Source organism: Brassica napus, chromosome A7, assembly GCF_020379485.1.
Source record: "Brassica napus cultivar Da-Ae chromosome A7, Da-Ae, whole genome shotgun sequence".
Taxonomy (NCBI): domain Eukaryota; kingdom Viridiplantae; phylum Streptophyta; class Magnoliopsida; order Brassicales; family Brassicaceae; genus Brassica; species Brassica napus.
This window is the reverse complement of record NC_063440.1, coordinates 1,301,707-1,362,654: the sequence shown is the minus strand read 5'-3', so window position 1 is coordinate 1,362,654 and position 60,948 is coordinate 1,301,707. Positions and strand designations below refer to the sequence as shown.

Below are 60,948 nucleotides of genomic sequence, written 5' to 3'. Positions count from 1 at the left end.
CAACTTAATAATGCAAGATGCTTGTTGGAATATTTGGAATATATAGTTTCTTTCTTGTGGGTTAGGAACACCTGACTCGCTTTTACAAATCATTGAGAAATCTAAAACCTCCCCCAAAGAGTTTTTGTTCCGTGTCTATTCCATTTGGTATGGTTCAACACATCAAACCACGTTGACTTCGATTCAAACCAAAGCTCCAGGTGAAACTCTCTCAGTGTAGTCGCAATTGCAAATTTCGTTTGGTTAATAGGATTAATCCCCGGTTCTCAGAGCTGTTAACTTGGGTGCAACATGTTTAGCCAAGACCAAACTAAAACCATACACATGCAGCCAAGAGATACATTTTTTGGATGGGGAGAGGGAAGCTACATTAATCCAATTAAAGATTTATTAATGTTTTTATACTAAAACGTCTAAAGTAAGAATATTTTTTCCTATCATCTAAAATAAATTAATAGGAGATGATTTAGTATGATGTAAATAGAACTCATTTCTTCACATAAAACATTTAATCATGAAATCGTTACTATAATAACTTTCATAATTTGTAATAAAATAATAAATTAGTATTAAAAATAAGTTCTTGTTTTGATTTATATTAATTGCACTAAGAAAACAGAAAAATACAAAGACTGCTCACCAAAGTCTGATGCAAAATGAGAGTTCAGTTTGTATCCTAAAACCTTACAAAACCTTTTCTTTGTGGCTAAGTTTGTGTAAAGCCTCTCTCACTCCACAACAGAGTTACTTTTCTCCATTAGTGACTCAAAGAACTCACCACATAACTTCTGAAGAGGCGGGAAGTTTAGTGTTGAACCGCTGAATATAGTTTCCCACGGTCTCTCTGACGATACAAACGGTGTCGCCAACGACTCAGCATCATCCTTTCTCTTCTTGTCATAGTCTGGTAACTGTCCGTACAGCGATGTGTATCCAAAATCTCCTAAAAAGATTGAGGATATATTCCATTAATAAAGGGAATTAATACAAAGTTTCCTTCTTGATATGTTTTGAACTTACCTGTCTCTTCGTCACCAACAAGACCCTCGTAGTCGATAGCGCTGCGCTCATGTGTGTCATCACTGTTGGGGTCGAACACAACATACTCATGGCTTCCATTTACATATGCAAGACGAAGCTGAGACTTGTCTCCTTCAAGAAATGAGATTGATCCTCCCTGAGCCTGCAAATGCAGACATGGTTTCACTCGTTAGTTTTCATCCAATCTCTCCTTTACCATTTAAAACTCTTTGTGTCATACCTTCATTACGGTCCATATAGATACAGGCTTAGGATCTGATCCGTTAAACAAGAGAATGGCACCATCTCTACCGCGGAAGATATTCTTCTTAGATTTACTCTTTCTGAAAGATTTTGGGACCAGAGCCAAGACAGCAAAACTGGACGAATCCACTGCAGAAGTGACAGCTGCAGAACGAGAAGAAACGTTTACTAAGCAAACGCACAACAAGAACTTTCAAGAAGAGGTTTTAAAGAAAAGATTTACCTTCTATGCGTAACTCATAAGACCATGATAAAGACAGCTTTGATGTATTCCAAACAGATAGTTCAGGTTTTGGAAAATTTGATGCAGCAACAAGGAACTCAGACTTCCCAACGAAACTGAGCTTTGTGATTGGCTGTAACACATTGAGAGGTTTAAACATCAGTCTTTATAAGAAAGACTCTTTAACTTTTCTTGGATGGGAAACTGTACAAGTTTTTTTTACCGTAAGAGTGGCTCCTAAGACAGACAAGAGAATGTTCTTGTCCGGATTCCAAAGCGTAATAACATTCTCAGCCGCAACAGCCAGAACAGTGCCATCCCCAGAGAAAGCAGCAGCAGTCATTGGCTTCTTCCTGAAAAATCATTCAAAAGGGAATAAGAATATATCATTTTGATTCCTAATGCACAGACAAAGCTATTACTTGTAAGAGCCAACTGCATGACATATCCAGCTAGAGTCCTTATCCGTCTGGCTCTTGTCGCTGTTGCAAACCCAAATCTGATACGCCAAAAGTGATATCAATAACAGTTTTTATAAAAGATACACTGGGAGATGTAATATAGAATCAGTTTTTAGAACTACCTTGAAGTCACCACCAAAGGATGTACTAACTGCCATGGAACGGGTAGGGTGGAAGGCAATGGCTGAGACACCAGCATCCCTGTAAGATAAACAGAAGGAGAAATATTGGGTGATGATGATAAATAAATATTTGAACATTAGCAGAGGGATAAGTTGATTACTTGTGAGGTTCGTATACGATTGTGGATAAGGTGAAAGTTTTGTTGTCTGGTTCAGACTCCCAAAACTTGAGGGACACTAAGCCTCCTATGCCATCTTCCGGAAGTTTCACTTCGGTTGTACTCATCACTGACCCATCCAGGGAGAGAGCAACAGCTGTCACCACAACCTGTTACCATATTCCCAAATTAGTCAACTAAACAAACAATAATAATCTTTTACATATAAAGACCAAATAAAACATGAAATGTACTTACTGTGATTTCATCACCTGGTTGATGGTTTCTCTCACAAACTTGAACCTGCAAAAACAATAATAATTTTACGTTATCACATACCAGCTTATAGATGATAATTAATGGACAACACAACGTGGAAAAGAAGATAATAACCTCTGAAATTCCACGGTCATTAAGGAGATTGTATAGCTGAACACAATAGTTCTCTGTGCACAGCGCAGCTATGCCAGAAGATCTATCAAAAGCAACAGTACTAGACAAGCCTTCATACATCTTAGGCAATGATGGGGGAGGCTGAAAACCAAAAACACAAACTGAAGTCAATGCCAAATCAAAGGAAGATATAACAAAGGTTACTAGAAGACAAGGGTAAACAGTTGGGGGATTTCAAGAAGAATAGAACTATTGAGCAAACCAACAAGACAAGGTTTGAAGATGTTTAATTTATCAGATTCTAAGACGAACCTTGATTCCAGAAATGGTCCTTGAGATCTCCATGGAAGGCATTTTAAGCAAATGGATCTGGTTATCTGCACAAACAACCTGCAGCTCTTGCTATCAGTAAAACATTTGCTTCCAGCATGTTATGAGTTAGATCAGACTGAAACAGCAATCTTCGACTTACGGAAGAAAGAGTTGGTTCTGGAGACCAAATGAAGTACAACAAGGGAGACCCTATCCTTGGTAAAAACTTCTTCTTCCCCGTGTCCAGCTGCCAAACAACAAGCACCCCTTCCCTTCCCCCTAGAGAAGAGAGTAAGAACACACTTTCAGGAGGTTAATAATCAGAAAATAACTCAGACGCACCTGAATACAAGTATGCTCCATCGGAAGAGAAGTTAAGGACATTAACTTCAGCAGAGTGCCAATGCCACGTGGTGCAAGACTCAGCATCATCCCCATCTCTCACCCCAGGGTTGTCCAAATCAACCACTGATCTCACACTCTTCTTCTGACTACCCAATGCAAGCTTTCTATTACCGAAGCCTCTCCAAATCAACACTCTTCCAGTCACATCTCCAGCGGCTATGATCCTCTCCGTGGGATGAAAGGCAAAAGCATTGATAACCTTAGTGTGATGCAACGTCATCTTCTTGGCAACTGCGTTCCTTGACCCTCCTCCAGAAGGAACACCCCATACATGGATTTTGCACTTGTGGCGGATTCCGAAAAACTCCCCAGAGGGAGAGATAACTATAGACTTTGGCTCTTCCGTCTACACAAGAAGATAAAAGCAAAACGATTTCAACATAATAATCGCTCCAAAAATGAGATTAAAAAACTCCATTAAAGCTGACCTCTTTCAAAGTATCTCCACGAGAAAGACGCTCCTTAGCTAGGTCAAACCTTCGAATGTGTCCACGCAGCTCCTTGGACCCTTCTTTAACCAGACTCGCATCCTCAACAGAAACATAAGCAACTAACTTACTAGAATCTACTTGTTGAGGCTCACTCAATAGAGAAGGAATGACCTATAAAAAAAAACAGAAACAACAACATCACACAAAGACTATCAAAGCCAAAGTAATAAACTTTAACATCACAAAGAGATTATCAAAGCCAAAGTAATAAACTTTAACATCACAAAGAGATTATCAAAGCCAAAGTAATAAACTTTAACATCACACAGAGATTATCAAAGCCAAAGTAATAAACTTTGTGACTAACCATAGAGTAAATAGGAACTTTGGCATCAACGGTTTTCAGAAGCTCAGGTCCTGAGAAGTCCCAGTAACGAATCATACCGTCGAGAGACGCGGTCCAGCAGTAAGAGAGGATCTTCTGAGCAGCGGTCGAGGCAGGGACGACAATAAGAGTCGTGACTGGAGCTGTGTGACCTTCAAGGGAAGTAATCTAAACAAAAAAAAGATGAAACCTTTGAATAAACTGTTCGGAAAGGAAGAGACTTTGGTGGTGGGAAAGTTGGTAACCTGTAAGCCAGTGGCGGCGCTGAAAACGGAGACGGTGTTTCCTGTGCAGACGAGGAGCTTCTTTGCGTCGTTGGAGAAGGAAGGAGGTGATGTCAGGTGGCTTCTACCGCCGCGAATCATGGCTGCTAAAGTTGAAGGAGAGGCGGAGGGAGGTTCAGGGTAGAAGGAGAAGGAGGCAGACGCGCAAAACTTGGTTCTTTTAAAAGCCCTAAACCCTTATTCATGTTTCTTTCGATTTTTCTATTTTATTACATTCCATTATTTATTTTTTAATTTAATCGGGAAATGTTAAAGACATTTGAGAATTAATGTTTGGGACCAATTACCAAACCAAGTGGAAGCATTGGGCTATTATTGTCATTAAGTCAGTCAGGACCAGTGGGCTTTTTATGAGCACTAATAAATATTTACAAAACTAATTCTGAATAATCAAGAAATGCTAGAAAACTAGTTTTTTTTTTTTTTAAGAAACACCTTAAGTAAATGTTAGTAGAAGCATATAAATGTTTTTAAAAATTATTTTAGTGAGATGAAAATGCATCTTTATACTCTTATTTCATGAAATACAATACAAATATGCACAAAAATCAACTAACATAATAATTTGACCCTCCTGATCACTAGCTCTACTTTGATAGAAAATAATAATAATTGTTTGAATTGAGACATAATAACATACATATGATAAGATTTGAAATAAATAATGTGATTAAACTTACAGCAAACCGAATGATCAATGCAACTCCATTTTCCTTTGGAGATTTTAACCATTGTTAAATAAACACTACAAAGAGCTACATACCAAAACAGATATCTAAGGTTAAAATGGAATCAATGATTGATCATCTGAAGAAAACAGATCTTTCTTCTTTGGAGATTGGCCAAAGGGAGAGGAAGTTGATTTATATGGTTGCTTATACGCTTTGTACTTTCCCAGGCATCTCATTTGATTTCACGCTCTTCATTTCCTGAAGTTTAAGTGCAAAAGAAGATAAAAAGAAGAATGTTAACCACACAACACAATATGCTTTTTAGGAACACATGCAACCAATCAATGTCTAAAAAAGAGTAACTCCAAAACCAATCAGTGACACTTTTGAATACCAGTTTTAATATTCACCATTTATGTGTTCATTAGATTTAGAGTAAGTCCAAAACGAATTAAATGACGCTTTTGACTACCAATCGCCAGTTTTATATTCACCATTGGGTGAAGATATGTTTTGTTCCTTCCACAGTTGTGTTCATTAGCTTAGAAGCAAGACTAGAACTAAAGAGCAAAGAAAAAAAAAACATTTAACTAGCTTTGCTACAAAGCTTACTCAAAATGTTTAGTATTAAAAATAAAGTTATCCAACTAACTAGTTAACTACATAAAGTGATGAATCAAATCGAACAAAGAAGTCAATATAGAAACTAGTACACAGAAAGATTCATGAAAGGAAAACTTACAGATCCTTTGCCTTCGTAGTACTCGTCCAAAGCCCATTGGTACTTAGATTGGTTTAACCCAAACCATCTCACCAAATGATCATCCACGCTTGAATGTGCTGTAGTAAAATGGTTTTAGCACCATACAAACAAGAATGTCAAAGTTAGAATCTTTTACCAAACACACAGAAACAGCATGAAAATCCACAGTCCATGGTACATTAGCAATACTCTCCACCTTAATCTACCTCACAAATATATAATATTTAGATCGATTTCTTCATCAATCATCAAGAAAGTTAAAGGCAATCTCAAAACGCAAGATCCGTGACTTTTTCCTCAGATTTCTTACCATTTTGAACCTTTGTGGCGGCGTTTTTGAAGAACCCCAAAACCGAGCCGTCCTGTTCAGAGGAAGCCACCGATTTAAACTGCTGCGGCGGTGGAAGAACCGGTGGTGGAAGGTTGGGTTTCTGAGAGACGGCGGCGGGAGATTCAGGTGGTTTTGGAGTGGCCGGAGGAGTCATGAAGACAGTGTAAGGACCGATTTTGCCGATGACCGGAGGAGGTGTTGATGGGTCTTTGTTGATCGGCATCTTGAGGTGGGAAAGTTTCTCAGACAAGAATCTAAAAAGGGAGAAGAGGATGTGCTAGTTGTGCAAGTTGCAGACAGTGAAAGTGAAGACGGTTTCTCTAGAGAGATAGAGATTCCTCTCTCCGTGTTTCAAGTGTAAAATGTACTTTACTTTTCACACTCACCATAGAGTCAAACATACAGTTCATATTTTCATTCTTTTTCTTTTCTTTTCTTTTTTTTTTCTTTTCCACCTAACTTTTTATATTTTATTTCTGATATTTTCAATTTTAGTCTCTCAAAATTTTCCTTACAATTTTGAAAAATAACCTGAAACTATTTTTTTAATTGAATAATTACGCTCTTTTTGAACTAAACTATTCGAATTACATTTTATCATTTTATTAATATTTAAATCAAAATTTCAGTGAAAATAAGAATAGACATATGAAAACTGAATTGTGTGAACAAAGTTTTTAACTGTGCAAATGATTGATATCCTAAGAATTTTTTATTGTAATTGAAATATAAACTTGCAAACGAGATTGGTTTCAACTAAATTGTCATATTTTTATATAATTTTCTTTATAGTTTTGTCAAACCTCTTAAAGTTCATAATATTGTTTTGTAAAAATGCGAAGAGATGGAAGGAGAAGAGTATTCGTTGCTAATTTTGTCTTAACATCTCAAATCAAGTTTAACAAGTAAAACAGAAAATTTTGATATAATTTTCTGTAAATAAAATTCATGGTATTAAAGCTCTGCTTTTTGTAGGACGTTTCTAGCTTATCAAATCGGTCATAACTAGCACGGTAAATTTTTTGAGAAAGGCTTACCAAATTTCTATCTTTTACAATTTTTAGTTACTTTTCTGTCTTTATCATATGAAGTTGAAATTTCTATATATCAAGAAAAGGTTTACAAGATAGAAAATAGTGTACTTGTGTGCGGTGATTACTACAATTTTAGTTCAGTTAAAGAGATAACTTCAATGAAAAAAATCTGAAAAGTAAGTAATTTTTGAGAAAGTTAATAATTATTATGAAAAAAATTCTTGTAACACAAGATTAACAAAAAAAAAATATATGTATCAATTAATAGAGAGGGACAAGCGCAACAAATGTGTGGAATTATGTTATCAGAATAAGTTATGTGAAAGAAGAAACAAGAAGCACATGTTTTCGTATATCAATACTATTAAAACAGAAGACCCTTTTTTGAGGTGCCCTTCTGTTTCAACAATATTTACAGATATCTGCCATTAGAATATTTTTAAGCTATGTTTTTAATTAAATTATGTATTTTTTGAAATTTTTTTATTCCAACAAACGAGATATTGCCGTTGTCCCTTTCCACTATATCTACGTTTTTTTTATCTTTCTTCCTACAGAAATCAGTACATTATTATTTTTGATTTTTGATGAATACTCAAACTTTCAGGATTTAACCCAGTAGCAGAAACCCAGTTCTACTCTCTTTTTTTTTGAAAAAAACCCAGTTCTATTCTTGAAATCTCGATATGAGATTCATGGTGACTTACAACCGCTATCTTTCTCATAATCGGCCACTAAATCAAAATCATCAATTTTTTTTTTACTTTTTTGGTTTCTATAGGTTAAAATCTGGTACTATGGATTCTACACCAAAAAACAATGGCGGCTGTAAAACTCTTTTCTGCGTAACCTAATTTGACTGGGGAAGAAGATAAAGAAATTACGTTTATACCATTAACGGAAAAAACAAAAAACAACAAATTAAAAACGGGCTGGGAATAGATTGAACCAGTGGTATGGGACCAGGAGAGTGCGTTGTTTCCACTAAACCACCGAACGTTTTTGTATTTTGTCATATATGATGTTTTTCTTTTCTTATATGACTGTTTGATCTTAAGTATATGCTTAATTAAATAGCATAGGTTAAAAGAATTAACACAGTCCAATTAATCATGCTATGAATAATTAATTAAGTATGTTTAAAGCTGAAGGTAAACGTTTGGGTTCGAATCAGAGTATTCGGATATTGGTATTTTAATAGAGATTTATACCCGATTTGAATATTTATAAATTTTAGTTAAAATTCGGTTCAGATCATTACGGGTTAACTTCTCATTTGAATTATATAAAAATTAAAAATCCAAATTTAATATTTAATATTTAAAATCCAAAACTAAAAATAATATACAATACATAAATTTAAATAATGTAAAACTAAATACCTAACACTAACATGAAAATTGGGTATTTGGATATTTGGCTGGAAACAAGTAGGTATTTTGGTTATTTTTAGTGTTTTATTCCTGACATCTAACCTTTTATAAGTTGTTAGCCAAATTTACATGCTTTCTAATACATATTTCTGCGTGTATTCTGAATATATGATCAAGGATAGCTTGCTGTCTATGAGTTAAGTTTTTTGAGAGCATTCACACTTCTAGAAGCCAAATAATGAAGTATATAAATAGCCTTTCAAACACAACAAATATAACCATTCTAAACCTCCAAACTGTCTACCGTGATCTACACTTATGGGTTCCATAATCAAAACCAGCAATCTAAGTGATGTTAAGCCTTTCCAATCTGCATAGAGAGTTCATGTGAAAGTGCTTCATACGTGGAAGTCATGCAATCCCCAATTTGGTTCTTCTCTTCAGATGGTTCTAATAGACGAAAATGTAAGCCCTATGATTATGGAACTATCGTCTATTATATATTTATAATATGTACCTCAGCCTTTTTTTTTACATGTTTTAGGGTGTGAAAATCTATGCCAGTTGCAAATAATCATTGTTGCAACACCTCGAGACACTGTCGAGATGGTGAATGGAAAGTTATTACTAATTCAGTTCTAATATTAGGTGATTGAATAGTCCTTACTTAACTTATTTTTTAAGGTATCATGTAGCATGGCATCTATGTTATTCCTCTTTTATAGATCTTGATTCTTGAATTATTTACAGTACATCCAAACTGTAAAATAAAACACAACATAAGAATCCTGTTATGGCTAAACACGTTAGGTTTGTAAATAATTTCAAACAGTTATATAAATAATTTTATCAGAAGTCATAGATTTGTATACAAATATACTCTTTTTCTCGCCAAATGTATTTTCAAATCTTTTATTAATTGCAATTATATATATATAATCCGCAAATAAAACCACGTTGAAGAGCATCTATACATAACAATATGGAATATACTTGGATATTAAAGAAACTTATTTAAGAAATAAGTAATATCTTCTGAAATAGATATTTACATAACAATATGGAATACAACCAATCATTTAAATTCATCGTATCTTCAACATATCAATAAGAAACCAATCAAAACAGGAAACCGCGAATTTTGTTAACTAAAAATAAAAACGGGCTAATAAATTTGATACGGATAAATATGACTATATTTAAATTATAAATATATACCTTTTTAAACAATTATACATTTTGTTTTAATAAAAAAATTATATATTTTAAAAGTAAGACATTAATATTTAAAAACAATTATATATTTTAAAAATAAGACAAGTAATATTAACTTCATTAATCCTTGCAAGAGAAAAAAAACTTTAAAATTGGTATCTGAAACAATTTACTCTAGGACAAAGGCAAACCTTTGGAGATTTGCTCATTTCAATACCAAATCGATAGAGCTCACTAATGTCTGACTGTTAATTTTTCAGATCGGAATCTATTTCATCCTATTTCATTCCATTTAAGCCATCCTAGAGGACATGCAAAATAAATAAAAAAAAAACTTGGGGCTTTGAGTTCAACTGAGTATCAACAATGAAGGAATTACAGGAACGGATTTAACTTGGAGATGCCTCTTGAGTTGAATCGTGGAAGAGCCGATTGGTTTCTTTAATCTCCATATGAAGGTTATTTTTTATTTTTTTTTCTATTAACCGATGCATTTGTCTGAAAATGACAAAGGAAGAAAGCAATTAGTCTTTCGATCGATGAAGATCAAAACAGTGATATCGGTTTGGGCCAATTTCGTTTTTGGGCTGTTCTAAAGCGGTTGGATCCTTAATAACACCTCATCTTGGTTTATATTGATAAAAATATTGACAAATATTTTTCTGGCCTATTGTTTAGTCCATTCTTAATAAATTAATTCATATAGTATAATTTTTTTTTTAAAAAGTCTAAACATTTTAAATTAATGCTATATACATATTATAAACAAAATATGAGCAATTTTAAGGTTAAGATAAAAATATGTTGTCCTATAACGTTATAAAAAAAATCTATAATCTCACTTTTATTCCTAAGTTATACTTAAAAACATAAATATGATATATGTACTATATATTTTTTGCATATTTAAAATTTTGAAAGTGCATATAGATGATTATCTATCTTGGTGTTTTAGTTAAAAATAAAATAATTTATATATATATATATATATACTATTAAACTAATGAGAATTGATGTCACTTACTCAAAACATAAAGTAAAATCTCAAATATGTAACTATGAAATAGTATTACGCATCATAATATGTTTTTACTATATACAACCGAAGTATACATTGTTTGATATATAAATTTAACATCAAACAAATCCCGCGCTTTTAAAGCGCGGGTCAATATCTAGTTTATATATTATTATTTTACTGTCAAACAGAACTTGTTCTAAATTTAGTTATTTGATTTATAATAATCTATTTATTTTTATTTAATATGCATCCACATGTCTACTATAAGCCAATGAATTTAGTAAAACCTTACAGATCCAATAAAATATAAAAACCAATAACTCCCACTAAGCTTATATAGTTTACCTTTAATGTTGTTAACAATGAAAATAAATTTATAGCTTTATACAACATAAAACCTGCACGATAACCATCTAATATCAACAAACTCACCATGCACAGAGCAACTACAAACATTTGAGTTTCCATTTTGATAAAAACACCTAGAAGATCCTCTTTTCTTCATGTCTTGATGAGCTGATTGTAGTACTAGAGGTAGCTAACAACAATTCATGCGCTTCATTTAGCATCCACTCTTCTCCGGTTTGACCACCTAAAATGACCAACCTAGTTCCTCCGATCACACAAGTGGTGTGCCCCCACGCAAACCGTGGTGGACTTCCCTTAACACTCAGTATCCTCCATGCAGGATTATCTTCTGCAGGATCAAGAAGATAGAGCTGAGACGCCGAGGCAAGCCCTGCAACCGAACCACCAAATATCAAGACTCTACCACCAGGAAGGCTAACCGCCACATGATCTAGCCTCGGTGGTGGAGCTGCCATGCCTCCCGGAAGGCTAGATCCATAACCAATCACCGGTCTCCAGCATGGTTCATCGTTGCTAAGATCCATTGTGAATACATCGTTAGACCGGAATCTCAAAGTTCCCAATTTCGCAAGACCACCAAACATGAGGATCTTGCGGTCAGTGGCGGAGCCACATGCAACAAGATGGGGGCCACTGAACCCAACAAAAATTTGAAAATTAGTGTAAGTTATTGAATTTTAATCTGTATGCCCCCATTCAAAAAAATTTGTTGCCCCCATATCTTTGTTTAAACTGTAAACCCACTTAAAATTTTTAGAAAATAGTATTATATTTAAGTCCATTTAATATTTATGCCCCCAACAAAATATTTTCTTGCCTCCGCCACTGCTTGCGGTCACCATAGACGGTCAAGGTATGTCCAAGGCGAGATGGAGGAGACCAAGGAACTGGTATCTCCCTCCAAGTTGGTGTATCCATCGAAAGGTCAAGAAGGAATGTATCGTTAAGCAGAGCTCCTGAATCAGCACAACCACCAGATACAATCAACTTAGTTCCATCGAGTGTGCACGAGCTATGCCATGATCTTGGTATTGGAGGGGCCAAACCAGATACTTCTCTCCAGGTAGGAGGGTCTGCATCAAGGTCTAGTAAGAAGACATCGTTGAGTAATCCATGGCTCCCGTAACCTCCAAAGACTACTAAATGGGATCCGTCGACACAAGAAAGGGTGTGACCCCAACGACCAGGAGGAGGAGAGTTAACCAGAACGGATTTCCACTGGGGACTACTAGAGCCAAGGTCCAACACAAATGTATCATTCATCGGTTGCATGTTCACACCTTCACCACCAAAGATAACAATCTTATTCCCAACCGCACACGCGCTGAAGTTACACCGGGAAGGCTCAACAGTACCTCCAAACGTAAACTTCCTCCACGCATTTGCTTCATGTGTGGTAAACTCTCGGGCCAATCGCACCCATCCAATCCTCTTTTCACCGGGAATACTCTCGAGAACACGTGTAGCTTCGGTCCCCCACGTGTTTTGACAAACCATTCTCCACACATCATCGTTCTTTGTAACCTCATTAAGCCGCCGGCACACACAACCCACTGATGCAATATCAGACGGAGCCAACTGAGACAGTATCTTGAGAGCTATTACCTCGTCACTCAGCTCGAATATCCCACATAGTCCACGAGAAACATTACGCTCTCCGGTTGGTAAAGCAGAGGAAAATGAACGAGATCTTCTTGGAATTTCTTTTGCAGACAAGTCAGGAAATGAGCTGAGATCGATATCAGCATCGGTGAAGGAGAGAACACCTATGAAATGAGTGATCTCGTCATCTTCACGGATAGGGACTAGTCGAAGCTTGTTCATCAAAGGAGACCCGTCTTTCCTGAAGTTCAACAACTCTCCCTGAAACTCGATGCCTTTTTCTAGACACTGTCGCATCTTTGACACAACAGTGGAATCTACAGAGGGATGCCTTCTTTTAGCATATGGACCTCTACACTGCAAGAACCGGCTGCCAAAAGAAGAAGAAACATATCAGAAGGGAACAAACAACGTAACAGCTAAGAGTAGTAGTTGAGGGAATGATCCCTCACAAGCAATAGAACAAAGACCAAATTAACAACACAGTTAAACAATCACAAAGACAAAGCTCTCCACTTTATAGCTTTGTTCCTCTATAACCAACTTCCAATTCCATGATTTCGAATTTTCTAGCTACGAATACCAAACAACGTGTTCAAGATCCTCTATAGTATCCATACCAACAAGAACCATATTAACGAATCGAAAGTTACTATTTTTTCCATCAACACAAAGCTCTGTCTAGCAACATCTTATCAACAGCACAAAAGGGTAAGTAAGCTCACCAGTTTCTACCAATAACTTCCTCGGCGCGATACCCAGTGACAATCTCGAAGACGGTGTTGACGTAGATGATTGGTTGGTCTGGCTCTAGAGCGTCGCTGACCACAAACCCACACGGCGTCGTTCCAGGAAGACTAATCTCCGGAAACGGAACCGGCCCGCTATCTCCGCCGAACCATCCGTCATCAGCCACCTCATCTCCGTCGCTGAGATCGGAATCGCTGTCCCACTCCATTCGATTTTGCAGCCCAAACCTAGAAATCGCCAGAAGAAGAAGAATGAAGAAGATAATTTAATTTTGATCAAGAAGAGCCACGTGGGTAAAGCAATTGATTCGGTCGGTTTGTGATGACTCGGTGAACTCACTACCTCTCCTTTATTCACCTTAACCGCTTCCTTTACCTTCCCGGTTTACGTCAAATTCCCCCCCCCCCCCCCCCCCCCCCCCGAGTTAATTTGATCACTTCGGTCAGTGCATACCACTGGTTTAATGCTTTGGGTTTGATTTTTGTTTTGGTTTCATTGATTCAATTTTTTAAGAAAAGTTATGCTATGGCTGCAATTGGATGCACATATTTTGGAATAGAATTGTGTGGAATGAGTCATTCATGAAAATTCCACAAAAATGTTACCATTTGAAATGAATTAAAAATAAAATGCAAAGAATGAAATGGAATGGAATATGTGGAATTGCAATGGAATATAGTTGAAAATCATTCAGCAACAAAAAATCTCATGAATGAAAGGAATGAAAAATAAAATAAGAATTTTATATTAATTAGAGTTTATATTTATTTTAAAATAAATCTATTTTAATTCCACTACATTCCTGCAAATAACTACCATTCCTGTTAAGTAAATACTTATATTTCCATTCCATTTATTTTTATAACTGCTACTGTTCAATTTACTCGTATTCCATTTTTTTGAATTCATCATATTCCTCATATTCCTGTAATTTAAAACCAGTTGCAGCCTATGTGTATTATATTTGAACAAGAAATTTAAAATTCATTCGAAAAAACATAAAAGATATATTTTCCAATGTGTAGAGACTCACTTGAGAGTAGTCTTTTCTCGGCTCCTTCTTCGTTCAATCAGCGCATGTGCCGGTGACGGTCGAAACTTCGTTCATCGTCTCCTGCTTCTTTTGTTGTTCGTCTGTGTGTGATTTACCTTCGTTTTGGGAAGAGATTCGTCTTTGCCAATTTGCTTTTGGCGTTTAATTTTTGTATGAATTTCTAATTCAAATAATTTTGTATCTGTGGATTAACGGTATGGTTCAGATTCTAAGCTTGTTTACTTGAATATCTTTCTAAATCTGTTTGTTTTCTTGTTGTTGTGGGTCTCTTTGAATCTGGTTTGGGCTCTATTTGCAGATGTTGTCTATCCTCATTGAGTGTTCTTTAGCTTCATCTAGTCTAATTTTTTACTGTTCATAGCATGTTCTTATCTTTTGGATTACATGAACCTCGCATCTAGTTGTTTGTTCAGATCTCGTGGAGATCTATTGTTGATGTCGTTTTATATCTAGGCTTTCTATGAACGTCGTAGATTTCAGGAGTATTTGAAAGAGTCTTTACTTGTCGGTTTATGAAGTTTTGGTTGTTGGGTTCCTTGAAATGGTTCCTCAGAGTTCTAGGAGAAAGTAGTTTAGCGGCAGTCTGGCCGAGGACATTCCCTCTAAGCAATTGTCAAAAATGCTCTACCAGATAGTCTCATGTACTTATTAATCTCTTGCTAGTGGATTGGAAGGTTAGTTACTTGTTTTAATATTGTAGTATTACTTGTTCTTTTATATTGTTTCGTTGTGGGTTTTAGTATCCGGAGATATCTTTGTTTTTTTCCGGTTTAGCTGACCATAGAAAATGGATAGATCTTGTATCTGTTGGTGTTGTATGGAACTGATCTTTGCTTTCAATAAAAATTGTTGACGAAGAAAAAAAGAAGAGACTCACTTGAGATGTATGTGACTATGTATTAAAAAACCAAACCAAAACAAACCAGACGAAAAATCCAAATCCCTAAACCACTGGAATGCAAGGAGGGGGGCGGTAATCAAATTAAAACGGGGAAATGTAGATAATATCTGTAAACCGGGAAGGTAAAAGAAACTGAGAAACCGGTTAAGATAAATAAAGGAGAGGCACTGAGATCCCATATAGTCCCGACCCGAATCAATCCCCTCTTTCTTCTTTCATCTTCAAATATCATCTTCCTCTCTCGATTGCTTTGCTTGGCTCTTAATCAAAAATCAAATCTTTTTCATCTTCTTCTGCTGGGTTTTCAATTGCGATTTCTGGGTTTGTCTCAATTTCGAGCCTTTCCCCCCTTTTATTTGGTTGCAAAATCAAAATGGAGTGGGACAGCGATTCCGATCTTAGCGGCGGAGATGAGGTGGCTGATGACGGATGGTTCGGCGGAGATAGCGGGCCGGTTCCGTTTCCGGAGATTAGTCTTCCTGGAACGACGCCGTGTGGGTTCGTGGTCAGCGACGCTCTAGAGCCAGACCAACCAATCATTTACGTCAACGCCGTCTTCGAGATTGTTACTGGGTATCGAGCTGAGGAAGTTATTGGTAGAAACTGGTGAGCTTACTTTCCTTCAATTTTGCTGCTTTTGTCTTGTCTGAATTACTGTTTAGGGACGCCAATTATATAGTTTGTGCGTCTGTCATGCCTTGTAGCTGCTTTAGAGAAGACTTTGAACTTTGTCTTTGTACTGTTTACTAGACAGAGCTTTGTTTTTGTCTGAATTACTGTTTAGGAACGCCCACTACATACTTTGTGTGTCTGTCATGAATGATGTTACTAGAGAGAGAGAGAGCTTCCGTTAATATGGTTCTTATTGGGGATCTTTAATACCTTCTTTTGGAATCCGAAGTTGGTCATAGAGGAACAAAGCTATAAAGTGAGGAGGAGGATACATGTTACTTCTAATGTTTTCAGTATCATTTTGTGTGTATGAGAGATGAGGAGGCTTTGTCTGTGTGATATGTTTTCTTTCTTTTTTGCATCATTTAACTTAGGTTATATGCGTATAATTTGATCTTTGCTCTATTGCTCGCGAAGGATCATTCGATCAATTACTAGCTGGTAAGTTAGGTTGGATACGATGTTACTAAAGAGAGCTCTGTTTTGTCGGGGGGAAATTTATAAATTCTTCTTGAGGAGCTTGGATTCGATGTTACTAGAGAGTTTCTTTACCCTTTAATTTTGAAGTAGCGAATCTTGTGGTATGGATGTGATGTCACTAGATAGCTTGTTGAGGAGCTTGAATACTTTTTTTACTAGACGTTGTTGAGATGTTACTAGAGGGCTTGCCTTCTTCTTTACCCTGAAGTAGAGAATCTTGTGGTATGAATACGATGTTACTAGAGAGCTTGTTGAGGAGCTTGAATACGTTCTTTTGGTAGTCTTAACTAGAAAACATATCGGGAACAAGTCGAAATCATGCAATTGGTAGTTGGTTATAGAGGAACAAAGCTATCAAGTGAGGAGGATACATGTTACTTATAGTGTTTTCAGTATTGTCTGATTAACGCCTACGACATAGTATGTGTCTCATGTCTTCGTGTTGTTTTCGGAAGACTGGGAGAGCTTCGTCTTTGTGATATGTTTTCTTTCTTTTGCACTAGTGAACTGTTATTTATTTGATCTTTCTTCTATTGCTTGTGAGCGATCGTTCGCTCAAATACTCTTATCTGTTAAGTTGTTAGTTCCCTTCTGACATGTTTCTTCTTCGTATGACAGCCGGTTCTTGCAGTGTAGAGGGCCATATGCTAAAAGACGACATCCCTCAGTAGATTCCACAGTTGTCTCCAAGATGCGACAGTGTCTAGAAAAAGGCATCGAGTTTCAGGGAGAGTTACTCAACTTCAGGAAAGACGGCTCTCCTTTGATGAACAAGCTGCGTCTAGTCCCCATCCGTGAAGAAGACGAGATCACCCATTTCATAGGCGTTCTCTCCTTCACCGATGCAGAAATCGATCTCGGCCCCTTTCCAGACTTGTCTACAAAACCAATCCCAAGAAGATCTCGCTCATTTGCCTCTGCTTCACCAACCGGAGATCGCAACGTCTCTCGCGGACTAGGTGGTATATTCGATCTGAGCGATGAGGTAATAGCTCTCAAGATATTGTCAAAGCTGACTCCCCCTGACATTGCATCGGTCGGTTGCGTGTGTCGGCGGCTAAACGAGTTGACGAAGAACGATGATGTGTGGAGAATGGTTTGTCAAAACACGTGGGGGACCGAAGCTACACGTGTTCTGGAGAGTGTTCCCGGTGCAAAGAGGATCGGTTGGGGGCGACTGGCCCGAGAGTTTACAACGCATGAAGTAACTGCGTGGAGGAAGTTTTCGTTTGGTGGTACTGTAGAGCCTTCTCGGTGTAACTTCAGCGCCTGTGCGGTTGGGAATAGGATTGTTATCTTCGGCGGTGAAGGTGTTAACATGCAGCCAATGAATGATACGTTTGTGTTGGACCTTGGCTCCACTAGTCCTGAGTGGAAATCTGTTCTGGTTAGCTCTCCTCCTCCTGGTCGTTGGGGTCACACGCTCTCTTGTGTCAACGGATCTCGTCTAGTAGTCTTTGGAGGTTATGGGAGCCATGGATTACTCAATGATGTCTTCATGTTAGACCTTGATGCAGACCCTCCTACATGGAGAGAAGTATCCGGTTTAGCCCCTCCTATACCAAGATCATGGCATAGCTCGTGCACACTCGATGGAACCAAGCTGATAGTATCTGGTGGTTGTGCTGATTCAGGAGCTCTGCTTAACGATACGTTCTTGCTTGATTTGTCAATGGATACACCAACTTGGAGGGAGATACCTGTTCCATGGTCTCCTCCATCTCGCCTTGGACATACCTTAACCGTGTACGGTGACCGCAAGATCCTTATGTTCGGTGGTCTTGCAAAATCCGGAACTTTGAGATTCCGGTCTAACGATGTCTACACGATGGATCTTAGCGAGGATGAACCGTGCTGGAGACCGGTGATTGGGTATGGATCTAGCCTTCCAGGAGGCATGGCAGCTCCACCGCCAAGGCTAGACCATGTGGCGGTTAGCCTTCCTGGTGGTAGAGTCTTGATATTTGGTGGTTCGGTTGCGGGGCTTGACTCTGCTTCTCAGCTTTATATTCTTGATCCTACGGAGGAGAATCCGGCGTGGAGGATACTGAGTGTTAAGGGAAGTCCACCGCAGATTGCGTGGGGGCACACCACTTGTGTGGTGGGAGGGACTAGGTTGGTCATCTTAGGTGGTCAAACAGGAGAAGAGTGGATGCTAAATGAAGCTCATGAATTGTTGTTAGCTACCTCTGCTACTACAGCATCATCAAGACATGAAGAAAAGAGGGTCTTCTAGGTGTTTTTATTCAGAATGAAAACTCAAATGTTTCTTAGTTGCTCTGTACATGGTGAGCTTGTGAGTTTGAGACGTCCCATGTGTTTGTTAATATTTTGATTTAATGGTATTTGTATATGCAAAATTTACGAATTTGATTTGTATATTCCTTTTGTAGTCAAATTTTGTAGGTGACCTGATGAGCCAAAACCAAACTTGAAAACTGATATAATAAAAGGATTCCGTTTATTTTTTTTTTAATTCTAATTCCCTTTAATATATTAAAATTTGCTCAGCATGCAATCGGTAACAGAAAAAATGACATGGCTACTAAGAGCATCTCCAACCCATTACTATTTTCACCTCTATAATAGCATTTAGAGGTGAAATTACTCCAACCCACCTCTATTTCTTCTTCTATAATAGAGATCTCTATTTTTTACTCTATTTATAGAGGAAGAAATAGCATTCCTCTATTTTTTACTCTATATTTTAGAGATTGCTATTTTAGGGGAATACATTGGAGCATATCTCACCTCTATTATAGAGTTCTCCTATTTTAGAGGTGAAAATAGCAAAATACATTGGAGATGGTCTAAATCAAGCTCTATTTCCATATTAACGCAATTGTTATCAAATTCCTTGGACAAAACTTCTGTTGAGTTTCTGACCACAGCATGCTATAATAAATTTTATTATGTCGGAACAAAGTAACTAAATGCATATGTAGATTGATGTCTTCCTCAACGAGAGCAAGATGTATTCATTGCTATAATCTATACTGTATGAATGATCCCTTCATCACTTTCAAGACTTTTGATACAATCCATTTTCTTATGTTCAAATTTCCCACAAAACCAACAACACATGTAATGTTGTTTCTTGTTTCGTCTGACATGGTTGTTGATAAAACGATCAATCACTCTCTTAATGTTAAATGCACAACCATACTTTAAGACCTTTTGTCTGATTTTGATATCCGCGCATTGATTAACCACTGTTGACATGTCAACAACAAACTTCAAGCCTCATAACATTGTCTTGATGCGCTTAATGATAACCTAATGCAAAAGGAAATCATGGGACATAAAACATCATAACCAACTCTAACCATGATCATATATCACAACCTACAAAGAGAAATGATCACACCATGAGTGACAAAACCAAGCATCCCATCCCACAAACTAAAGCCGCAAAAAATAAAATAAAATAGAAATTGAACTAGTGTTGAAAGAATAACTGCAACACCATCAGCAAAAAAGACCTATGCCACCCTATGTCACCATGTACCTCTATTTTCACCGTCACCAGGTCCATAGCCTATAGTATTACACCATTTGCATCATATAAACCAAACTAGGATAAGGGTGACATATTTATTAAAAAACTTATGTTTTTATATTGTAAAATCTGAGGATTTATCAATACATGTGTTCTTGTGGTCAATATATATTCGGTATTTATTTTTTTCTTAATATATAATAATTAACTACCAATAAATATTTGGTACACATAAAAAAAGTATAGAAGCCCAAATCAAAAATTAAAATGTGATATCATTGATACTCCTATAATCCTCTATATTAAGAGTTGTGAAAAAAATTGATGTTATTTCTAAGGGAAAAGTCAACCGTATATATTTATATATATATATTAAGCATAGGTAGGTTTTCGGATTGTTTGAAAAGTTAAAATTAGCATTAATTATCTAGAAACTGTATTTTAGTTTGATATGTTGACCCAATATTTATGTAAATTTTCAATAACTACCACAAACATATTTGCCAAATTGTTTTAAATGGTCAAAATTATAGACTTGGTGACAAAGTATATTATTAATTTATTATCTTAAATTAAACTTACCATATAGAACTTTTTCAAAATTTTGTACCAAACTTAAAAATTCTGTGGAAGCATTAACTTGGCAGAAAAGTTTCTTATTTATTTAAACAGTCTCATATAAAACAATTAGTTTAAACTTACCAAAAGAGTCTGATTCTAAAATTGTGTATCATGAAAATTTGGTTCAAATTTTAGGATTTTTATTGTATTGTAACGATAATAATAGCGGTAGTTTACGATTGATCTTCTTTCGGCTCAATTGAAATTAGAAAGACCATTTAAGAGACCTCAATTATAGATAATCCGAAATAAATAGTTGTTTTCTAATTAAATATATTGTAAGGTTGCAATTTTTAATTTATATGTTAAATAGATGCAACTTTGATAGCAAGGGAATATTTAATTTAAATATAAGTGACACCTAAGCAAGATTTCTTTTTAATTATTACAAACTTAAAGTTACAACTTTTTAAATGTTTCTCTATTAATATATAGGGGATAGCAATTGGGTTATAGATTGTAGACGACTAAAAGATATTATCAAATATTCCCTTGCTATCAAAGTTTGGAATTTTAAATATAAAGTTTCCATATTTCCAACTTTTCGACTTGTGTATCAAGCATATTTTATTCTCATATATCTATAAGATTATTAAGGGAGTATTATTGAATTTTTGATCTAGAAAGGAAAATATCGTTTATACCTACAAAAAGTAAATATCTTCGATGTCATTTTACTGGTTACGTCTCGGTTAAATTCTATATGAACCAATTCTTCTTTCAATTTTGCTCGGTTAAATTATAAATACTAAGCCGGACATTTTCTTCGGTTTTTCAATTCTCGGATATACATAACTGTAATGCCATAACTACAATGACTAGTAAGGTTTTGTGTAGAAGTTTTTCAAGAGAATATAAGTATTATAACTGTTATTGTAGACTAACGGAAGAAGATGTCCGATTTTATTTGCTAGTCAACTTTTTCGGATGTATAAACTATCAGATTAGTTTTCGGATGTATAAACTATAATCATAGTTTCTTATTAAACTTTGTATGGTCGAGTATTGTATAAACTTTTCTTATACTGGATTATTGTTTCTCAACTTTTATGTTACCAACGTCGATATTGTTTGTCAACTTGTGATCATGTTATTATCATCGACTAATGTTATTATCATCAACTAATGTTTTTCATTCGCCAGGTTTTTGTAGACATAGCTCTGAGTTGTTACGATCATGTTCTTATGCTAAACTAAAGTTTATATGTTTTATATAATATTTCATATCACGTATACATATATTGCCTAGCAATTGCCTAACAATTGGATTTGGACAAACATATTTTACAATTGATTTGTAGGCTGACACGTAAGCAAAATTAACAGCTTAATTAACTGACACATAAGCAAGAACATTTTTTAATTAATATAAAATATAGATTATAACTTTTTAAATGATTCTCTAGGGGATCTCCAGACCAAAACTGAAACTTCGCTTGTTTTTTTGTTCATTTGAAATATTATTGATCAAAGGTGGAATACAGAGTCATAATACGAGCTGGTGGAATACAAGATTTCCTCAGGAACAAAAACCTAAAAGAGGTCCATAGTCTAACACCTCTGTAATTTTAACATCATTTGCATCATAGAATCCAACTTTCTAGACAAACACAGAAATTTCACCATTTATATTCTTATTTAATAAAGGTAGAAGTTTTTGGCGAAGTACTAAATTTAACATTACCAGTGTAAATTTTTCATATAATTTGAACAGATTTAAATCAAACAGTAGACAAATAAAACAGATTAAACATTAAGTTTGGTTTTTGGATCATCCGGTAACCTACAAAATTGTACTACACAAGAAGGAATATACAAATAAAATTCGTAATGTTGAATATACAAATACCGTTAAATCAAAATACTAACAAAACATGGACGTCTCAAACTCAACAAACTCACCATGTACAAAGCAACTAAGAACCATCTAGAGTTTCCATTTCTAGAAGAGCCTCTTCTCTCCATGTCTTGATGATGTGATTTTAGTACTAGAGTTGGCTAACAACAGCTCATGAGCTTCATTTAGCATCCACTCTTCACCTGTCTGCCCACCAAACACAACCAACCTAGTTCCTCCGACCACACATGTCGTGTGTCCCCACGCAAACTGCGGTGAGCTTCCCTTAACATTCAACACTCTCCAAGCCGGTTTCTCCTCCGTTGGATCAAGAAGATAAAGCTGGGAAGCCGAGTCAATCCCCGCAACCGAACCACCAAAGATCAAGATCTGCCCACCCGGGAGACTAATCGCCACATGATCCAACCTCGGAGCTGCCACGCCTCCAGGAAGGCTAGTTCCATACCCAACCAAAGGTCTCCAGCACGGCTCATTCTCACTAAGATTCATCGTGTACGCATCATTAGACCGGAACCTCCTCGAACCATACTCCGCAAGACCACCAAACATAAGGATCTTCCTGTCACCGTACACGGTTAAAGTATGTCCGAGGCGAGATGGTGGAGACCATGGAACTCTTATCTCCCTCCACGTCGGTATATCCATTGACAAATCAAGCAAGAACGTATCGTTAAGCAAAGCTCCTGAATCAGCACAACCACCAGATACAATCAGCTTGGTTCCATCGAGTGTGCACGAGCTATGCCATGATCTTGGTATAGGAGGGGCTAAACCGGATACTTCTCTCCATGTAGGAGGGTCTGCATCAAGGTCTAACATGAAGACATCGTTGAGTAATCCATGGCTCCCGTATCCTCCAAAGACTACTAAACGAGAGCCGTTGACACAAGAGAGCGTATGACCCCAACGACCAGGAGGAGGAGAGCTAACCAGAACAGACTTCCACTCAGGAGTAGTGGAGCCAAGGTCCAACACGAACGTATCATTCATCGGCTGCATGTTCACACCTTCCCCGCCGAAGATAACGATCTTGTTCCCAACAGCACAAGTGCTGAAGTTACATCGAGACGGCTGAACAACACCTCCAACGGAGAACTTTCTCCAAGCAGTTGCTTCGTGTGTGGTAAACTCTCGAGCTAGCCTCACCCAACCGATCCTCTTCGCGCCGGGAGCAGTCTCAAGAACACGTGTGGCTTCACTCCCCCACGTGTTCTGGCAGACCATTCTCCACACGTCATCGTTCTTCGTCAACTCATTAAACCGCCGACACACGCAACCAACAGACGCGATATCACGCGGAGTCAACCGAGACAAGATCCTGTAAGCCATGACCTCGTCGCTCAGCTCGAATATCCCACACAGCCCACGAGAGACGTTACGCTCTCCAACCGGTGAAGCAGAGGTGAAGGAGCGATCTCGCTTTCTTGTGATCTCTTTTGCAGGAGACGGTGCGAGTTTTGCGTCTGTGAAGAAGAGAACACCTATGATGTGAGTGATCTCGTCGTCTTCGCGGATGGGAACTAGACGCAGCTTGTTCATCAAAGGAGAGCCATCTTTACGGAAGTTGAGTAACTCGCCTTGAAACTCGATGCCTTTTTCTAGACATCTTCGCATCTTGGAGACAACTGTGGAATCTACTGAGGGGTGGCGTCTTTTAGCATACGGACCTCTACACTGCAAGAACCGGCTGCCACAAAACAAAGAAACATAACTCAGATGCAAACGAAACAAAGATCAAACATATATAAACATGAATTACAACAAACTAAGACCAATACGCATTTGTTTATATCACACATTATTATGTCAAAATGATATTAAAAGTTCAGTAACGCATAAAAAAGAAAACAGCACAAAGAGACACAAACTATATAGCTGGCGTTCCTAAACATTAATTCAGACAAAACTCTAAAAAAATTCAGACAAAACAAACATTGAATTCAAACATACTAAGACCACAACGCATTGATTGTATAGTATAACAAATTATTATGACATGGTTAAAAGAAAAAATTAATAGTTCAGTAACGCATAAAAATTAAAATATCATAAAGACAAAGTCTTCCCTAAAAGACAGAACACAAACTATGTAGTTGGAGTTCAGACAAACTTTTCAAAAAAAAAAAAAATTTTCAGACAGAACAAAGCTCTGTCTGGTAACACAAAAGGGAAAAAGAGAAGGAAAGCTCACCAGTTTTTACCAATAACTTCGTCAGCGCGATAGCCAGTGATAATCTCGAAGACGGTGTTGACGTAAATGATGGGGTGGTCAGGGTCAAGAGCGTCGGTGACCACGAACCCAAACGTCGCCGTTTTAGAAAGACTACTCAACGGAAACGGAATCGGTCCGTTATCTCTGCCGCTGAGATCGAAATCGCTATCCCACTCCATCTGATTTTTCATACAGGACATGGCCTTTGAAACACGGAAGAAGATATTTTTGAATTTTGATATTTTCGATTTTTAATTTAAGAGGCAAGCAAGCGAACGAACCAATAGAGAGAAAGAGAGGGATGAGATATTTGTAGAGAATAATAATATCTTAAGATATTTCTATATATTCGGTCGGTTGATGATGACTCACACTGCCTCTTCCTTTTTCCTTCATCTTAACCGGTTCTCCTCGATTGATTACCTTCCCGGTTTGTAGAAAATATCTTCCCGATTAATATTTTGAGTAAAATGAACCGACCGAATTTAAATATCTTCCGACCATCAATCTTTTTGTTTCTTTTGAACCACTTCTTCCGACCATCAGTCAAATTCGGAAATTGACAACTATTATTGTGACTTGCAATAATTGGTTGGATCACCTAAACGACACCCGTATGCTATTGAACCGGCTTATTGTACCAGTTTTGCTACATAACCAGCCAACTTAGCCGTCAGAACCGGCTGACCGATTGGTGTTGTCGATTTACAAGAGAAATCACGCCTGCAATTAAACCATGATGAAGGACGATAGAGAAACCTAAGAAAAGAGCAAGCGTTGCGAGTTTGTTGTGACTGTGAGTTTGGTTTCACTTCGGTTAATTCAGTTTCGAAATATTTTTACCGAAATAATTAATGGATGGTTCATATCTGATATAGTTATCCTTACCACAATGGCACAATCAACCTTTTTTTTGGTTTCCCGACTCAAATTTAACTAAAATCTAGATAAATTCATATCAATTCAGATAGTTTGGTTATTCAATTTTTTTAAAAAACTAGGCACCCGCACATGCGGACATAATCATCTTACGAATACTTATTAATTTACGTTTTATTAATCCAAAAATCGGCATAATAAAACTCTAATTGGTGACCATGGAAATAATTTATGGTAAATTATTTGTTCCTCGAAATTTATACCAGTTATGTTGAATTTTAGTCAAATTATTAAAAAGTGGATTCCATTTTTTTCCTCTAAATTCCCTATGGAGGAATGAATTTATAAGGAAAAATTTCTCTATGCAATTTTGATAAGAAACAAATTGAACAAAATTCATATTTTATTTTATTTTTTCAATTCGTCGAATGAAAATTTATTTTTCATTTTGTTCATTTTTTCCATTCTTCTAGTGATCACCAACTGAAGCCATAGTGTTTCCCAGGTTAAACTTAAACTGGTTTTAAGTAAAAGAAATTAAAAGAAAATTTATTTTAAACTCAGTCACAAGTTAAATTTTTAATTATGATTTCAAATAGTTAAATCAAACATCAAATTATTAATATAGGTAAAAAAACGTTCATCAAAGTATATATTTATTATTGTGTTAAAAGGCTTTAAAATACTCTTATATTAAAAATAGTTAGAAAATATCTTTATATGAATATTCTTCTTTGACTAATATTTAATTATAAATTATTTTATATCTTAATTTTTTAAATTTATAATAAAAATATTGTTTTCAGATAGTAACATAATATATATATATATATATAAGAATTCACTTAATTTTTAAAATATATTTTCACAATTTTATTATATTAGTTTATAATTAGTTATTAATTATTTAATATAAAATAAAGTTCGTGTTTCATTATAAATTCATTACGGGTTTTGTGCAAATTAATAAATACTCGGTTAAAAATTAATAATAAATCAATCACCTATATAAAAACTTAAAACCTAATAAAATATGACAAATAAGAAAATTAACTAAATATTTAATATAATGTATAAATTTAATATTAAATAAAAATTTGTTTTTAATTATATATAAAATTCTATTTTTTAAATTAATAAGTTAGTGATTCAGCTAAAAACTAATAATAAATCAATGACTTAGCCAAAACTTATAAAAATAAGTAAAATTGTCTAAAATCATGGAGAACATGACACATGAGCAAATTCACTTCTCAAATAATAGTATAGATGATATAATTTTGTGTTATTTGATATAACATTTTTATAATGATATATTTTAAAATCAGGTATATGTTAAACAATTTGGTTTTGTTAATCAAATGAAAATATGGCAAATCCTATATTGAAAATATATCATTATAAAATATACATACAACATACTGGTTTACGCTATATAAAAAAACATACTGGTTTACGTAAAATGTATATATAATGTCGATAATCAGAATATTGTTGATACCTACCGCAACCAAAAAAAATTATAAATTCATTTTGGAGTTTTCATTTTTGAAATTATGGATATGTATTTTTTTTTAAAAAGGAATTATAGATATGTATCGATGTAATCAACGTTGACCTTTAAATGACCAATCTTGTGAGACTTCAGCTTGTTGTATTCATGCAATAGTAACTGATCCTTGGTGAGGACCACCCAAACTAAGTCACATATTTAAAAGAAATTCACGACGGCGAAGATCCGCATGTATTTTGCAGCTGCAGTACCCAAATTCTTGGTAACTTCTCTGTGAACATCCAGCAACGATGAAACAAAGTCAGTAGCACCACCATGAGGTCGATCATATCTGGTAATGGAGCAAGATCCCGAGGACCAACATGAAAGGGACTAAAATATGTGCTTCTGTTCGTGGTGTGGTTGTGAGCAAACTCAGCTTGATACTAGTAAGATTTCCATGATCGTATATTATCACCAAACAACGATCAAAGCATATTACTGAGAGAGCGATTAACGACCTTTGTTTGTCCATCAGACGGTGTATGATAAGTTATACTCATATTCAAACTTGCATTGAGCATTTTCCACAAAGATTGCCAAAAGAGACTTAAAAACCTTGTATCACAATCAGAAACAATGGATGTCGGCAGACCATGAAGGCGATATATTCCTGCGAAGAAGAGCTTAGCGACTTTAACAACATCTGTCGTTTGTCGACAAGGTATAAAGTACACCATCTTGAAAAACAGATCAACTACAACAAAGATCAAATCATTGCCTTTTTGAATAAAAGGCAGACCCAACACAAAGTCTATTCTCAAATCTGTCTATGGTTGCGTTGGAACTTGCATAGGCAGATATGAACCCGCGTTTGATGCATGTCCTTTAGCCAACTGACAAGCCTTGCAACATTCAACATAACACTCCACATCCCGTAAAATGTTTGGACAAAAGTAAGATGCCAATGCGAGTTGCAGAACATCTATCTCGGCAAATGTGACCCTCCTTATGTAACTCATCGGTAATGTGAGCGTAGGCTGCTGTCGGGGAGATAAAGTTGAGTTCCTCAAAAATGAAAATTGTCCACAACTGTATAGTTATCGCAAGTGTTTGCTTAAACATGCATCAACCCAAAAATTTTCAAAGAATGGGTCTGACACATAAAGGTCCGAAAAGACAGTGAAACCCGTGACAGAGGAATGCAACGTAGTGAGTAATCCATGTCGTCTACTACGAGTATCAGCCACACAATTAAGCTTCCTAGACTTACGGCAAATAGTGAATGTGAACTGCTTCAAATAGGCAACCCAACTGGCATGTCTTGATGATTCGATTGAAGGAGATATAGCATAAGACTTGGGTTGCTGAATCGATCTTCGGAACCAAAGCGAAAAAGGGTGAAGAAGCAGTAGCTGCGTACGACCTACTTGACTCGTCGGAGCAACCAGACGTCATCATCATCACACGAGATTTGGTGAGGATGAGATCGAAGAGTATAATATACTCATGGAGACTCACTGGAACAAAGCTTTACCGGCGACTAAAATTGGTAAAGTCATCAGTGCAGATCATGTTTCAGATAAAGGAAAGAGATGGCGAATAGGAATAAACGGCGTGAGACTTTACGGGGAAGAATAATACATAAATTAGGGATGTCAAAATGAGTTATAGCTCATGGGCTAGTTCAACCCAACTCATGTATTCATGAGCACAAATTCTATTTTTTACTTTCATTTAATAAATGAGTTCAATGACCGAACTTAAATTATATCACGAAGTATTTGAACAATCTTTAATGAACATGAGCCAACTCATGAGTTTGATCATTTTTACACTTATAACTTCTATTTTTCTTATGTAAAAAAATACATACTTATCACATTTATCTTCTAGAATTAAAATGTAAAACTAAAATGTTTTTAGATATATATAGAAAATGTAAAAATAATATCTATTTCACTCATCATCTAGATATATATCTTTAAATTAATATGTAAAACAAAATATTCCTAAGAGATAATTTCTATATTACTCGTAATTTTACATTGTTTTTTTTTTAATTTAGTATTTAATGTTAATGTTTTGAATTTTTTTAATATTTAAAATTCTGATATTATAAAACTTCTTTTAATCTATACTATTATTTATGAAGTGATTTTGCTTATTTGTCATGTTCTCCATGATTTTAGGTAATTTTGCTTACTTGTCATGTTTTTATTGGGTTTAAATAAATTACTGATTTATTATTTGTTATTAGCTGAGTCATTAATATATTTATTTAAAATTATCCTTAATGAATCTTGTATATAATTAAAAACGAATGTTAATAATATTAAATTTCTATGTTATATTAAAAACGAATTTTAAACAATATCTTTACTGAATTTTATATATAATTAAAAATGAATTTTATTTTAATAGTATAAAGTTTATATGTTATATGTTACATTAAATAATTGATTATAAAATAATATAATATAATTATAAAAAAATAAGATTATTCTTATATATATTGTGTTGCTATCTGAAAAGAATATTTTATTATAAAAGTTAAGATATAAAAATTGATAATTAAATATTAGTCAAGCAAAAAAATTATATAAAGATATTTTCTAAACTATTTCTAAGATATGAGTGTTTTAAAAAAAAATTTAACACAATAGTAAGTATATATTTTGATAAAAAAATATTTGACATATATAAATACTTTGATGTTTGATTTAACTATTTAAAACCATAAATAATAACTTATTATGTTGATTTTAAATTAATAAAACATAAACTAATAAGTATTCATAAAAAGTTCATGTCCGCATGTGCAGTATTTTATTATTATTGAGCCATAAGGTGGAGATTGCGTGCATATGGCGCAATCTTCAGCCCAATAACCAAATCCTGTACAAAAAGGAAAACGTTAGATGGTTTCCTTTATTTTTCATGTGTTGGTTAATTAAATTGTTAATATAATTAGGAAAAGGAAAGCTAAGGTCGGTGGTTGGAGCTATAAATACAGGAGGTGGTCAAGCTTTATTATCATCCTAAAACGAAGACAATAAGAGAGCGAGAGAGAAAGATCAAGAGCAATACTAAACGAGCTGTCTTTAGATATTAAACTTGTGATCTCTAGTTTAGAGCCTCTCTTTCTCATCATCGTCATGGACAAGATATCCGCTATCAAAGCTGAAGCAGCTCCTGCTGTGAATAAGCAAAAGGACAACTCGATTGAGAAGGAACGATCTGATACGAAGGAGATCATAGAAGGATTGGCTGATCGTCTTCAGAAGATGGAAGAAAAGATGGATTTGTTGATCTCATTGATCAATTCAAACAGTGAAGCTTCTGTATCTGTAAAAGCTGAGAGAGAGAGCTATGAGGAACCTTGTAAGAAAAAAGCTAAAACAGATGCCAAGACTCAAACGAAGGAGAGCACTAGTGATGATTCTAGCGAGGAATCTGATGAAAATAAGAATGATAGCCGTTTATTTAGTGCTCGTGGCCGTGGTCGTGGTCGTGGACGTGGTCGTCCTGGTTTTTATGCAGGTGGTCCTTATGCTGGTGGTCGTTGTGGCGGTGCTGGCTTCTGTGGCAAATGTTGAGGTATTTGCATCTGATGAAGAGACCTTTTGCTATCTTCAGCGATTAGGAGTGGAAAACTTTTCTTAGAAGACGAGGAAGAAGCAAAGCTCTTTGGTTTAATGCAAACCTTTACAATACTTTGTTTTGTTTAGTTTTTTTTTTTAGCGAAACAGTTCGTTTTTTTTTTCTTTATAAAAAAAAAGTAACTGTGACAACCCATCTTCTCACTAGGAATCTGGCTCACAGCGCTGCAGCGCGCCGACCCCAACCCCGACCCCTGCAGATCAATTGGTGACAACTCATCCTGGAGGAGTGTTGTTAAAGGGTAATGACCTGGGTTCGAGTTTCACCAACAACCTAATTATGGAGTTAAAGATGACTCATAATGGAGGGGTTGGGGTCGGTGCGCTGCAGCGCTGTGAACCTAGGTTCTTAGTGAGAGGATTGGTTGTCACAGTAACCTAGACCAAAATATGCGTTAGCCTTTAGCCCTTTACAATACATTCTATGCGATAACACTAGATCATCTGCTTCATCATCAGATCAACTGTTTTAATTATGTAGAGGAAGCTTTGGAACAAAGGGATAATAATTTCGTAACTATCACAGAAAGATATATCACAGAAAGATAGAGAGTGGATAGGAATATCATATTTAGTGAAGAATAAATTTGTTCTATATTTCTCTACAATAAAAAAATAAGAAAAAATAAAAAAGAAAAATTATTTCTTATAAATGGTAAAATTTTGTAAGAATATTAAGGACTGCTTTGTTCTTCTTTATTCCTTGGTCACCACAAGCACACATACTTGTTCCACTATTAATAGCTTCAGAAATATCTTTAAGCAACCACCGGACTTGTTTACTCAGTTAACATTGGCAAAGCCTTCTGTTTGTGCAATAACTCTGATTCTATTGTAGTATATGATAATGCATCAGAGTTATCCACTCCGTTTAGCACTCAAGGTAGATGTTGTCAAAGGGTTAATTGCGTTCTAAAATTTGACGATCGAGCAATATATAAACAGACATTAATTTTTTTTAAATGAGACAAGAGCTTGCATGCAAACCTTAGTTTATCATCTATAAACCCCATCTTGGCCCCCAATCACATGTATTAAGGCCTTGGGTTCCACAAGTATATCCTCACGTCCCCATCTTGGTGTGTGTGTGTTTTCTTGAAGAGTTTTTTTTTGTTATGAGAGTTACCTAAATAAAGATCTCAGAATTATGAGAGAAGGTTGATCTCTATAGTCAGAAGTAATTACAGTTTCAAGGTAACCTCAGAATCGAAGTACTATGTTACCATATACTAAAGGCTCAGAAACATGATGGTATCTAAATTTTTTTTGTCATTCTTTTTTTTTTTAAAGAAGAAAGATCATAGCTTAACACCGCATCGCAGAGAGGACTGACCTATGTATTTTCCAGTATTTTGCCATCCGTAATGAGTAATGACAGTCTAAAGGAAATGGAGAAGAGAACAAATTACCTATATATCTAACGCTCTCAAACCCAATGCTAAGATGATAAATCTACCCTATCAAACCTATGTATATTGGACAATCATATGCAAGGACGGCCCTGAGATTTGGGTGTCCGTAGACAATTTAGCAAAGATTTAAATTTAAAAAACTGTTTTTATAAATTTGGTGGTCTATATAATCTTTTTCAAAAAAAAAAAAGGTTTGGGGTAGAAACCAATGTTTCATTTAAAGAAGGTTAAATGGCAGAAATTCTCAAGAATTATCAGGACTTACATGGTACTAAGTAGAAATACTAAACATTCCAAAATAAAATAGAAGGGTTTATGATCATAGTTCAGCAGATATTAGAGAATTTGGGTAGCACATATATATCTAATGAACAACAGTGTGAGGTGAATACAAACACACTTTGATGCGCCAGAGAGCAAAAGCTGACTGGAATGAGGAAAGGTCTGATTTGGGTGAATAAGAAGGTGTTGGTCGATATTGGATGTCGTTTTTATTGCCTTTAAAAAGCCTACGCAAGTAGAGTATCATAAACCTAGGTCTTTCTTGAAGCCCAAGAAAAGTCTCCTGGTTATATTTGAGGAAGAGCTAAATGTGAAGTCAAAGGTAATTGACTTTGTCATCATCAACATAGACACTGTGTTTTCTTACATTGGAGAAAACTACCCTCCTAGTGTCCGACACTGGACCAAGAAAAATGACAAAATCCAAGCCTTCACTGATGATGTTTTCTAACAGCTTTTCTCAAAAAAAAAAAGAAGTTTTTCTCACGGCTGATCTCAAGTGTTCCGGTACTAAAAAGACCGCCACGGTGGAATTTGCTAGCTTCAGAAACCCAAATGGGACTTGTTGAAATTTCACCCTTGGATCTTGTAATGCTCCGGCCTCTAAGCAAGTCATCGAGAAGGTAACAAATTGAATCTTCGTTTTCTTTTTTTTTTATAACTAATATTACTTGCAGTCGAAGTAGTGCAAATTCATCTCACATAAAAAAAAATCATCCCGGTTATGAGAAGATGATTCACATGTTTTCCTAAATTTTCAACACTATTATTTGTGAAGTAATTTTTCGGATTGGAACTCTTAAAAATTAGAGCGGTTAAAGTTATTAATACCGTTAATAAATAGTTAAACCTATTAGTATATAATTAACATAAATTAAAAACAAAATTCCTTGATTTAATATATAATTAACCATTAGTTAAAAAAGAAATTCATTGATTTGATGATTATCATTATCTAAAAATATTTTATATTATCTTATATAGTCTTTATTAACCTTAATGAATAATTATATTAGTTAATATATAATTAACCATAAATTAAAAATGGATTTTTGTTAATTTGATGATTATCATTATATAAAAAATAGTTTATATTGTGTTGTATAAATTTTATAATATATAATTTAAAAGGGCTAATGGATAATATTTTACTAAAACTATGTTTACCGTCAATATTATTATATAATAATGATAGATAAAATTCTCATCGTTTGATATACTCAATCATATTATTCTTTTGCTATTATACGTAATTATTAATAATATAATCTATAAATTAAGTTACATATGCTATTATTTTATAATATGTAATTTATCTTCAGATTAAGCACCCTAATATATTTATATTAAATTATAAATGTAGGCACATTTTACTGATTATGAATTAATAATATATTTATTAATAAAAATTAGTAACATTTTTTGTGGTCGCATTGCGGACAAAAATACCAAGTTATATAATAAATATGTAAATATTTTATAACATATATAAAGATAAGATACAGTTAATTGTCAAAGACAAATTAATCTGACTTATTTTTACCATAAGAAATTAAGAAAAAATAGGTGAGATAAACAACAAAAAAACTATAATTCACTAACTAACTAAAATCACACCTTTTTCATCTTTCTTATCTTTTTCTATCATTTTTCTAAAAAAATAATTTTTCTGTTTTCTTTGCTTATTTCACAAATAATCCCAAAAAAAATCTCAAAAATTAATCTGACTTATATTTTTAAACTTTAAATATTTTTAATGTATTTTATACCCATGGAGGTGATTAAATGTCCGGCCCGCGAGAACTTGAGGCCCGAACTGACACAACATAACTAGCAAAGGACAACACGTGATATGCTTTGTCCCCCTCCCGACAGATTTTTTTTGTGTGGAACAAGTGGCAAATCTACACCACATAACACATTTCACTTATCATTAGAGACCTTCTTCTTCTAATTACTTCTCTAACTCTTTTGATTACTACTTCTAGTTGCATTGCATCTGTACTTGCATTTTCCCGAAAAAGGTAAAAATAAGTTTTTAGTGTCAATCTTTCATTAACACACGCAACAGTGACACTAATTATTTTATTCAATTCTCGACCGACTATTGCAACTATTCCATCGTGTCTCATGTTGTTCGTCCCCAAAGATCATCTCCTTGGTCTTTGATCTTTGAACTGAAGCAAGGAAAAAAAAAGAGAGAGCAAAGCAGCTTTCATGGAGTCTCTCCTCTCTAGTTCTTCTCTTCTCTCCGCTGGTAATCCTTAGAATCTCTTCCAGATCTATTTCCTTTTCTTGTTTTATTTTTTTCCTTCTTAAAGCTATGTGTCTTGTGATTCACTTCCATACATAAAGGTTTGACTATAATAAAAAAATTCAATTTTTTTTTAATGAAATTGTTTATTAGATGTAACAGTATGGAGAAAGCTTGATTTTTTTCTGGGGTTTAATTTGAATTTTGTTTGTTTCTCATGCATGCAAATATGCAATGCAATGTATCAGCTGGTGGTGGGCTTTGCTTGAGGAAGCAGAATCTAAAGCTCCTCTCTTTATCAGGTGCGTTTAGCGTTTAATTAGCCTCTTTATTGCTTATATGCGATTACATTTGGAGTCTAGGAGATAAGACAAGACAATGTATGTTGGAAACTAGTTAAGGTTTTGCTCTTTATTCAATTTTTGTGCAGGAAACCGAGTCCTGCGTTGTAATGTTATTGCTAAACCAAAGAGTAGTAACAATCTTGTTACTAGGCTTGATGGTCAAGAATCTTCTTCATTGTTCTTGTTGTGTTCGAGACATAAGACTAGGTTTCAAGCAAATGCCACAACGGGTCAGCCCGAGGCTTTCGACCCTAAGAGCAAACCAAACTCTTTTAGAGACTCTTTAGATGCCTTTTACAGATTCTCAAGGCCTCACACAGTTATCGGCACAGTTAAGCAACGTTTCTCTCTTGAAAACCCAAAATCTTTACGGCTGTAACAAGAAGATAACATTAGTTCTGTGTTTGGTTTTTGGTTTTTACAGGTGCTTAGCATTTTATCTGTATCTTTCTTAGCAGTAGAGAAGGTTTCTGACATATCTCCATTACTTTTCACCGGCATCTTGGAGGTAAGTTGAATGGTGTGTTAGCATTAACTATTTCATTTCTCTGTTTGAACAATTTTGAGTTTTGTTGTCAGGCTGTTGTAGCAGCTCTCATGATGAACATATACATAGTTGGACTCAATCAGTTGTCTGATGTTGAAATAGACAAGGTAACATATGTGTGTTATGTGATCAAATCATCTTCACTAGTGCTTACTCTATGTGGTCCTTTTGTTGCAGGTTAACAAACCATATCTTCCGTTGGCATCAGGGGAGTATTCTGTTAAAACCGGCATTGCTATTGTAGCTTCCTTCTCCATCATGGTATGAATCCCATTTTCACAAAAACTGTAACATTTTTAGAAGTCTAATTTGTTTAAAAACAAAACTTATATAGAGTTTCTGGCTGGGGTGGATTGTTGGTTCATGGCCATTGTTCTGGGCGCTTTTTGTGAGCTTCATTCTCGGTACTGCATACTCTATCAATGTAAGTTAAGTTTCCCACCTTGAGGATTTAACTGATATCAAAGCTTTTAGTAACTTTTTATCTACTACAAAACAGTTGCCACTTTTACGGTGGAAAAGATTTGCATTGGTTGCAGCCATGTGTATCCTCGCTGTCCGGGCTATCATCGTTCAAATTGCCTTTTATCTGCATATTCAGGTACTTAAACTAGTTTCCTTATGCTTTGAAGTAGTTGTCCATCAACATCACCTTTTGTTGGCAGACCCATGTGTTTGGAAGACCAGTCATGTTCACTAGGCCTCTTATTTTCGCCACTGCGTTTATGAGCTTCTTCTCTGTAGTCATTGCATTGTTTAAGGTAACACAAAGATGGAAATGTTATTAACTCAAAGTGAGGCATTTCTACTACTATGGATATGATGAATTTTTGTTTTTATATTGGTTTGTTGTAGGATATACCTGATATTGAAGGGGATAAGATCTTTGGAATCAGATCATTCTCTGTTACTCTTGGTCAGGAACGGGTAAGATTCCAAAGCTAAAGAACTAGTTAGACTCACTGTGTTGAACTAGAGTTAAAGCTACTTGTTAAACAGGTGTTTTGGACATGTGTTTCACTACTTCAAATGGCTTACGCTGTTGCGATCCTAGTTGGAGCCACGTCTCCTTTCATATGGAGCAAAGTCATCTCGGTAATAATCTTTCTCTACACATCAAACAGCTGCACCAATGAGTGATTAAGGCTTCATGCTTTGTTTGGTTTTGTTTAGGTTGTGGGTCATGTGATTCTGGCGACAACCTTGTGGACTCGAGCTAAGTCTGTTGATCTGAGTAGCAAAACAGAAATAACTTCATGCTATATGTTCATTTGGAAGGTTAGATTTGGCTATAAAACCCCGAGTCTTTTCAAGTTCATCATATATTATCAGACACCATTTACTAATAATTTCTTCTTGCCTGTCTGTCATCAGCTGTTTTATGCAGAGTACTTGCTGTTACCTTTTCTGAAGTGACATCAGAAGAAGAAGACAAAAGTCATAACTGTGCTTCTGTTTTTATTCAGACAAAGAGTATGAAACTAGGTAGAGATTAGGGTTTTTATCCTTGAAAAACATCAATAAACTGCAAAGCATTGACGAGCAATTCGGTTGGGAAATTAAAAAAAGGGAATTCTTTCTTGTGCAACAAGAAACCATTGTTTGGTTAAGAACCAAATTAATAGTTAGGTTTTTAGGCCCAATAATATGTGACCCAAAAAAAAGAAATTAGCCGTGAGGGATCAAGCCCATTAAGGCAGGCGGGTAACTTATACGAAGTATGTGGGCTTTTGATTCGTTTCCAAAGGTCTTATATACAATGTATAATACCAATCAACGGATTTTATGACGTGAATCACAAACAAACTGCGACTTTCTTCTCCTAATTAATTTTGGGTTAATAGAATCCTTTTCCTTAAGGGTTTCTGCGTCTTCAATTGTAAAATATATATCTCGAGACGGAGGAAATCTGTAACGAGGACAAGCAAGTTGCTTTTGTTTTTCTGTTTTTTTTATAAAAAAAAAATTGAACGTTGACCTAACTTTTCCGACAAGAAAGGAGTATAGTGACAAGTTTGGCGATGAAGAAGATGTCAAGGAGGAGGTGCTCTGTCGAATTCCGATGACATCTCTGGGACCTGTCCGAACTACTTGCAAAAGGTGGAACACTTTGTCGAGATGTGAGTTATTTGCAAAAAAACACTTTGCAAATACAGATCGGAAAGAAGTCTTTACCGGTTAGGAGACTGCATGAGTATGATTCATTTGTCGTAAGATGAGCATTTCAGTTGGCAGTATAAAAAAAGACTAATATTGCTTTCGGGTTTGTGGGATTACGGGCTTCGTTCCCGTACCTCCCAGTATATATTTTTTAAAATGAGCATTTCTGTTGGCAGTATAAAAGAAGAGGATTCTTTCTTGTGCAACAAGAAACTCTTGTTTGCTTAACTGCCAAACTAATAGTACGTTGTTTACGCCCAATAATATGTAACAATCTTATGAATACACAATTATTCCATGAGTCAAAAGAAAAACAAAATTAGCCGTGAGGGATCAAGCACATTAGGAAGATGTGTAAGTCCACGCCTGCTCTGCGAAGTTCAGTATGTGGGCTTTGGATTTGTTTCGAAAGCTCTATGTATAATACCAATCAATAGATTTTAGTGATTCTACTAATGGTGCGTGCCAATTTGTTTGTTTTGTTACACGAATTCAAACGGATACTTGACCCATATACAGAGCTCTTGTAACACATGTGTGATTTGCTTTGTTGGGGTAAATCTCCATTTTTCAAACTAATTATGTCTTTAAAACGGATCGATTGAACTAAATTATGTGTGGTTGCATATTAGTTATGTGAAATTGAAAGTGCCAGACTCAGCAAAACATTTCACATGTACCAATAATTCAAAATACAACCACGCAGTAGTGTAGTATAGTGGTAGAAGTTGATGTTGATGTTGTTTGCTGAGGCGAAAATAAAGTTAATTCTTAGTTTTCATTAGAAAATTTTAGATCGGATTAATCGTCGTTATTGTCTCTTTATGGATTAGTTGAATTTTGGCTCATACATCCCTCAACCTATCATTTTATATGTTACAAACAATTCAAAAATAGCAATGCTTGTAGTGGTATCTTGGTGGTAGGAGTTGTTTTGGGATAACACGTAAATCCATTAGTCATAAATTATTATTGTTATCAAGAATTAAGCTGCTCTTTTTGGCCAGATGAAAACAAGATTGTGTCTTAAACTTTGTTATAAATCGAGATTAGATTAGTCATTGATACTATCCTTTTACGGAATTACTTGTTTTTTGCCTCCAAAAATCTTCAGTTAACGAAAAACATTTAAAAAAAAAAAACTAATCAACTAATATAAATTTTAGATTCAGATTATAGAATGGGAGAAAAAAGGCAATTGAAGTGCGGAAACAAGGGGGTAAGAAGACAGCTAGTCCACTGAAAGTTGGAGCAAATGGACAAAAGAATGTTATGATTATTCTTCTCAAATAAAACCTTTGAGAGAATATATGCGATTTGTGAATGAAACTTGTCATCATGATCAAAAGAAATAAAATAAAATATGGACTCTGAAAGGACACGTCTCTGGCTCAGATCTGGGACATGACCGCTTCCAGTTTAGATTTGACAGAGAGGATGATATCCACAGTGTTTTAAACAACAGACCATATCAACTTAATGGCTGGATGGTAATCCTTCAAAGATGGGAACCGGTTATCTCTTCAACCTTCCCATCTCAGATCCCTTTTTGGATTGACATCAAAGGGCTTCCCCTCCACTTTTGGCATGAGAAAGTTATCTACAACATTGGACTGGAGCTGGGAACTCTTGATGACTACATCATCTCCCAGACGACTCTGCGCATGCGTATATCTCTTAATGGCTTAAACCCCATCATCAAGGACACAATTGTCGACTTTGACACAGGCGAGGAAGCTCCAATATCTCTTGAATATGAAGGAATCCAGCACTTGTGCTCCCACTGCAACCGCCTGACACACTATACAAGGGACTGTCCTTCAATCGGAGCAAGAACCCTCCCCCCGGATGGGAAGCAAACATACACGCAAGCTAACTCCAATGCTGACAGTCGACAAAACCACCCTCGTGGAGAACAAGGCTACCAATCATACTCTTCTAGCACTCAACGGGAACGAGATGCAACTGAAATGGCATATCACCAGAGAGTGGACCGACACGGCAGGCCTTATGGAGAACGCATCTCTATGTCCCAAGAAACTGCCAGACCCCTGCGGAACAAGCTTGCTCCACCTACGCTAGAGCCCTCAAGAAGAGGAACGCCACCTAGAACCTCATCCTTCTATATGAGAGAGCGTGACACCCACATGGGTAGACACGATCCAAAAGCACCTGGAGACTACAGAGCTGCTAAAACGCCCGCAGCAACAGAGATGGTATGGAGGGAGAAACAAAGACTACATCACTCCCCCCGAGCCAACCTACACACAACTGCCCCCTTTACTCCACTTCACGAAACACAGAGCTCTCCCCCTGAGGCGGTGAGGTCTCTGGAAAGGAATTTAGCAGTGAGCGACTTTCCACCACTTCCTCGAGTCCCCACAACAGAAGAAGTGATGCAGGAACTAGTAGATGTCTCCATACAGTATACCAACTGTGCTGATCCAGTGGAAAGAGAAGCTCGTCGACAACGGGTCCTGCAGAGTAATGCGGAAGGCATCATGGAAGAAACGGCGGCTTCAATCATCGCAGCTGCCACTTGTGTAGCAAATGCTAGCCCCCGACAGCATCTTCCCTCATCATCTGATCCTATTCTGCTCCCTGGCCCGGGAATGTCTATTCCCAAACGTAGAGGCAGACCACCAAAGGAGAAAAAGCAATCTCCCAGACCGAAAATCCTAACTGGAGCTAGTTCCCGAAAACGTAATTTCTCGGCAGCAATTTCGTCTCCAGCTAACCAGGGGACATCAAACTCTAGACAAATGCATTTAAACTCATCAACCATAGGGCCGAACCCTGTTAACAGTAATGGCAGACCAGTGATGAAGAGCGTACCTGCAAGTGTGAAAACACAGAAGGATTTTCACACCCAAGATCCTCCTCTTCTTTAGCTGTACTCAGCTGGAACTGTCGTGGGTTGGGGAATCCCAAGACAGTCCAGCGACTCAAAGATCTCCACAAGCTACACTCTCCGGATGTACTTTTCTTAATGGAGACAAAAAACCCCGACAGCTTCGTTCTTAATGAGCTACGAGACCTTTGCTACAACTCTTATTATCTGGTATCCCCACATGGTCATGGGGGAGGTGGTCTCGCCTTACTCTGGAACAGCTGCATTGACATTCAGATTGTTAGTGCACGACACAACTTTATCGACACAACTGCAGTTGTCAAAGGTCAGGCTTTTAATTGTACCTTCACCTATGGGGCACCTGATATGAGTAAGCGACAGGAGGTTTGGGATTCTCTGATGACAATCTCATCCTCAAGACCAGGACCCTGGTTCTTGACAGGGGACTTCAACGAAATGATTGAGAACTCAGAGAAATCGGGAGGAACTGATAGATCAGAGAACAGTTTTGTACCCTTCAGAAGCTTCCTGTCACAATGCGATCTCTTCGATCTACAACACACCGGTAACTTCCTGTCTTGGAGAGGGAAACGTGGAACACATGTAGTCCATTGTAGACTGGATAGATCGATTGCAAACAGTGAATGGTCAGACCTGTTCCCCCATAGCCGCAGCCACTACCTCCGCTATGAGGTCTCGGATCATAGGCCCCTACTCACCATCTTTGATCCTACGAGGAAAAAAGCAAGGAAGATGTTTAGATATGATCGTAGGTTACGCTCCAACCAACAAGTTAAAGAGATTGTAGAAAAGGCTTGGAATGAACACATTGGCTCTGAAGTTACCTCCAGAATATCCCAATGCCGCAAAGCCATTGCTGATTGGAGCCGTACCCAACACAATAACAGCAGGAAGATGATTGAGCACCTACAAGAGACCCTAGACAAAGCTCTCTCGGCCCCCATTGCAGACGACGCAAACATCTCTGCCATAAATCTCTCACTCCTCCAAGCATACAGATCAGAAGAGGAGTTCTGGAAGCAAAGGAGCAGACAGCTATGGCTCTCCCTCGGGGATAAGAACACAGGGTATTTTCACGCTGCAACAAAAGGGAGGAAAGCAAGAAACCGCTTATCAGTTTTGGAAGATCAACACGGTGATGCTCTCTATGAGGAGGAGCAGATTGTGGACTGCATAGCAAAGTATTTTACAGAAATATTTACCTCCTCTAATAGAGATTGTACTTCTACTGTCAATCAAGCACTGGCGCCAAAGATCACACCCGAGATGAACGAGGAGTTGATCAAACTCCCCACGGCTGCTGAGATAAAAGCGGGTATGTTCTCTATACACCCGGATAAAGCTCCTGGGCCAGACGGCTTTTCAGCTAGTTTCTTCCAATCCAACTGGGAAACTGTTGGACCTGCAATCACACGGGAGATACAACACTTCTTCATTACTGGTAGTTTGCCATCTACAATAAACTCGACATTCATACGGCTGATACCAAAAATCAAAGCTCCCAAGCTAGTTTCGGATTACAGGCCAATAGCTCTCTGTAATGTCTATTATAAGGTAATCTCAAAAATTCTTTCTTTGAGATTGAAACCAATTCTACAAGCAGTAATCTCAGAGAATCAATCCGCGTTTATACCTGGGCGTGCTATCTCGGATAACGTGTTGATCACGCATGAAACACTCCACTACCTAAAGACTTCTGACGCAAAGAAACATTGCTCCATGGCAGTGAAGACTGACATGAGCAAAGCATACGATAGGTTAGAATGGAATTTCATCAAGACAGTGCTAATAAGATTGGGTTTTCACGAAAAATGGATCACCTGGGTCATGGAGTGCATCTCATCAGTCTCTTACTCCTTTTTGATAAATGATTCAGCCCTTGGGAAGGTTGTTCCCCAACGAGGTATCAGGCAGGGGGATCCTCTTTCCCCCTATATCTTCATTCTCTGCAGTGAGGTGTTGTCAGGACTATGCAAAAAGGCGCAACAAGATGGAGTCCTAACAGGAGTTAGAGTTGCAACTAAGTGTCCTAGAATCAATCACCTACTTTTCGCTGATGACACAATGTTCTTCATACGATCAGATGAGAGAAGCTGCTCCACCCTGCTCAAGATTCTAAACCTGTACGAGGAAGCATCGGGCCAGAAAATAAATTCAGATAAATCCTCAATCACCTTTGCGAAGAAGACCAGATTAGCTTCAAAGAACAGAGCAAAACAGATCCTCAACATCACTAAAGAGGGTGGAGTGGGTAAGTATTTAGGCTTACCTGAATATTTTGGACGCCGAAAGAAGAACCTCTTCGCCTCCATTGTTGATAAAATCCAGCAGCGTGCGATCTCCTGGTCGTCGAGGTACTTATCTACAGCAGGCAAGATGACACTCCTTCAAGCAGTCCTATCAGCAATACCCACCTTTCCTATGTCATGTTTTCAGTTACCAGTCAGTATCTGCAAGAAAATACAATCAGTATTGACTCGCTTCTGGTGGGACTCAAATGATGGAAAGAAGAAGATGTGTTGGGTTTCTTGGGAAAAGTTAACAACTCCTAAATGCATGGGAGGACTCGGGTTTAAAGATATCCAGCGTTTCAACACAGCCTTGCTAGCTAAAATACCATGGAGAATGCTAAACAACCCTAATTGTTTACTGTCTAGAGTTTTGGTGGGCAAGTACTGCCAAAATGATAGTCTACTGAAGGTCAGCCTAACGAAAACAGCATCACATGGGTGGAGAGGGATCCTAGCGGGACGGGACTTACTTGTTGAGCACCTTGGAAAGGTCATTGGAGATGGATCGACCACCAGGATTTGGGGAGACTCCTGGATATCACCATCCTCTGCTACACTCCCCCTTGGCCCTATAAAAGAAGACGAGAGTGATCTATACGTCTCTGACTTGATCTTAAGAGGGAGCGGTTCCTGGAATACCACAAGAATACAAGAGCTTCTACCTGAGTTTACCAAGGAGATCATGTCTCTCAGACCGAGTGTAACTGGAGCACAGGACTCGTATGTGTGGTACCCTGTAGCAACGGGAACTTATTCAGCAAAATCAGGTTACGCAGCAGCATCAGCGAGCCTTCTGCATCAACACCAACCGGTGGTCCCAACTACTTTCAACTGGCATAAATCAGTATGGAACGTGGAGAGCCCTCCAAAACTGAAACTCCTAATCTGGAAAATCCTCCATGAAGCGCTTCCAACTGGTTTCAATCTGCAAAAACGTGGAGTACTAAGTGATACAATGTGTATTCACTGTGGGCAAGTTGAAACTATGGATCACCTATTCCTACATTGCACATATGCATCTGAGGTCTGGAGTCTCGTTCCCCTGAAATCATCCTTCTGCTCCTCTGCGTGCCCATCAATTATAAATGCGATTGAAGACTCTGGACGATGGATTTGCCTCCCCCCAACGGGGGTCTCGACGAATATCCTCTTCTGGATATTGTGGGCCCTATGGATCACACGCAATCAGCTAGTGTTCGAATCGAGACGCCATTCACCTTTAGGAGTAGTGTCGCGAGCAATGGCTGGTGCACAAGAATGGAAGATAGCCCAGTTTACTTCCGATCCTCCTAGTATCATTCCAAAGGGAATAGCTCACGCGATGATACCAATAGTACCGCAAGGTACAATTCTCTGTAACAGTGATGCAGCGTGGAACCAGACCTCTGAATCGACGGGACTTGGATGGATCTTCACGTCTTCAGGATCCTCAACTCTTCAGGGGTCGCAACACCAGACTCATGTGCAATCGGCTCTCCTGGCTGAAGCCCTAGCGGTTCGATCTGCTCTCCAACACGCCATTCAACTTGGCTACACTCAAATCTGGCTCCGATCAGACTCTCTTGTGCTCGTTCGAGCCATCAATTCGATCACAAAACCGAAGATCCTCCACGGAGTTCTCTCGGATATCGAAACTCTATCCTCTACGTTCTCCTTTTGCGTTTTTTCTTTTACTCCAAGAGAGCTTAATGGGCCTGCGGACCTATTAGCAAAAGCTACTCTTTGTAATGTGAACTCTTCTAGGGCCTAGCCCACTTTTAGTTTTCTAATCGAAGTTTAGTTGATCAAAAAAAAAAAAAAAAAAAAAAATAAAATAAAATAATTTTTAATGTAAAAATAGAAAAGCTCACCAATAATTAAGCAAAAGTTTCGAAAGTGAGAAGTGGGCACAAAAGTGTACATCTTTGGTTACAATCAAAGAATCCAACACAAAATCAAAGTTCTCAAGATGCTCCATATAGCATATATAACCTCCTTTTTCTTAAGAGCCAATAATTCCTTACAAGATAAATAAAACATATTATTCCATTTGCTAACAAATTTTTTTTTTCTCCTTTTGGGACCATTGACACACAATCTCTTTGAAGCTCCAACATACAATGAGGCTAAAGTCTAAAGTAATTATAAACTTTTCTAGCCGAGTCACTTCAATCTATTCCAATCTTGAAATTTTGTTTCAAGCATCAAAGTCACTTATTTTGATGATTTTTTTTCTTGAAATTCTAACATTTGTTGCTTGTAAGAAAGATAAATGATTATTTAAATCATTTAAACATAAGATTATTTTGAGTAAATTAGAGGGGTCGCTGACCAACTCAAATCATAAGTTATAAATTGAGATCTGCAGAAGTTAAGTGGAATCTACTAGCCAATAACCAAACATGTCAAATGAAAAATAATTTATATATTTACGACCAGTTTATATAACGGTAACAACGAGATTACAGTTAACTGGTTTAAATTTAAAGTGTTTTCCAACTAACCATAAACATTATGTCCCCTAGGCCCCAACCAATTTGAGTTTTTAATGTTCGGATTGTATATTGAATAAGCTTTAAATTTTACTATACGTACGTTTGCCAGATAGCAATGTGCTTAATAAGCAAATAGGAAAATTTCAAAGAAATTTATTTTAGAAACTAAAAAATAGGAGACCTTAGGAATGGCAACTAAATGCATATGGTTGGAAACAACCATTTCATTACTCAGCAAAACGAAAAAGAAAAGAAAACAAATTTAATTAATGGTTTTCAATAACACTTTCACAAATGTATCATTGTCGTTTTCTAGAGCTTTAAATCAAATTCTTTTTTACTGACATTCTATTTCAGATGTTCTGAAGCATCTGAGTATATTTGGACTGAACAAGCTTCGTATCCTTGAAAACTCAAACAATCTTAACATTTACACCAAAAAAAAAAAACTCAAACAATCATAATTTTAACTATCATGTGAATATGTGATTCGATTGAGAAGATCATATAACGTGAAATAAACATGAAATGGTCACTGCTCAGAAACATCAATATTTGTTTTACAGAATCCACCATAATTAATGTATCTTCATTACTTGGATAGAGAACTGGAAAAAAATATATTTTTTTGCTTAATAAACATGGGCAAAATATCTTTTGACTATAATGAGATGCGAGAAAGTGGTTGATACATAAGCAGATGCGCAGACATGGCCAGTGGCCACATAACGAAAAGAATACACATGCATCATACAACAGTTGAATTACAAATCTACATATATGTAAACAAGAATGATATTATATATTATAAATTTATAACAAGAACAAAAGTAGGTCTAGTGGTGCCAATCTGTATATAGTTGTAACTGTCCCATATTTTGTGTACTGCCTCGGTGAATATATTAGACATGGATGTGGTGTAATTTTAATCCAATGGAATCCAACTGTAAACGCATAACAAATATAGTAGGATACTTATAGATCATCAAGGAATTTGATGGTTATATTTTAAACAGTAAACTTTTAAATCAAACTAAAATTGTTACAAAAGGACAATTGTCACATTTTGATGTGTAATAAAGAAAATAGCAAATAAAGAAAAAAATTTAAAGGTCAAATTTATTAGCAATTGGTAAGAGTGTTAGGTTTTCAAAGTAATTGTATTTGATATCATATGTTAATGGTTTTGTGTTTTAGAACATAAAGCATGATTTTTATAATCTTGTACTATCGTGATTCTAATCACTGCGTATAACAAATCAATTAACTCGAACTTTGTTGGTTATTGGAAGATGTAGATTAGTAGATATATGTATTAGCTAAAGTCTGATAGGGCTCACTATACTCAACAACTCGACTTTTGCGGGTTAAAATCTCATCTTACAATTATACTAGCTCAAGTTATAATTTAATTTGCAGCAATTTGGAGGTTTAAACATACTTAGATCATATTTACAAAGTACACTAAAGAAATTATGAAATAAGAACAAGTAAAGGGTAAGAACATATGATAAACAACAATCATAAATGAAACATGTTTTTATGATCACTTATTTTTTTCAACCAAAAAATCTACTAAGACATAATGCAGAGAAAATATCAAGTTTAAATAGATATCATGATGGAAACTGATAGAAATAAAGGGTATAGGTTTTGCGATATAATATTTATATCAGATACGTACAAGAAATCTCATATCTAGAAACTCTTTCGATCCAAAAAGAAAATTTAATATATACTCTTTAGGATTGTGAATTTGATGTGTGTGTGTGCCAGAGAGGCTAAAAACATGTGTATACATATAGTCTTGCATAATGGTTCGTTTGGGACCTGAAAATACAACGAAACTCATTTCAATGAGAATCGAGGTTTTAGAGTGCTTAACGTACGTCACTTATATATGGTGAGTCAGTGACTATTCCCATATTTGAAGAATTAGAAGAACCGTATAATTTCTCTGTGAGATTCCTCGTACGTGGTACCTTTGAAGTTTCCTTTGACTTGTTATCAAACTTGGCTAAGTTTGTGTAACTATCTTTCTATGGCATTGTATAAAAAAGTTCCTTTAGAACAGCACGTCTTGTTTTTGATGTTGCTCTCATCTTTGTAATCAGCTAAGGTTATAAATGAAATTTGGTGTGTTTCAGAAAGAAAAAAAAAATAGCTTTCTAAGTTGGCAATGGTTAAAGAAAGGACATACGAAATTCCATAAGTTGGTGCAAATGTCAGTCTATTTGTGGCCAAAGTCTTGGACTTGTGGACAATACCTATTCATGCCACGGTCAGGAGAGGATTGGGGCTGGGGATTTATATCTCCTTTAACTTCTTTTGAGAACCAGACAAACGTCTTCACTAAATATGATGTATATCTTCTACCACATATACATAGAATTAGATAAATGCATTAGTATCTCATCAAATCTTTGAAAATACTGCAAAAGTTTTTCCTTATGAATTCTTTCAAATTCATGGATTGAATACCACCCTCATAGTCAAATAACTTCACTCTATTATTTATTTATTTGAATATATGTGTTAGAAGATATACATCCGATTTAGTAGAGACGTATTTGTCATCGGCTGAAACTACCGCCACCGGAATTCAATTCGTACATTGATATATTATTTACAATGCTTGGATTTAAAATAAAGAGGTGAAACCAACTTCACTCTACTTGCATATAAAAATTAAGTCGGTGATTGATTTCCACTAAAATTCGTCTAAAAGCCTGATCGAAGGGGGCCGCTTAAAAATCGGATAATTGGCACTCATTTGTCTTTATCAATCTGAGGTGGGATAGTGAGATCCAGATCTTTGAAAGCTCCATAATAAATGAAACTTTTTAAGTATTACTAGACCAATTTGCTTCATCTTTCTTCTATGCTTTAGGCTTGGTTTCGGGTGTTGACTTAGCTTTCGGTTTGGTTTTGGGTACAGCGTTAGGTGAAGCGACCTTCAAACTCGTTTGCTCCACGTCTATAAGAAAAGTTTGTGCGTCTGCTATCTTTATCTCCAAATCGCAAACTCAAACAAATCAATATCTTTTTTTAACAATGTCTTTTACATGCTTCTTCAGTTCATTTTGATTTCTTCTTAGTCCTTGAGTTGTAAGATTTGGTTCGTCTTGTTTTCTTATTATCAAAGTTGTATATACATCACTTTGACTAGTGAAGATATGCTTGATACATCTATCTGTTGTTCCATATGGATTGATATATAAGGAGTTGAAATTTATTAAATGATTTCCCAATTTAATGTCGATTAAAAATTAATCAATATAAAAACAAAAGTACTAGAGCAGAGAGAGAGAAAAGGTAGAGAGAGAAAGTAGATCTAAAGTTCAGGTCCGGCGAACGGCCGGCGCGTGAGCGTGCGTGCCATCGCCGGAGCCCTTTCGAGATACTCGTAAGGTATGAGTTTGCGCTTCTCCCTCGTCACCTTCATCCTCCGCTTTGTCTGAGCTCTGACTCAAGTCCCCAGCGGCAGATCTGTCTTGGAGTAAAGACGCGGTCGGCGTTGAGGTGTGGCGCGGTGAAGCTCTTTGTCTTTTGTTTGTTGATGTTTTTCCGGGAGGAGGAGGCTCTTACAGCTCCGTCGCTGTTGGGGTCAAAAACGGTTACGACAAATTTAACATTCAAAACGTCCGAAGAAGAAAATAAGAGTTTCTCCGAAGAGTACTTTTCGAAATAGATTCTTCCTTACGAAAAAGCTTGGCGGAAGAAAGAATCGAGATGTCCGACGAAAGCTCGAAACAGGTCGTTACGCAGCGACCGAACGTCCGTCCCGCTCGGCCGCTACGTAGCGACCGAGCGATCGTCCCGCTCGGTCGCTACGTAGGGACCGAGCTCGAGCCAAAGCTCGGTCGCTACGTAGCGACCGAGCGATCGTCCCGCTCGGTCGCTACGTAGCGACCGAGCTCGAGCCAAGCTCGGTCGCTACGTAGCGACCGAGCGATCGTCCCGCTCGGTCGCTACGTAGCGACCGAGCTCGAGCCAAGCTCGGTCGCTACGTAGCGACCGAGCGATCGTCCCGCTCGGTCGCTACGTAGCGACCGAGCTCGAGCCAAAGCTCGGTCGCTACGTAGCGACCGAGCGATCGTCCCGCTCGGTCGCTACGTAGCGACCGAGCTCGAGCCAAGCTCGGTCGCTACGTAGCGACCGAGCGATCGTCCCGCTCGGTCGCTACGTAGCGACCGAGCTCGAGCCAAAGCTCGGTCGCTACGTAGCGACCGAGCGATCGTCCCGCTCGGTCGCTACGTAGCGACCGAGCTCGAGCCAAGCTCGGTCGCTACGTAGCGACCGAGCGATAAGCTCGGTCGCTACGTAGCGACCGAGCGATTGTCCCGCTCGGTCGCTACGTAGCGACCGAGCTCGAGCCAAAGATCGGTCGCGGTGTAGCGATTGAACCTTTCCGAACATCGATACGACACAGTCCTTGCATTCTCGTCAAACCTTCGAATGCTATCTCCCGAAGACCGTGGCAAGCTCAGTCCATTTTTCCCGCTATTCTAATCCATCGATCAAACTTCGATTAGAAACCGCGGAAAACTCGTAGTAAACGTGTCGAGTCGGAAGACGGCCCAAAGGGACCTAAAACACGACTCGAGGCCCATCCTACGATTTTTTCTAACCAAAAGCCCGTGGACCACAGCATGGTTCACGCTTGGCCCACGAGGAAAGATAAATGTCAAGTTTCCGCGGATAAATACGGAAGTTTTGGAGATAATTGTGAACATCGGGAAAAATGGAATATCTCCATTTTTTGCTATGACGGCTTAAGGGCAGAAGAGTAAAAGCGTAAACCGACCTTGGAGCTAGTATATAAGGAGTCCTAGGCGAGGAGCAGGAGAGGGAACTTTTCAGAGCAAACTTAGCACTTAGAGCGATTTAGGCAACTTTCCGTTTTTGTTATTTCGAGCTGCGACTCAATTAGGTTTAGCCGTCTTAGGGTTGCTAGAACTAGGAATCTCGCCGACAGCTCTCGAGCCCAGGCTTATACCTTGTTGTAACGCTCATACGCAGATTCGGAATAAGATCTACTTTGCTCTCTTTTCGATTTCTTATTTTTATCGTTGTTATTCTCGTGTTCTGATTGCTTGACGTGTGGTAATTAACAGATATCCGGGTCCTCTGGGAAACTAGGGTTTTTCTTAGTTTCCTTATTTAAACGGAAATCGACAGTGCGAATTTCGGTTCCCACAGTTTGGCGCTAGAAGGAGGGGGACTTACGGATCAATCTAACCCGCAAAAACCACTCAACGATCAGGAACGACATGCGGGATTCGACGTGCGCGAATGTCATCTCGTTCAAGGGGGGAGAAACGGTCGATCGAGCCAAACCTCGGAACGATCTCCTTGTTATCGAGTTGACAATTCGAGATATCGACGTCGCTAGAGTACTAATCGATACCGGAAGCTCGGCCGATATCATCTTCAAAGACACTCTTGAAAAGATGGGGATCAGTCAATCCGAGATCGCAAAATGCCCAAGCCCACTGCTAGGGCTTTCGGGGGAAACAACCATGGCCTATGGATCGATTAGACTCGCTGTCAAAGCCGGAACCGTGACAAACATCACAGAGTTTCTAGTCGTTGACCGCCCCGCGTCTTACAACGTTATCATGGGAACGCCATGGCTGAACACCATGCGCGCAATCCCATCAACCTACCATCTTTGCCTCAAGTTCCCGACCCCCAACGGAGTCGAGGTAATCTGGGGAAATCCAAGAGTTTCACAGGTCTGTTTCGCCGCGGAACTAAAACGAAAGAGACCGATCCACGAAATTGCTCCTAAGAGAGCGGAGAAAAAGACCTCCAGCAAAGATACGCGAAGTCAGGATTCAGCGGAATTCTTCTGGCAATCTCGTATCTTCGCAGCTCTAGAGGAAAAACGCGACCCAACTTGTGAACCCGTGGTAACGATTTGTCTCGACGAAGCCTTCCCAGAACGCTGCGTCGAGATTGGAGCCAATCTCCACGAGCCACTAAAGACAGAACTCATAACCTGTCTTAAAAAGAACCTTAACACTTTCGCATGGGCTGCGGAAGACATGCCAGGAATTGACATTAACATAACGTGTCACGAGCTGAATATCGATCCAACATTCAAACCCGTCAAACAGAAAAGACGGAAGCTGGGACCCGAACGTGCTACCGCGGTAAACGATGAGGTCGAAAAACTGCTTAAAGTTGGGTCGATAACAGAGGTAAGATACCCGGACTGGCTCGCCAACCCCGTAGTAGTCAAAAAGAAAAACGGGAAATGGCGAGTTTGCGTAGATTTTACCGACCTAAACAAGGCATGTCCAAAGGATAGCTTCCCTCTACCACATATCGATCGATTGGTAGAAGCAACGGCGGGCAACGAACTCTTATCCTTCATGGATGCTTTCTCAGGCTATAATCAAATTAGGATGAATCCCGACGATCGTGAGAAGACTGCGTTCATTACCGATCGCGGAACCTATTGTTATGAGGTAATGCCCTTCGGCCTCAAAAACGCTGGAGCAACTTACCAACGACTCGTGAACCGAATGTTCTCCAAACAACTCGGAAAAACGATGGAAGTTTATATTGACGACATGCTTGTCAAATCCCTCAAAGCAAGAGATCACGTGTCACATCTCGAAGAATGCTTTGCACAACTAAACTCCCATAACATGAAGCTCAACCCGACGAAATGTAGATTCGCCGTGGCATCAGGAGAATTCCTCGGCTACTTGGTCACCAACCGCGGTATCGAAGCAAATCCAAAACAGATCAACGCTCTAATCGAGATGGCTTCGCCGAAGAATAAACGGGAAGTCCAAAGACTGACCGGCAGAATCGCAGCACTTAACCGATTTATTTCACGATCAACAGATAAGTGCCTGCCCTTCTACGACGTCCTGCGAGGAATAAAAAGTTCGAATGGACGGAAGAGTGCGAAAACGCCTTCCAACAGCTGAAGCGTTATTTAGCTACTCCTCCAGTCCTCGCAAAACCCGTGGAAGGGGAGCCTTTATTCTTATACATCGCGGTATCGGCAACAGCCGTAAGCGGAGTCCTGATCAGGGAAGAACGCGGGGAACAGAGACCTATTTTTTACATAAGCAAAACCTTGCTGGATGCCGAATCTAGGTATCCGTTGATGGAAAAATTGGCATGCGCGGTCGTAACATCGGCCCGAAAACTACGACCATATTTCCAATCCCACACGATTGTTATCCTCACGACTTTTCCCTTACGGACAATTTTGCATAGCCCAAGTCAATCAGGCCGATTGGCCAAGTGGGCGGTCGAGTTGAGCGAGTATGACATCGAATACCGACCAAGGACGAGCGCAAAGTCACAAGTGCTCGCAGACTTTTTGGTCGAACTTCCAACGGGAGCAATAACCAACGAAGAACCAAATTCCACCTGGCTCCTCCACGTTGACGGATCCTCATCCAAGCAAGGATCGGGTATCGGGATCCGTCTCACATCTCCAACGAGCGAGATCCTGGAACAATCGTTCAGACTGGAATTCCATGCCTCAAACAACGAGGCCGAATACGAAGCATTGATCGCAGGCCTACGTTTGGCTCACGGCTTAAAAATACGTAATCTCCACGCTTACTGCGACTCCCAGTTAGTGGCCAGTCAATTCAGCGGAGAATATGAAGCCAGAGACGAACGGATGGATGCGTACCTCAAATTGGTCCAAGGTCTAGCTCAAAACTTCGACTGTTTCGCCCTTACCCGGATCCCCCGTTCCGAGAATGTCCAGGCAGACGCCCTCGCGGCCTTAGCATCAAGTTCCGATCCAGGACTCAAAAGGGTAATTCCGGTCGAATTCATCGAGCATCCGAGTATCGGACCGCCAGTCGTTGTCAATCTCATAGAGGGTCAAGACGACGAGGAAGAAGAGATTACGATACCACCACCATCGGAGCAATCCGATTACGGTTGTGATACCCCATGGCTTCAGACGATTCGAGACTACATTATCGACGGGCAACTGCCCGCCGAAAAATGGTCAGCTCGCAAGATCCGAACACAGGCCGCACGCTACGTAACAGTGGACGGCGAAATCTACAAGTGGAGATTCTCCGGACCGCTCCTGACGTGCCTGGAAGGAGAAAAGGCGAGAAAGTAATGGAGGAAATACATTCCGGCTCATGCGGCAACCATTCCGGCGGAAGATCACTAGCCGTGAAAATCAAACGCCACGGATACTATTGGCCAACAATGATCGGAGATTGCGAGAAATTCGCACGAAAATGCGAAAAATGCCAAAGGCATGCGCCAACTATCCGACAACCGGCCGAAGTTCTTTCCTCCATCACATCGCCCTATCCCTTTATGCGCTGGGCCATGGATATTGTCGGACCTCTGCATAATTCAAAGCAAAAGCGTTTCCTTCTAGTCCTTACCGATTTCTTCTCAAAATGGGTAGAGGCGGACTCGTACGCGAGTATAAAAGACGTCCAAGTCGAGAATTTCGTATGGAGAAACATCATCTGTAGGCATGGAGTTCCTTACGAAATCGTAACCGATAACGGGTCTCAATTCATTTCCACCCGATTCGAGGCATTCTGCGAAAAGTGGAAGATACGACTCAACAAGTCAACTCCCAGATATCCGCAGTGCAACGGACAGGCTGAAACAATCAACAAGACCATTCTCGACGGACTGAAGAAACGCTTGGAGGCCAAAAAAGGTAGATGGGCCGACGAACTCGAGGGAGTCCTCTGGTCTCACCGTACCACCCCAAGGCGAGCAACGGGAGAAACTCCCTTCGCCTTGGTATACGGCACGGAGTGCATGATTCCCGCGGAAGTAGAATTTCCCGGTGTTCGAAGAAGGTTCTTACCCGAACGAGAGGAACTCAACAATGCTATGCTCTTGGACGATCTCGACCTCATTAACGAACGCCGGGATCGAGCGCTCATCCGAATTCAAAACTACCAGCACTCCTCTGCAAGATACTATAATTCCAACGTACGGAATCGTAGGTTCAATCAGGGAGATCTGGTCCTTCGCAAAGTCTTCCAAAACACCGCTGAACGAAACGCGGGAAAACTCGGAGCAAACTGGGAAGGTCCCTATAAAATCGAAAAAGTCGTCCGACCAGGTTCTTACGAAATAGCCAACATGCAGGGCATAAAAATCCCTAGAACCTGGAATGCGATGCATCTCAAAAAATACTATCACTAAACGAACCAACTCGCAATCACTGAACTACGAGACGGCTTGATCTCCGCAAGGAGTACGTTGGCAGTTTGCCGAAAGGCAAATTCAGCTGTCCTCCCTTATTAAAAAGGGGGGGAGTGGGTACGTATACTCGTATACTCCCAAAAAATCGAAAAACTTCTTACCGCACTTTTGGTGTTTTCGACTTATCAAAACATCCTCACCCGCGAAATCGCAACGAGGTCTTCGGAAATTGGTCGGCCGCTTGGGAGAATCGAACCTTTAGCATCGCGAGACGTCGCAAAAGATGCCTCAAAATTGGTTTCTTCCGAGCAAACGAAATCTCCGCAAAAAGACACATATATGCACACATTAACATTTATTTTGCGCAAATTAATCAAAACAACGGCACACGCCACCAAGTCCGATGCTGATCACATCGAACTCACAAACGTCCTAAACAGACATAGCCATCTCATGAGATGACTCTCTTACATCCGACACAAGGATAATAGCGCTATAAAAGAAATCCGAAATTTTGGTCTAGCACTTCCGGTCTCCGGAGAGATGCTCGATTCGTATCAAACAAGTCGTATAAGCCGAGAACTTTTCGCGGACTTTACATCGATACGAATCAGGAAGAAATCGCGACAGGAAAAACGATAGCCGGTTAGTCACCGCACAATCCTTAAACCGAAAGTAAACCTAGGTCTTGCCCTAAACCCAGCGCACTGGTCTCTAACATCTCAAAGGCATGATATCAAAAGATAAGAGATTCTTAAACCACGCCTCTATGTTTACGTTCGATACCTTCAGCGCCCCCGCAGAGTTCACATCTCGCGGAAGAACTCTCGAAACAGGTCTCGAATAAAACATTTCACAATCGAAGAAGGATATGAGACGACAACTCATCACCTTCCTCCCCACTATTCACAAATTCATAAAAACGTTATCCGATTATCATACCATAAAGCCGCGGAGCGGCAGGGATTCAAAGCCACACACGGCCAGTCCCGAAATACAAACAAGGCCGTTCAAGGCCGAAGCATAAAGACATAAAAAAAAAAAAACAAATCTCTCGCAAGAGATCTAACCCAAGTCACCCTCAGAACTTACGCTCCCTCTTCACCCGCCGCCTCGTCCGAGCCTGGAGCCGCGTCGCTTCCGTTCTCTCCGACCATCGGATCTTTCCCCTCTGGGTCTTCTGAACACGTCGGAAGGAAGCAAGCGGATTTCAGGTCGGCCAGGATGAGACCGAAATCGCCATCCTCGGCCGCCATATCTCCCTTGCAGCCGGACAGTCGGGCCTCTTCGGCCTCCAAGGTCGGGGGAGTCTCACTTTGGAACGACCGAACCACGGCCATCCCGCCCTCAATCGTCGCCAAAGCGAAATCCCTGCTCCGGATACACTCGAGGGAACCCAGGAAGCAGAAATCTTCGCCAAGCGAGCCTGAAACTCCGCACGAAGGGCATCCGTAGCCTCTTGGATCCCGCGGCGCGCTAGTCCAGCGTCACTCTCGATCTGACGCTGGAGTCGACGCACCTCCGAGGATTTGGCCTTCCTGGCTTTCTTTTCCTTAAGCAAGGAACTCGCCGTCTTCCCGAGGTCCCTCTCAAGCTCTCCTATCGCAACCTCGAGCTTCGACACTTTCGCAGAGTGAGAGTCCTCGACAGCCGTCAACATAGCCTCGGTTTCGGACCATCTGCCCTGAAGCTCCACCAACTCCCCGGAAAGACGACTGGTCTCAGAACCACATTCGCTGATCATCCCATCGATCAACGATATGAACTGCGAACGGTAAAAATTCTTAAGACTAAGTCCATGAAAAGAATGCACGAAAGACAATCGAGAATTCAAACAAGAAACAAACCTTTCCGCGAAGTCCCGATGCTAGGCTCGACCCATCTCGCTGCGAAGTCTCCCCGTCACCGCTCTTGGCCAGTTTCCTCTTCCGACTCTTGGGCTGAGTAGCCTGGACAGCGCTAGGAGCACGCAATGCCAGAACGATTTCTTTTCTGGCTGGAGGCGGAGGCATAGAGTCAGCGGCCTTCTCCTTGTCCTCGACGAGGATCGGAGTCGTGGAAGATCCCGCAGGTAGGACTTGCGGGGGAGGAGCCGCGACGCCGGTCCCATGACACGGGACAACGACCTGCGCGGAGGAAGACGGAAACTCGGAGCCAGTCTGAGCCAATTCTTTCTCGGCTTGGCGACGAACTAGTTTCTCTCGGAAAGAAAGATGACCGGCAACACAAGCCGGCACTTCCGCCGGAGAAGTTGGAACCGGAGCCGGAGAAGTGGCCTCACCCATTTCGACGTCGGAATCCTTCTTATCACCTTGGGAGGAAGACATGTTGAAAGGAAAGTTATGAAACTAGAGAGGTTTTTGAAGAAAATGAAGGAGGAAAGGTGTGAAGAAAATGAATGACAAGAGCTCACTACTTATAGAAGTATGGGTTCGGAATGTCGCCTCGACAACTTTTTTCCGCGGAGTTTCAACTGTAAATTTCGTCCAATACACTTAACCTTGACAAAGTCATCTATCCGCCCGCTAGAGTCACAACTCTAACGGGCTGGGGGGCTAACTGTTGGGGTCAAAAACGGTTACGACAAATTTAACATTCAAAACGTCCGAAGAAGAAAATAAGAGTTTCTCCGAAGAGTACTTTTTGAAATAGATTCTTCCTTACGAAAAAGCTTGGCGGAAGAAAGAATCGAGATGTCCGACGAAAGCTCGAAACAGGTCGTTACGCAGCGACCGAACGTCCGTCCCGCTCGGCCGCTACGTAGCGACCGAGCGATCGTCCCGCTCGGTCGCTACGTAGCGACCGAGCTCGAGCCAAAGCTCGGTCGCTACGTAGCGACCGAGCGATCGTCCCGCTCGGTCGCTACGTAGCGACTGAGCTCGAGCCAAGCTCGGTCGCTACGTAGCGACCGAGCGATCGTCCCGCTCGGTCGCTATGTAGCGACCGAGCTCGAGCCAAGCTCGGTCGCTACGTAGCGACCGAGCGATCGTCCCGCTCGGTCGCTACGTAGCGACCGAGCTCGAGCCAAAGCTCGGTCGCTACGTAGCGACCGAGCGATCGTCCCGCTCGGTCGCTACGTAGCGACCGAGCTCGAGCCAAGCTCGGTCGCTACGTAGCGACCGAGCGATCGTCCCGCTCGGTCGCTACGTAGCGACCGAGCTCGAGCCAAGCTCGGTCGCTACGTAGCGACCGAGCGATCGTCCCGCTCGGTCGCTACGTAGCGACCGAGCTCGAGCCAAAGCTCGGTCGCTACGTAGCGACCGAGCTCGAGCCAAAGATCGGTCGCGGTGTAGCGATTGAACCTTTCCGAACATCGATACGACAACAGTCCTTGCATTCTCGTCAAACCTTCGAATGCTATCTCCCGAAGACCGTGGCAAGCTCAGTCCATTTTTCCCGCTATTCTAATCCATCGATCAGAACTTCGATTAGAAACCGCGGAAAACTCGTAGTAAACGTGTCGAGTCGGAAGACGGCCCAAAGGGACCTAAAACACGACTCGAGGCCCATCCTACGATTTTTCTAACCAAAAGCCCGTGGACCACAGCATGGTTCACGCTTGGCCCACGAGGAAAGATAAATGTCAAGTTTCCGCGGATAAATACGGAAGTTTTGGAGATAATTGTGAACATCGGGAAAAATGGAATATCTCCATTTTTTGCTATGACGGCTTAAGGGCAGAAGAGTAAAAGCGTAAACCGACCTTGGAGCTAGTATATAAGGAGTCCTAGGCGAGGAGCAGGAGAGGGAACTTTTCAGAGCAAACTTAGCACTTAGAGCGATTTAGGCAACTTTCCGTTTTTGTTATTTCGAGCTGCGACTCAATTAGGTTTAGCCGTCTTAGGGTTGCTAGAACTAGGAATCTCGCCGACAGCTCTCGAGCCCAGGCTTATACCTTGTTGTAACGCTCATACGCAGATTCGGAATAAGATCTACTTTGCTCTCTTTTCGATTTCTTATTTTTATCGTTGTTATTCTCGTGTTCTGATTGCTTAGCGTGTGGTAATTAACAGATATCCGGGTCCTCTGGGAAACTAGGGTTTTTCTTAGTTTCCTTATTTAAACGGAAATCGACAGTGCGAATTTCGGTTCCCACAGTCGCCGCCGGTTTTATCTCCGGGAGGTGGACGCTTCTTCAGATCCACCGTCGTCGGTCTAGTTTCCGGGGGGTGAAGGCTTTCACAGTCTTGCGTCGCCGGCTTTAGTTTGCTTCAGTTAGTTGAATCGGTTCTGGTCCTGTTGGTGTTTTGAGTGTGTTGTTTGGCTCTTGGTTCGAAGTGGTCCGCGGTGTGATCTGTCGGATGAGCTCTCGATTGGATCGATGAGACATAGCGGTGAAGAGAAGAAGAGGTCTCGTGAGTGGCCCTTTGGTGTCTCTGAGTTCGAGGTCGGTGGTGGTGAAACTCCGGCGACGCTTCAAGACGGTGGCGGTCAAGTCGAGACGGAAGTGACGCGTGGCGTGCTGATGGGTCCTTATCCTTCCATGCGTCCGGTTTCCTTCATGCGCGGTCCGACAGAAATCGAGCGAGTTGGGTTCGGACCTCAGACGGGTTAAGGTTATATTAGTGGCCCATTAGAATCGGGCTTGGGTGTGGGTTGTTTATATGGATGGGCCTAGGTTCTTTGTCGGGTTTAAAAACTCTTTTAATAATAAAATAAATTGGCGGAAAAAAAAATAATCAATATTATTAGTACAGGATCACTCTTATTATTTGCCCTTAATGTATCTTGGAATATTACTTTTATTGCCACTGGTTTTTCAAATAGAGTAATACCCCTCATTAAAGTCATAATGGTAATTTGGCATGGTGGGACCAATGTTTCTGAACTTCTTCGCCTTTATATATGAAACTTAATTATCCAATCCACAAAAGAAAACTGTACGTAATATATTTTGCAGAAATCAATGGTTGAACAAAATTATATTAAATTTAATTAATATTAAACACAAAGACAAAAATTTAAATATTTTCAAATAATAAAAAATTAAACAGAAAATACACTCGTCTTTTTTTTGTAGGATTTTAAATTAAATACACCATCTATTATAAAGTAATTCTAGAAACAATATTATACAATTATCTATGCTTTCAGAAAACACAATAATTAATTATGTCCAAACAGTATAAAACATTGGGTTTTTTTCAAAAATGACCTAAAATTTTAAGTCAAAACAAAAATAATGCTTGTTTTGAAACTTTATTTTTTCTTATTCACCCTAGAAGTTCAAGTTATTCACAAAAATGTCATTAAATTTTTTCGTTCTTTTTTGAAAATGATTATTTTACCTTATCATCCTCATCTTCACCAAGTATTTACAATATTGGCATTGCCATCAATACACTAACCACCATGAACAACCAATTTGAAACTCTTAATGCACCAAAGTTATGATTTTTACTCTTCATATCTCATTAATTATGCACACAAATCACATATCTTTCACTCTCTTCAAATTCATCCAAGAAACTAAGATTTTGATTCCAAGCTTTGTAAGGTTCATAACGACATTGAAGCTCATGATTCGTGGTTATTAACGACTTGGTAGATTTTGTAGTGAACTTTTGTGTGCTTAGAGAAGCAAAGCAAGTAATCTCACAGTCTCAAAGTATGAAATCATTTTTTTTTCTCAGATCTGTTCGCGAAGACTTTCAGAAGACTTTGGGAAGACTTTCAGTAGACTTCACTAGATGTGTTCTCCATCAAGAAGACTTCTAGGGAAGTCTTCTAATTTCTTTCATTAAGAAAAAAAAAACGAAAATCCCAGAGAAGACTTTTCGAGAAGTCTTCTCGGATAAATAGGTTAGTTTTGCAGTTGACCGAAGTTTGTCAGAAATTTGACTTTTAATAGAAGACTTCTCAGGGAGTCTTGTCGGGTCTGAAAGTTTTCCCGAAGTCTTCTCACTGTTGAAAGAATTCTGTGTGGGTTACTGCAATTGGAAAATAATAGCAAAACATTTAATATTAATGAGAGAAGTCTTCTCAAGAAGTCTTCTCAAATTTTATTCCGGGTTTTGGTCAATTTGATGGGATGGTTAAGAGATTATCTATAAACCTTTGGTTACAAGAGAAGACTTCTCTAGAAGTCTTCTCTGGAAAAGTCAAATATAGTCAATTGCAAAAGTATTTCAGGTAGACTTCTTGCGACATTGAGAAGACTTTCAGAAGACTTCTATAGAAAGTCAAGTTTCTGACAAACTTTAGTCAATTGCAAAACT

General features: G+C 38.6%; 6 protein-coding genes across 8 annotated transcripts; 2 read left to right on the top strand and 4 right to left on the bottom strand.

Moving 5' to 3' along the window:
• Positions 1–544: 544 nt before the first annotated feature.
• Positions 545–4,683, bottom strand: LOC106357636 (WD repeat-containing protein 75). Its single transcript, XM_048737196.1, has 16 exons — positions 4,420–4,683; positions 4,157–4,342; positions 3,787–3,960; positions 3,296–3,704; positions 3,114–3,232; positions 2,954–3,031; positions 2,642–2,782; positions 2,507–2,551; positions 2,252–2,418; positions 2,091–2,169; positions 1,930–2,006; positions 1,731–1,860; positions 1,508–1,640; positions 1,262–1,428; positions 1,021–1,183; positions 545–943 (listed from the first exon to the last, which is right to left on the bottom strand). The coding sequence occupies exons 1-16, from the start codon at positions 4,537–4,539 to the stop codon at positions 729–731; spliced, it is 2,403 nt and encodes an 800-aa protein (XP_048593153.1). The 5' UTR covers positions 4,540–4,683; the 3' UTR covers positions 545–728.
• A 366-nt stretch (positions 4,684–5,049) lies between these two features.
• Positions 5,050–6,604, bottom strand: LOC106357635. Its single transcript, XM_013797309.3, has 3 exons — positions 6,203–6,604; positions 5,872–5,969; positions 5,050–5,387 (listed from the first exon to the last, which is right to left on the bottom strand). The coding sequence occupies exons 1-3, from the start codon at positions 6,444–6,446 to the stop codon at positions 5,334–5,336; spliced, it is 396 nt and encodes a 131-aa protein (XP_013652763.1). The 5' UTR covers positions 6,447–6,604; the 3' UTR covers positions 5,050–5,333.
• A 4,562-nt stretch (positions 6,605–11,166) lies between these two features.
• LOC106357634 (adagio protein 2-like) lies at positions 11,167–13,914 on the bottom strand. 2 transcript variants are annotated; one of them, XM_048737197.1, is made up of 3 exons: positions 13,563–13,914; positions 12,053–13,207; positions 11,167–11,868 (listed from the first exon to the last, which is right to left on the bottom strand). In XM_048737197.1, the coding sequence occupies exons 1-3, from the start codon at positions 13,793–13,795 to the stop codon at positions 11,349–11,351; spliced, it is 1,908 nt and encodes a 635-aa protein (XP_048593154.1). In that variant the 5' UTR covers positions 13,796–13,914; the 3' UTR covers positions 11,167–11,348. The 2 variants fall into 2 exon arrangements, with proteins under 2 accessions (XP_048593154.1, XP_022544305.2); XM_022688584.2 differs by having other exon boundaries at positions 11,167–11,835; positions 12,074–13,207.
• Positions 13,915–15,716: 1,802 nt separating this feature from the next.
• LOC106357632 (adagio protein 2-like) lies at positions 15,717–19,104 on the top strand. Its single transcript, XM_013797305.3, has 2 exons — positions 15,717–16,148; positions 17,313–19,104. Exons 1-2 carry the CDS (start codon positions 15,916–15,918, stop codon positions 18,928–18,930), a joined length of 1,851 nt encoding a protein of 616 aa, XP_013652759.1. The 5' UTR covers positions 15,717–15,915; the 3' UTR covers positions 18,931–19,104.
• Positions 19,105–22,543: 3,439 nt separating this feature from the next.
• Positions 22,544–25,193, bottom strand: LOC106357633 (adagio protein 2-like). Its single transcript, XM_013797306.3, has 2 exons — positions 24,864–25,193; positions 22,544–24,359 (listed from the first exon to the last, which is right to left on the bottom strand). Exons 1-2 carry the CDS (start codon positions 25,082–25,084, stop codon positions 22,757–22,759), a joined length of 1,824 nt encoding a protein of 607 aa, XP_013652760.2. The 5' UTR covers positions 25,085–25,193; the 3' UTR covers positions 22,544–22,756.
• A 9,309-nt stretch (positions 25,194–34,502) lies between these two features.
• Positions 34,503–37,347, top strand: LOC106357630 (homogentisate phytyltransferase 1, chloroplastic). 2 transcript variants are annotated; one of them, XM_013797304.3, is made up of 14 exons: positions 34,503–34,635; positions 34,761–34,868; positions 35,114–35,167; positions 35,296–35,540; positions 35,634–35,717; positions 35,789–35,863; positions 35,934–36,017; positions 36,091–36,180; positions 36,256–36,357; positions 36,422–36,517; positions 36,612–36,683; positions 36,756–36,851; positions 36,930–37,034; positions 37,131–37,347. In XM_013797304.3, the coding sequence occupies exons 2-14, from the start codon at positions 34,829–34,831 to the stop codon at positions 37,170–37,172; spliced, it is 1,185 nt and encodes a 394-aa protein (XP_013652758.2). In that variant the 5' UTR covers positions 34,503–34,635; positions 34,761–34,828; the 3' UTR covers positions 37,173–37,347. The 2 variants fall into 2 exon arrangements, with proteins under 2 accessions (XP_013652758.2, XP_013652757.2); XM_013797303.3 differs by lacking the exon at positions 34,503–34,635 and having other exon boundaries at positions 34,649–34,868.
• Positions 37,348–60,948: the final 23,601 nt, after the last annotated feature.

Bases quoted from the DNA above. Each gene is read 5' to 3' on its own strand.
- LOC106357630 (XM_013797304.3), top strand. From the start codon at position 34,829: ATGGAGTCTCTCCTCTCTAGTTCTTCTCTTCTCTCCGCTG. The intron at 35,541-35,633 runs GTTAAGCAACGT...TGGTTTTTACAG, and splicing joins CTCACACAGTTATCGGCACA to GTGCTTAGCATTTTATCTGT. The intron at 35,718-35,788 runs GTAAGTTGAATG...TTTTGTTGTCAG, and splicing joins TTTTCACCGGCATCTTGGAG to GCTGTTGTAGCAGCTCTCAT.
- LOC106357636 (XM_048737196.1), bottom strand. From the start codon at position 4,539: ATGATTCGCGGCGGTAGAAGCCACCTGACATCACCTCCTTCCTTCTCC. The intron at 3,032-3,113 runs GTAAGTCGAAGA...CAAGAGCTGCAG, and splicing joins CAGAACCAACTCTTTCTTCC to GTTGTTTGTGCAGATAACCA. The intron at 2,783-2,953 runs GTTCGTCTTAGA...TTTGGTTTTCAG, and splicing joins GGACCATTTCTGGAATCAAG to CCTCCCCCATCATTGCCTAA.
- LOC106357634 (XM_048737197.1), bottom strand. From the start codon at position 13,795: ATGGAGTGGGACAGCGATTCCGATCTCAGCGACGGAGATGAGGTGGCT. The intron at 13,208-13,562 runs GTGAGCTTACTT...TTCTTTTGGCAG, and splicing joins GAAGTTATTGGTAGAAACTG to CCGGTTCTTGCAGTGTAGAG. The intron at 11,869-12,052 runs GCAAGAAAATAT...TGTTGGGTTCAG, and splicing joins GACCGCAAGCAGTGGCGGAG to TGGCCCCCATCTTGTTGCAT.
- LOC106357635 (XM_013797309.3), bottom strand. From the start codon at position 6,446: ATGCCGATCAACAAAGACCCATCAACACCTCCTCCGGTCATCGGCAAA. The intron at 5,970-6,202 runs GTAAGAAATCTG...ATTTTACTACAG, and splicing joins CGCCACAAAGGTTCAAAATG to CACATTCAAGCGTGGATGAT. The intron at 5,388-5,871 runs GTAAGTTTTCCT...CTTAAACTTCAG, and splicing joins ACTACGAAGGCAAAGGATCT to GAAATGAAGAGCGTGAAATC.
- LOC106357632 (XM_013797305.3), top strand. From the start codon at position 15,916: ATGGAGTGGGACAGCGATTCCGATCTTAGCGGCGGAGATGAGGTGGCT. The intron at 16,149-17,312 runs GTGAGCTTACTT...TTCGTATGACAG, and splicing joins GAAGTTATTGGTAGAAACTG to CCGGTTCTTGCAGTGTAGAG.
- LOC106357633 (XM_013797306.3), bottom strand. From the start codon at position 25,084: ATGTCCTGTATGAAAAATCAGATGGAGTGGGATAGCGATTTCGATCTC. The intron at 24,360-24,863 runs GTGAGCTTTCCT...GTTTTGTGGCAG, and splicing joins GAAGTTATTGGTAAAAACTG to CCGGTTCTTGCAGTGTAGAG.